The 72,089-nt window shown below is 38.0% G+C and overlaps 1 pseudogene; it reads left to right on the forward strand.

Moving 5' to 3' along the window:
- The first annotated feature begins 32,313 nt into the window (after nt 1-32,313).
- LOC116645228 lies at nt 32,314-34,362 on the forward strand (annotated as a pseudogene).
- The last annotated feature ends 37,727 nt before the right edge of the window (nt 34,363-72,089 follow it).

Raw genomic sequence — 72,089 nt, forward strand, 5'->3', positions numbered from 1 at the left:
CAAGTTTCTTTTTTTCCCTATCTAGTTAAACTTACTTCTTTTTTTTTAAAGATTTTATTTATTTGCCAGAGAGAGACACAGCGAGAGAGGGAACACAAGCAGGGGGAGTGGGAGAGGGAGAAGCAGGCTTCCTGCAGAGCAGGGAGCCTGATGCGGGGCTCGATCCCAGGACCCTGGGATCACGACCTGAGCCAAAGGCAGACGCTTAACAAATGAGCCACCCGGGCGCCCCTAAACTTACTTCTTTATCTATGATAATTAAATTTTAAAAATCACTCCCAGCTCGAATACTTAATATGTAAATGTTCCTCTTATCCTGAATTACATCATTTTGGGGTTCTTCAATAGAAGCTGTGTTTGGTTTATTGCTATATTCTTGTTATTTATTATTTCTAAGTGTGTAATGTAATACCTTGCACCTAGTGAGTGCTCAGAATTTTTATTGAATGAATGGTGGGAGGGCCAAGACGGAAACAACCTTTTTGAAAATAAAGCTTTTCAGATGGCACAGCTTTCAATGAGGCAAAATATTACAGGCAAAAAACATGACAAATGGAACATTTCACAGCCATAGTTTCTCAGGGGAACGAAGGTCCAGGAAGACAACATTGCCACATGTGTTCTCAAGTCTGATGACCAGTTTCTTTTCTGGAGCACAAAGGATCCATTGGGTTTTGCTCAGAATATACAGATCTCATCAAGAGTCTATGGGCAATACTTAACCTCTGAAAGAATTCAGCTTATCCAGAGCAAGTAAATGCTCAAGTTGTTCACCACCTTTCTGAGGTGGATTGAAACACAGATGGACTGACCCGAGGAAGCTCTTTTTTTTCTCCCACTAAAGTAACACTTCCTTAGTAACAATGTTTTCATATTCACATTTCCTTTCAATGCACAGCAGAATTTTTCTTATTGCCTTTTCTATCTGGGTCCAGTAGGTGTGCGCCTTTCCAAAGAATAAAATGAAATCTACTGAGTAGACAGAGACATAAAGGAGACAGATTTTTGTATCTTTTTGTCTTTAATACTTTTTATGCTGTTGGGAGGAGGTCTTAATTCACTATTCCACTCCAGAGGGTACTGCTGGTAATTGAAAGCTAAGTTGGTTGTGGTAATTTCGAATGCCACAGACCACTTCATCAAAAATGTTAGTTATTATAAAAATTGGTGGCCCTCACTGGTTTTAGATTATATTTGTACCAGTGTGTGAGAAAGGAAGAAAGTTACAGGAACAGCAAAAACAAACAACAACAACAAAAAAACAACCCCCCCCCCCCCCCCCCCCCCCCGCAAAAAACACCCTAGTACTCTCGAACTAGTCCCTTTCAGTTTGGATCTGGTTTCTGTATTTTCTACATATGGTCTTGTGCTAATTACTGCACTTCTGTTCCGTCATCAGCAAAATAGGGAAAATAATAAGAATTATCTTGTTGGATTTTTGTGAGGATTAAATACAGGTTGAAGCACCTGGAAGAATGGTAAGCCTATAGTTGACATAATATTAGCGGTATTATTCCTGTATGTTGGTGATAGTTTTTGGGCTTTTAAATTTTCTAACCTTGTAACTTTTTTCTTCTTCATGATACTATCAGGACTTGGGTCCAAAAGTTGGGGAATATATGAGTGAATGTGTTTGTGCATGCATGTATGATTTTTTCTTCTTCTGGGTGAGTAAGCAGGTTTTATTTCAGATAGTTAGAGTTATTAACTTTGAAACATCCTTCAGTAATCCAATTTGAAGAAGAGCCAAACAATAAAGTACTATATTTTTCATCGAATGGGAAAATGTGCAATGGGTATGTGTAATAAATGAATATATTATGCAGTGAGGATATAAAATTAAATGTGTGTAGGTGGATAAGGAAGTCCACCCAAAAGGCTAATGACTTGGGATTAGAACTTTATTGAAGAGGTTTTGTATGTCATTAAGTACACTGGTGTAGCCTTTTTCTTGCTGACATCTTCTTAGATCTCCATATTCCTATTCAAAATCTGAATATCCCACGTATTGTTTTCAGATCCACAGTGGAAGAGGGGACAGAATAAAAGACTAAAGTCAAATTCTCAAATTCCATTTCCAGGGACACAATGGCAAGGAAAGTGACAGGTAGGCTCCTCATCAACTGTGAAAAAGACGAGCTGTCCCTACGTAGATTGGCAGAATTTAGATGCAACTGAGGCATATAAATATTCTTAGAGAGCCACGTTTTTTTTTGAAGTTGGTCTCACTGAGATAAATCAAGCTTATTTTTCTCTCTACAAGTGGACAATGTGTTCGAATGCTTCAGTTCAATATTCTGTAATTTACTTTTTTTTTCTCTCACTTAGAAAATAACCTGAGCTTCTTTCGGGAAGACCTGGCTTTGGTTCGTGACTGTCACTTACTAATAGTCGGGCTGTGGGCAAGCAGCTTGCCCTTGCTGAACCCCAATTTTGGTATCTGTGAAATGGCAAGAATCAAATGCCAACTGCAAGGGGAGGGCAGTATTAAAAGGGTGGACTCCCTAGGAAGCAGGAGGCTGGCGCCAAACTTTAGCCCTTGTCATTGTCCCCTTGTCATTGTCCCTACATCTAACCACACCTCCCAGCAGCCGTTCAGTCCTCCGCTTACTCCTACCTAGTTTACATTTCAAAGCCTCCGAAAAGAAATGAAGCTCCTCGAAAGATAGGAAGTTAAGGATTTCAGCAAATCATCTTAATTTCTCATTATCCTCAGTGCTGTAAAGAGCTGAAAATGTGGAAAAGAGAGAGAATAAATTTCTTTTGGAGGTTGTCATACCCCCTCCCTCTGAATATCCTGGAATGCTTTTGACAATGGTAATCACCTGAAAGGTAAACAGATAGCAAGGAGGAGTGGGCACACTTTGGTACTTAGAGGCTGGGGGTTAGCAACAGATGTTTATTCAGCCTTACATATATTCATATTTTACATCAATTTCTTGATAACTCTATGCATTTTTTAAAAGGAGCATTTAAATTTGCTACAGATGTCTCATGAAAACCATTATTAGAGTAAAGAGAAAATGCATTTGGAAGCAATTGTGCAAAGGTTTAATTTTTATTTCTAAGGGAAAATGTGTGCATGCAGTAAAAGTAATAAAGGAAAGCTGAATTTCCCTTGAGGTACACTCGGCTGAATAAAATCTGCTACATTATCCTTCAATCAGCCACTTAAAAATTTTAATTGTGTAGACTCTTAATCACAAGGAAAGTAACCTTTGCGTGAGCTTTCCTTTGTGGAGAGGAGTGGGGGAGGTCTACCCCCTTTTTCCAGCTCCTTTGGAGGAATCCTGTCTTATTTCAACATTTCTGTGCATCTCCTATGCTCCTCCAGGCTCTAAGCACCTACTTTCAGGCTCATTATGCTGTATTGCCTAGGAAAAAAGCAGAGCAGTAATGAACAGGGTTTAAACAAGCAGGTACTTGGTTACTGTAAAATGCCTCCAAGCTAACCCCACTCCAGATCCCTGTAGTGTGTTCAGATGGGTCCCAGAACACTTGCTGTTCAACAGCCCCTGACTCAGCAAACCGAATGCTGTGCAGGTCCCTCTCTGTGGCTCATTCCTCCCTTTTCTCTTTGGTGTCAGAGTGACACAGCATATGCCATTTTGGAAATGCACTGCAAATTGGTACGAGACGTAGATCTCCTGATTTTCTTTTTACACATTCAGTGGCAATCAAGGGAGCTATATAGTGTGATAACGTTAGAAGATGATGATTTTATGACTCTTAAAATTTGACTTTCCACATATCTCATGAAGGAACTTGCACTTAATTGAGATGCATGTGGTTTTCTGGGTATGGGATGAATCGGGAACCGTGCATTCAGTGAGAATCAATGAAGACACACGTCTACCATCCAAGGGAAGCAAGGAGCAAAGCAAATTACCCAGATCATCCCAGCAAAGCATCTCTTAGAACAGTTCGGCTTAGCATCGGTACTCTGTGCCATTAGTCTCTTCCTATGGCTCTCCCGGGTGAAATCTGATGCTGAGAAGCCGTGCCTTTCAGTGTCTCTGCCAGAATTTCTTGGAGAGTCACTAGGCGCCAGCCATATTAGAACAGGGTCATGTCTTTTATCTTGAGTCATCCAAAGCCAAAGGGAAATGTGAAGCACAAAGCACGGGAACATCTCATGGCAGTTTTTGCTTATTTTTAAGAAACAGTTTTACCGGGGTGCCTGGGTGGCTCAGTCGTTGAGCATTTGCCTTTGGCTCAGGTCATGATCCCAGGGTCCTGGGATCGAGCCCCGCATGGGTCTCCCTGTTCGGCGGGAAGCCTGCTTCTCCCTCTCCCACTCCCCCTGCTTGTGTTCCCTCTCTCGCTGTGTCTCTTTCTGTCGAATAAATAAATAAAATCTTAAAAAAAAAAAAAAAAGAAACAGTTTTACTGATGTATAATAGACCTACAGTAAACTACTCACATTCTAGTGCACAATTTGATGTTTTAATATGTGAATATACCTGCAAAACCACCACTACAATCAAGACAATGAACACACTCACCACTTTCAAAATTTTTTTTGTGTCCTTGGCAATCCTTCTCCCATTCACGAGCAGCACCTGATCTGTTTTTTTGTCAGGAGACCTTAGTCGGAATTTCCTAAAATTTTATAGAAACAGAATTATGTTTTATGTACTCTTTTTTTTGTTTGTCTCCTTTCATCCAGCGTGTTTAGTGTGATTCACTCATGTTGTCTGTAACATCAGTCATTCCGAACCTTTTACCGCTGACTAGTGTTCCATTGTATGTAGATAGCACAGCAGGATACATGTTCTCCTATTGATGGGCATGTGGATGATCTCTAGTTTTTCGCAATTTCAAATAAGGATGCTGTGAACATGGGAACACTTGGCTTTGCTGCATTCTACAAAACAACAACAGGTACACGCTTCAGAGAGCCATGTCTCCTCCTTGCCTCTTTCCTGTTTTTGTACAATAGGGAAAATAATTGTTACCTATCGCAAGACTGTTGTGAGGGCTGCCTGCGATAAGACATAATAAAGAGCTTACTAAAGTTCCTGGCTTAATCACTGTTAGTTTTTTAAACATCGTTATCATTATTGTTATTGTTTACTTGTAACATTTGCTATGCTTTTCCTCCATTTGCTTTGGCTTCCACTCCCTCCGTGCCAAGTAGTACCTCTTAGAGCATGTAACACACTGAGGCCGAAATGTGTGCCTCCCAGTCATCATTAGAATCTGGGAACAGTCACATTGGAAATGGATATTATCTTCAATCTGGGCAAGAAATTATTGGCAAAATAATCCCCAACATCTGAATTCAGCAATTAATTTCATCATCTGTGAAAAATGTGAGAATTATCTCGTCCTTAGAATCCACGAAAATGAAGCAATTGTTAATAAATTGAGAGAGAACATCAGCCACTGTGCCAAGAGAGGCCCAGCTGTGTGTTGACAGGAGCCTTGGCAGGGAGCGGGCGTGATGGTCTGGGATGGTATGCCATGCGTTTACAGCGTGTCCACAGCTGTCATGAGCGTTGCTGACAGGCAGTAATCTAATCTGCTATCCCATTTATTCTCTTTCTCTCTTCACCTTCCCTTTGGTTTAGCATTTTGGCACTTGTATTCAGGACATCACATTCCATCTTGTTGACTTTATGGCCTTGGAATAATTAAGATTGCAAATCTTCACAGTGAGTTTGGCTAGTGTCTATTTGCATGTCTGATCACTATCTCCGTCAATAAGTGATTAGCACTCCCCTCCCCACCCCACCCCACCCCCCGCCCCCGCCACGTAGTCCATGGATGCCATTAGCCTCTTGTATATATGTCACGGTAACTGACACAAAAGTCAGTTTCCCAGGATGTCTGTAACAGCGTTTGCACGTTCTAAGGGCTTATTTGGAAAGGCTGGTGTATACCAAACTTCCTAGTGTCTTCTTGGCATCTAGTTCTTGTCTAAGTCCTAAGAAAGAGAAAATATTCTGAACAAATGCCCAATGGGCTTTTCATGAAAAATATTCTCCTTCTGACATACTATTTGTTTAGTCTCTGGCTTCCCCCCCAGAGGGTGAGTGCCATGAAGGTGGTAACTCTGGTCCTTTCATTTACTGCCGTATCCCTAGGACCTGGAACAATTCCTTCTAAGACCTCAATAAATATTTGTTGAGTGAATTAATGAAATCACTCAGTAAATATTTTGAGCATTAAGAACTAGTGTTGTGCTTGCACCTGGAAGTATCAACTCGCTCTAAAGACTAATTCCTTGTCGTGATAGAGCATATATTTTAGTTGGGGCGTGAGACACAGTAAATGAAAAATAATTACACATTGGGATTATAGATTATGATTGACCATTATGAAGGGCTATTTGATTAAATGATGAAAAATTACCTGGATGGCAAAGCCAAATCGGGGAGATCTAAGTGATGAGAATAAACTAGCCATACGGAAAGAGAAAGGTCGATCATTCAGATAGTACAAAATTGCAGAGGGGAAAGGGCTTGGTATATCTGAAGAACAGAGAGAAGACTGATAGGACTCCAAGTAAGCAAGGAGGGAAAGCGATGAAGTTGCAGAGGTGTAGGGTGAACCACTTTATGAGACCCCCTGGACCATGGTACGATAAATTGCAATGATAAGTGGTTGGAGGGTTTTGAGCTGGAGAGTGACATCTGATTTATGGTTTTAAAGATCATTCTGAAAGCTACATACAAATTGTATTGGAAAGGACCGAGTGGAAACAGGGGAGCCAGTTATAAATTTCCAGAGTCCAGTGACTTTGCTAAAGTGGTGGTGTTGGAGAAGGAGCGAAGCAGACTGATTTGAAATACACCAGAAGGAAGTACCGACTCAATCTGGTGATAAATTCAGTGCATGGAGGGGATACGTAAAAATTGAATGAAGAATGATTTCTAGGTTTCTACAGGTACACTTAGGTAAATGGTAGGGCCATTCAGCGACTAAGGGGTGGTACCATTCATTGAGATGGCAATGACTTGAGGAGGGTTCTCCAGAGAACCATATATACGGAGAGGGAGGGCAGTGGGAGGGGAAGGAGAGATTGATTTTAAGGAATGGGCTCATTTAACTATGGAAGCTGAGAAGTACCAAGTCCCAGAGTCAGCAAGCCAGAGACCGAGGAGAGCTGATGGTGTAAAAGTTCTAGTCTAAGGGCAGAAGACTGAGGTCCCAGCCAAGCAGCCAGCAAGAGGAATTCCTTCTTACTCCGACTTTCTGTTCTATTCAGATCTCAAATTGATTTGGACAAGTCCCACCCTCATTAGGGGGGACAGCCTGCTTTATTTAGTCTGTCAATTCACATGTTAATCTCATCCAGAAATACTCTCACAGAAGCACTCAGAACAATGTTTGACCAAATGTCTGAGCACCTTATTGCCCAGTCAAGCTGACACATAAAATTAACCATCATAAGAGGTAATGCAGGCTGACAGGGGCTGATACCCCTCAAAGCGGAGGGCTGGGGGAGGCTTGAGATGCATGCATTTATCAGACCAGAACCAACCTGGCCAGCCTCCCCAACGAAAAAACAGAAAAAAATAAAAGAAACAAACAAAAATATAACCTTCGTAGAGGGACAGATTGTGTGTGGACAGTCCTAGCTTTGTTTATATATATATTCAGCTTGAGGTGTCTAGAATCCACAAGTATGGAGATTTTAAATTACATGTTTGATATATGAGTTGAGATTGGAGGTGAGGTCTGAACTGGAGACATGAATTTGGCAATGTGGTGGTGATGGTTAATTTGCCTACCTAATAGCATTCTGCCCTTCTACCTTATGAATACAATTCTTACTTGTTTGGTGGTGGAAATAGGTCCAGCTGTAAAAACTGTGTTACCCACTTTCCCTTGCACAGAGGATGGTCACATGGCAGTTCTGGCCAATAAAATGTATGTGGCAATTGTTGTGAGGTAGTTAGATGAAAACTATTTGAAAGAGCAGCGGATTCATTGGCCTTTTATTATTTGCCTTTCCCTTTCTTCCTGATTGAAATACTAACACAGCTAACTTCGGATAATAAGGTGGCAAGTACTTGTTAAAGAAGGCTGAACAAAATGATTGAGCAAGACTGGAATATAGTTACTGTATCAACCCAGGACTCTGTATCCCCAGGAGAGAAGCCAAACCTCTCACGTGTTTAAGCTAGCATTAGTCAGGTTTGTGTCCCTTGCAGCTGGCTGCAATTATTAACTGATACAGGGTGTCATTAGCACAGAGACAGCATATTAGTCAGGGTGTTTGGGGCTGTAAGGAAGAGAAATATGACTTAAACAATAACATTTTTAATCTTGTATAACCGGAAATCCCAGATTTCCAGTTCTAAGAGATTCCAAGATTAGTTGTTCTAGGACTCAATGAGGGTATCAGAAACAGGTGTACTTTTCCTATTCTTACTCTATCATCTTTTGTTTTGGTTTCATCCCATTGACTTCATATTCATGTTCAGTGGGAGAGTAAACAACTTTCCATGAAAAAGTCAACATAAATCCGTACCTTCGCTCCATGGAGACAATTTAGGTTTCACTCTCATCCCAAATCATTGGCGTAAGAGGAATTTGCTGATTGGCTTGACCCTGGGTTTTGAACTAATCACCAGCAAGGGAGAAGAGATTACCCTCATTGACTTGGACAATTCAGGAATTATTTCTGAAACAGGGTCAATAATCAAACTCTATTGCTATCATATAATGGGGAAGGATTGGGATGGATGTGGAGGATTTCAGCAAATGTTAAATATAGTTCCCCTTTAACTGCTCAACATTCAAACTTAGCTCCTTCTCAAATAAATATGCACCATGAAAATGCTCACACCAGCATGGACTACATTCAGCCCTCCCCAAAATGGGACAGCTCGAAGTCTCCAGTGTTTTGATTCCAGGGCTGTGGTTGAGTTGCTGTTTCTCCCATCACGTCTACACTTGGTCTTAGCCAATGTAGCTTCTCATTGGATTAGTGCTAAAACACAGTTATTACCGATCTTCAGCACATTTAGTATAAAGCAGTGGAGAAAGAACAGGATAAGCACAATGAAAATTCTATTTGGAAAAGGGCAGTAACACACACAGCTCACTGGTGCCCAGCATAAACCATAGCCTGCTGATTGGGAACAGTGAGAGCTTTCTGACATGGGAATGTAGTGACTTCTATTGTTACATACAGCAGCCTCTTATTCTTCTCTCCTCAATAAACTCACTTGTCAGTCCTCTTCTATCACTCCTTGTTGTGCCCCAGGAAGATCACTCTTCATTGTCTTTCATATGAGGTAAACATTGGGTATGATGCTCTTTGTGGGGCTGCACAACTTTAGGTGACTCCCTGTATAAGATTTAAGTCATAGCTCTTGATGGGCAAGCTCAGTAATTTTCACTGTGTGGCGCCATATCAGGAGATTTTAGTGTGAGCGTGTTTGTTTTTTTTAAAGATTTTATTTATTCATTTGAGAGAGAGAGAGAGAGAGCACACAAGCAGGTGGAGAGGCAGAGGGAGAGAGAGAAGCAGACTCCCTGCTGAGCCAGCCAGGAGCCTGATGCAGGACTTGATCCCAGGACCTGGGGATCATGACCTGAGCCAAAGGCAGACACTTAACCATCTGAGCCCCCGAGGCACCCCATGGTCGTGGTTTTTGAGTGTGGGACTTTGGACTCCTAGCAACAAGTCTCTGTTTCCTAGAATCTTATTTTAATGCCTCCAGTCTATGTTTGGCTTGTCCTTGGAAGAGATTTGAGGCCATAGCCTTGGGTCAATGGACACCAATATGTTGCATTCTTTTTCAGGCACAGTTACTCAATAGGAGTTGTTGGAATCTCATATTTTTCTTGTGCTTCAATCTTATATTCTTCCAAATCACCTACCTCCCAGTCTTTACCAGCATTTATATTTAAGGTAGTTAAGTCAGTTTTTCCAACCTACAAAATTCCATGATTTTGGAATACAGAACATGCCCTTCTTAATGAACTATTTCTTTTTCTTCCTTCTGTGTTTATAGTGGGCCACATTCAGCCTGTTGGTCCCTTTCCTGTAAGACTTCATTGATTTCCTCAAGAAATGTTAAAAATACTCTAAACACATTTCTTACCGAGTCCCTCATTGTTATAGACTTGGTAGGTGCATTGTCTGAGTTTCAACACAATAGAGACCATAGTTTAACTGACACGTTCAAAATGGTATGATAAAATTGCCAGAAAGTAATCGTAGAGTAAATAGTAGGGTATTCTCTGTTCTTTACCCTTCATCGTCTATTAAACTAGTATGTTTTCTGTAGTGCCTCATTTCCTAGTATCAAGATCTATGTTAGTTAAAGTGCTCTCAGCTGAAAATACAGAAATTTTGCAGTGGGCGTGCAAGCCACAATTCATCAGGACTGAGCATCAGCCTCAGGCTTCAGTGATTCAGGGTTATATGTGGCAGCCAAAATAGCCCAGTTGGAGATAATCCTAGGAGATTATGATCCTGGAGCTATCAGGGATCATTATGTAAAGCCAGAGAAAGAAGCCAACTCAGTGGAAGATAATGTCAAGAGCTGGAGAGAAACAAAGTTCTAATGAAATCACCGGACCTCTGAATCCAATCATGTATGGAGCCAGCATTATTTCTGGCCTTCTCAATTAAGTGCATCAATAATTTTTTTTTCTTCTTAAGCTTGTTCGAACTAGAGTTTCTGTCCAATTCAACAGTTTAGGCTTCTGGATTGATCTTAATAATTGGACTATGGGAAATCACTCAATTCATCTGATTAAATAATTTTAAAGATGAAAGGGACACTTAAAATTAATTAATCCAACTGCTCCATTTTTATGATGTGAACTCACATAGTCTGGCCACATGTAGTAGCCACAAATGGGGTTCAATCCACATTTCTGTCCAGTCATATTTTGGGGGCCTCCAAACCGACAATTGCCAAGCCAAGTTCTCAGGACACAAAATGAGACAAAAAAGAAGGCAGTTGCTATCCCTGGGAGAAAAAGAATGGGAAAAAAACCTATGGGCCTGGGTTTGGAAAGGAAAGGACCATGTGACATTTTATCTTCCTCTCTCAGTTGGGCACTACAGACAGTGATCTGGGAGAGCTGACTCTGTTAAGAATCCTCACCCTTTGCTGGCTTCTGCCCATTTTTCCAGGATCCCATCTGCAGGGCCCTGAGCAAGTAAGCTTTCAAGTAGAGTGTAGCTCCCAGAATTTGCCTAGGGTTTCCATTAATTTTAATTTCTCCTTGGCTGTTTAAGGGAATAATGGTAGCAGTTTACTGGAGAGTCCTTCAGAGTCTCGACAATCCTGGAAGGGGCTCATATAAGGGTGTATAAGTCCACTAACTTGGTGGCCTTTTGTTTATGGTCTTGTGATCTCTTCAGAGTGGAAAGTTCGAACAGAAGATCAGTAGACTAACTACTCTTAGTAGGAGTAGAGGGGGACAGACGGGAGTAATAGGAGTCACATCAGTCTTACAGTCTTTTATTTTAGGTACCTCTAGGTCTTTAATTTTTCATTAGCCTATTGTGGTGAATCTTTCAATGAAAATATTTTCACATTTTGTGGCCTTTTGGAGGGTCCTGCATGCCAATGAAAATAGATACCCTATTCTGTGTGTTTGATTTGGAAGCACTTGCTTTCAGGTACACTTCCTAAGTGACCAAGCTTATCAAATTGAAACATTCCCCATAATGGTCACTGTAATTCTAGGTTTTCTTAGTAAGATTTTGCCATTTTTGTAAATATCTACATCCTCCAGGATCACAGTTCTTAGACATAAAAAAGATGCTGGGAAGGTGGCACACTTAATTCTTTGAGACTTGAGGATTCCATTTCTTTAGCTAAGCCATGGGTCTCTTGGAATCAAATTAATACCTAAGAGGGATGTGCCAGTAAGTTGAGGATTTTGTGTTTTACAGTGTACCTCATCACACAAATATTTTCTTGAGATTGGTGGGTGACCTATTATTAATCTAACCTATTCCATGACCAACTTAGCCTAGCATGGGTGTCTTGGAGTTGGGTGGTCAGTACTTTAACTGCTTTTAAGTGCTCAGTTGGTCCCACTAATTTTGTGGCTTTGGTTTCTGAGAGTCTCATAAGCAATAGATCTATTATTCCTTTTATGAGAAGGTTTCTTTATTGTGGTGGATGCCCTAATGGCTTTTGTTTTTTTTTAAATTTTATTTTATTATGTTATGTTAATCACCATACATTACATCATTAGTTTTTGATGTAGTGTTCCATGATTCATTGTTTGCGTATAACACCCAGTGCTCCATTCAGTACGTGCCCTCTTTAATACCTATCACCAGGCTAACCCATCCCCCCACCCCCCTCCCCTCTAGAACCCTCCGTTTTGTTTCTCAGAGTCCATAGTCTCTCATGGTTCGTCTCCCCCTCCGATTTCCCCTCCTTCATTTTTCCCTTCCTACTATCTTCTTCTTCTTCTTCTTTTTTTTTTTTAACATATAATGTATTATTTGTTTCAGAGGTACAGGTCTGTGATTCATCAATCTTACACAATTCATAGCGCTCTAATGGCTTTTACTAGTCTGAATTGTGCCTACTTAGATTTTGATGTGCCATTGATCAAAATAGTCCAAATTTCTTGTCTTAATTTATTTCCCCAAGTCCCCTAGCAGTTTATGCCATGGACTTACCTTGAGGCTTTGTAAGTCCCAAATGCTGCCATCTTGTTTTCTTAGACTGAAGCGTACCCATTATTTTCCCTTGTTGAAATAGTCCTCCCTAATTCAACCAGACTTACTGTTCTAGATGCCTGTGCACAGCTCTTGAGGCCTGTCAGGACTGCCCAAAGGTGTTTACTTTATAGATGAGGTTGGCCACAGACCCACATGTTGCAGCCTACTAAGTCTCACCCAGAAAAATCTTGACCCTCTTATACCCCAGCTTTCCACCTGGAAGGATCAGAACAAGCAAACTTGAAGAAAGCAAAATAAGCTGAGCTCCATGTGAGAGAAGCTTACCAAATATCTGGGAGAGTGCCAGAAGAGTCAGCCAACCAACAAGGCTCTGGGGGCGCCTTCAACCTGCATTTAGGAGCCCATCCCTGGGATCTTCAGCAGTTGTCTTTGGTCCCATTTGGGCTGCCAAAACTGCCAATGACAAAACTAAAACTATTTAGTAACGAGTTTGATGCCCTTTATTTGAGGGAAAATCGTCCATGGATTGGGGGACTATAGTCCCTTGGAAGTAGAGGAACACTGTTCCCAAGAGATCTGGGGCAAGAGTGAGTTTTCTAGGATGTCGGAAGAAGCAATGTAGAAACACGGCTTGATTGGCTAGGAGATCGAGGATTTCCTGATAAGCCTAGCAGGTCTTATTTTCCAGGGTAAGGTAAGCTAGCAAGACCTGGGCGCCTGGGTGGCTCAGTAGGTTAAGTGTCTGCCTTTGGCTCAGGTTGTGATCTTTGGATCTTGGGATTGAGTCCCGCATCGGGCTCCCTGCTCAGCGGGGAGTCTGCTTCTCCCTCTCTCTCTCCCTCTGCCCCTCCCCACTGCTCGTTCTCTCTCTCTCAAATAAATAAATAAAATCTTAAAAGAAAAAAAGCTAGCAAGACCTGAGTCAGAGGACTGTGCTTGGTGTATGTTAGGTTTTCTTGACAGAGTTTTCCGGTAAGTGCAGCCTGATTTAAGTATAGATTTTGTGATGTGGGCTGGGCTGCCTCCACATTGTAGTCTTGACATAGAATGAACCTTATCACTTCCTACCTTGTCTGTTTTCTCTTAGTTCTTTTTGTTGTTTTGCTTACTTTCATGAGGGAGTTTCCTTCACATGTGTAGTGATCTTTTCCATGAGTTCTTAATCTTGAGAGACTAAAAGTCCCATGGGTGTGGTTGGGTCTGTTTCACTGTAGGATGATGGGGTGGCTAGCTGTCTTGTTGAGGACACTAAAATATATTTTTCTGGAGGTCTTTTGTCTAACAGGATTAACTTTCTCTAGATAAGAATCCTACAATATCCAGTCTTCTCATTAGGCTCTTTATTTCCTTCTGAAGAACAACATTTAAAAAAAAGAGCTGTTAAAGTTTTGGTCAGATGTTACACAACTCAGGGTCAGAGAGACCTCATGACTGAAGGTATATATATAAATTCTTTTAATATAAAATAATCTGAAAGTGTCTTACAAAGTAAAAAATTCTTTAATAAAGATTCTGAATTGTGGCCTTTAGACATTTGAAAAGACAAATACCCCTTCTCATGGGATAAAACTCTCACACAATGAGGATGATAGTAAATTCATTAAGCAATCAACAGTGAAATCAGGAAAATGCTTCTCATGTCATATTTTAGTAGCAAACTTGAAAGAAACTTAGTATTTTTTTTTCCTAGCTTTTATCTAAATATAAAAGAAGAAAAGTAGTATGAAGCCAAGGTAAAAACATTGACTAAACCTTGAAGGGGTTATGTCAGTGTGTAATTATCTTTGAATGATTCCTATAAGGTAGGAGGTTAGCATTTCCTGGTGGGGGCGAGCTTCCTTTGCATTACCCAATATAGCCCAGAGCTGATTTATTGTATTAGATCAGTGGTTTATTTGTTTGTTTTTTGTATGGCTGCCTGGGTCTGGCTCAGTACAGCATTAAATAATACTATAATTTTTACCTCTCTTTCTTTATGTATACTCTCTTATTGGGTGGAAAATCAAATATTGGAGTCATCACCTATGTTATTCAAGTAAGTAAGGTCCAGCCAGTTAATAGAGAATTATACCTATTATATATTCCTATTGCTATTTTAATGACCCTTAGTACTGAACTCACCTCTTATTTCCTTGGTCATAACATGTCATGGAAGGAGGCAGTAAATGCTCCATCTGTTTTATCATAAGGTTAGCTATTCGTTTCTTTGCAAACTGCTGTTTTAAATTGGGAAAAACAAGAGTTTGGGCAAGAAGACTGTTGCCTTTACTTAGCATACAAATGTTTGTGGTACTTTTGATTAGTTGTGGATTTCTTTGCATTTCAAAAAGCTTGGAATTCTAATCCAACTTCATGCAGATTCAACAGAACAGTAAATACACATTTTTCCAGATATGTAAAAGGTTCTTCCTAGGACTGATACATTGCATTATTACATATATTATCCAGAATTCCAAATTAACCATTACGTGTTCCAGAAATTAAAACTTGAGTATTTAGATTGGCAACTTTTGAGAAAGTTGGGGACTAGAATATATAAGTGAATTTGAACTCATCATTAGGTGGTCGCAGACTTGAAAAGCACTATGCAAGATTTTCATAAAGTAAAACAGAAGGGAAGACAATCCAACAGCCTACTTGTTTCAACTACTACGAGCCCACACATAAAATAATTGCTCAACTTGAGAAGTCTTCCTACTTTTTCAAGCCTTCGCCCTCTGATGATCTTAATGTACGTCCTCAGTCTGTGGCTGTCTAAAGGTCATTCTTAAAAAAAAAAATCTAAATACTAATTTAAAATTTTACATTGGCTCTTAAGTTTAATTAAGCCTGCAATAAATGCCTGTTGAAAGAATGAGTATTATGAAATCAAACAAGAAGCAGAACCATTTAACCCTTGGGGTGACAAAATAGAACAGTTGCCCCAGGAACTAAGCTATGGGTCTTGCTTCTCCTCATCTTCTGGCCAGGGACAATGATAACAAGGAGGCAGCTGACTGGGCAGGAGCTCTGCCAACTGGTAAAAAAATAAGGAGAAGGAGAAAAATACCCTTGTACTCTTTCTCTGTAGTGGTTGCTCTCTTTCTCTTTCATATACAGATAGCAGTAAATTCTCCATCCCTACCTCCCTACCCCCCCACATCACAGCACCTAAGGGGAAGGGGCTGGGTCCACCTTTCCCTCAATGTCTTTCAGGCTGCTCTGATGTTTATTTTAATCTATTTTATAATATTCATAATAAGTGAGAAAGTAGAGATTACCACTTACCCTAGCCTTCCCACATTCCCTATTCAGTAGTTTTCAATATGTTGTGGATGGAGCCCCTACATCAAGAGCAGTGGGAGTTTGGGTAAAAATGCACATTTTTATATCACATCTGTAAATTACTGAATCAAAACTTCTGGGAGTAGCTCCTCGATATCTGCGTTTTAAACAAGTTTCTAAGGCTTATGCCCTTGACTCTGAGAATCACTGCTTTATGTGTCACACTGCTTTCAGATACTTATTAACTTCTGCCATGTGCACGTGATTCATGGCTCTTATCTCCAATACATTTATTACCTAGTAGAGATGCACTAATGAATAAGGAAAAAAATAGTAATATATTAGAGATAGAAGGAGAGATATAATGTACTAGAGAAACTGAGCCTTGCATTCATTCATTCATTCATTCATTCTATAAATTATGTGCCAGAAACTGTTGGGTGCCTCATGAATATTTAGGTAGCTACTTGGTCCTTCTACTCTTTCTATGTAGGCTCTACCTATTTTGTCTATGTCTAATACGTTTTACAAGGTACTTGCTTTTATATTTAGTTTCATTTATCTTCCTTGTTTGTCTTATTCTCTATGGCAGAACTGAATATTCCTACATAATGCAGCAAACACATATGACAATATAAGAGACATTTCTAAATAACACTAATGCAGAACTACTCTCAGTATGTATGCAAAGAGAATAGTACACTAGCTGTTTGAAATCGGTTCTGAAAGTGGAGTCTGGAGAATCTTAGGAACATGAGGGTTGATGACCTTTGAAAGTAAATGCGAAATTACTTCTATGGGTTCCTTTCTGGGGATAAATAGCTTTTAATAGAGTCTCTAGAAAACTTTAGAGCTAATAATCTGGATTTCATAAACCTAAAGCCTGCAACAGCCAGGCAAGTAGGATAGATGGTGGAAATAGTACCCAGGGCCGGAGGCTATCAATGGCCGTTCTGGTAAATAGAGAATATAGGGAATGCATGTGTCATCTAAAGACAGCAGCTCTCTCTGCCTCAAGACCATTGTTTTGCACTGTGAGAATTCAGGCCCTGATGGCCAGGTATTGAGATTTTTCAAGCAAAGCCAAATATATGACCCTCCCTCCCTCCTTCCTTCCTTCCTTCCTTCCTTCCTCCCTCCCTCCCTTCCTTCCTTCCTTCCTTCCTTCCTTCCTTCCTTCCTTCCTTCCTTCCTTCTTCTCTGCACACCCCCCCGTGCCCCTCCCTCCCTCTCCTCCTCCCTCTCCTCCTCTCCTTCTTTGTGAAACTCCCTGTATATTTTCACTGGATGTAGGATTCTAGGTTGATAGTTCTTCCATTTCAGCACTTAAAAAATGTTGGGCGCCTCCTTTTTAGCTTCTGTTTCTTCTGGTTAAAAATATTTGGGGATTTGAATTGTTGCTTTCTTATAGGTAACATACTGTTTCTCTCGCTGTTTTCACATTTTTTTCTCCTTTTTTTTTGTTTTCAGAATTTTGATTATGACATATCAGAGAATGTATTTCTTTGCATTTATCCTGTTTATGGTTGTTCTTTTTTTTTATAGATTTATGTCATTTTTCAAATTTGGGAATATTTCAGCTACTATTTCTTCAAGTACTTTTTTTAACCCCAACCTCTTCCTTGTTTCCTTCCGGGACCTCAGTGACACAAGTGATAGATCTTTTATTATTGCCCCACTATTCCTGAGGCTCTGTACTTTATATTTTTATTCCATTTTCTCTTTGGAATAATTTCTATTGATCTATCTTTATATTTACTGCCTTTCCCCCCCACTCTGCTAGCTCCATTCTGCTGCTGAGCCAATCTAGGGAATTTTTTAATTTCAGTTACTTGATTTTTAGTTCCAAAATTTTTATTTGGTTCTTTGTTCTATCTTCTGTTTCTTTGCTGGAGCTTTCTATTTTTCCATTTGTTTCAAGAGTATTTGTAATTTCTTGTTGGAGCATTTTTATGAACTGCTTTAAAATTCTTGTCGGGTAATTCCAGCATTTGGATTATCTCAATGTTGGCATCTGTTGATAATCTTTTCTCGTTTGAATTGAGAATTTATTGGTTCTTGGTATGACACGTAATTTTGGATTGCGTTCCAGGCTTTTAAAGTATTAGGCTGTGATACTCTGGATGCTAATAAATCTATTTTACCAGGCAACAGACCTGTTTAGGTTCAGAAAGCATGACTTGGCCTATGTTTGTAGATGGATTGTAGTTGCAGTGTCAATTTGGTTTTGAAACTTTTGCAGTGTTACTTAGATTACCCTGTTTGTGTGCTGCTGAGGCCAGGTTGACCCCTGAGTGCCATCCTCCCCCACAGTTCACTTCTCAAAGCTTTTGCTGGATTGATGCTAATCAGTTTCACACATGGGCTGCTTAGGGGTATGACTGAGTTTGTGCTGAGCTAGAAGAATCTCTTTTCCCAGCCCACTGCTCTCCTTAATCGGATCTCCCCATCTCCCCATTCTGATCGGGTAGAAGTGGAATGCCTCGTCTTGGCTGATGTTTCCTTGGTGCAGGGCAGGGACTGTAGATGGGGTTCCTTCCACAGTCTTCATAGTGCCTGATGAAAAAGGAGGGATGCTGCCCCTGTTTATATTCATGTAGAGTAAGATGGGCTATGGGATAGGGTGAGAGACAAGGCTCCACCTCTCGTGTAGTTACTGCATAGTGGGGCTTGTTGACAGGATTCTACCCCGCAGCATCCCCAGCACCCAGGGAGGGGCAGGGAGGAGGAGGCACACTGCAGCCTCTGCTTGATTAGTGCAATGTGGGGTGTTTGACTTGGTGCTGCTCCCCAGTCTCTGCAATGCCTGATGGGAAGAGGGACTGGCAGTTTCTTTTGAGGTGTTTGCCTGCAGTAGGAGAGGTGGAGTTCAATGGGTCTGTCCTGAGGGGGGTGCCTTCTTTCCCACGCTTTGGCTAGCAAGGCAGTCTCTTATTTGATTTTTGCATCTTTTGTTGCTTTGTGTTTCAGGTAGTAGACTGCTTGCTCTAGTGTCAAGGCCAAGAAATAGAGGAGACAAAACCAAACCAAACCAGGGCATTTCACCACCATATTGTTCCTTGAAGGTGCAGGTCCTTAGCCAGTCTGCCTCATCTTCCCCTCACAGTCTTCTAATAGTTGCTCTATATATTCGGTTTAGAATGTTTAGTTGTAATTAGTGAGATTAGTTTGGTGGAATGTGCTTACTCCATCTTGTGTAGAAAGCTTGGTTCCTTTCTGGTGGCAACTTTGTAAGAGTGAGCAGGATATGAGGTCTAACCAAACATCTTCAGATTCTTGATGAATGTTTAATCAATAACCATAAGTGTACGTGACCTGTGATTTCAAACACTTAGTGAAGTAAATTCATTGTAAATATGATATTATATGTGCTGTTAATTTAGGAAAATAATTTAAATAATTTCACTCTCCTGATTTTGCTTCTCATGTTTTTAATGCAATGTTTTGGACACACAGAAAGATACAGGAAGGGTAATTTTTTCTCTTCTTTCTTTGTTTCGCTTCCTTCCTCTCTCTCTTTCTCTTTCGACAAATTACCTCCTGCTTTCCTGAGGGACTATCTGTTGTGCCTTAGCCTTCATAGGTATGGGGTGGACATGGGACCCAAGCTTGGGCAAGTGTGCTCTCTCTCAGAATTTGAATCATGAGCAGAGAAGCAAAAATGACTGAAGAGATTTAGAAATTTATCTCCTGTGGTAGCCACAGGGCCCTGCATTTGACTTTTGTTTTAGCTGAGATTTCCCTGAAAGAGTAGAGTCTAGCACAGGGCTTGTGGACAGGAAGTACGTCTTGGGAGGTGATTCCAAGCAAAAGTTGCAGAGGACAGAGGGTAAAACAGGGAAGGAAGGAGAATTCAGTCAGAGCTGCATCTTCTAGCTAATCACTGCCCTAGGCGATTGAGATTTAATCTTGCCAGGGCCCATATGTGGAGCCATGTGGAAAGTGGCTCAAAATTACCCAGTTGGGGGATGGAGGAGGGTAATATTTTTCCAGCAGCTCATGTCCCACTAATTGCCACATGAGTTGCTACTCCTTCACATCTCCTTATTTTTGTGTATGTGCCTGAGTGAGTTCTCACGCACATACTATGGAGCAGAGAAACCCCCGTACAGAAGGGGCTGTTACCTTATATGTGTGCAGCTGTATTCTGTAGCAATGGCTGGAATTAAAAGTTGACCCAAGAGGATATGAGGTGGGACCAAGCGGTGTCTAATGTACATTTCCCTCAGTGCCCTTTCTCAAGGCCTCACAGATTCCTTGTTGTCTCCTCACCTTAATCCGATGAGCAATTCCCAAATCTACTTATGATGAATTCTCTCTTTTTTTTTGTATGTGTTAGCCAGAACAAGTTTCTGTAGATTGCAACCAAAGAACCCTGACACTTCCATTAATCTGTTCTCTTTCACTGCAAGATAGTTTCATCTGTGGCAAAAGTCTGTCTCCTTCGCTGAATCTTGGCATGTCTATCAAAATGCTTGAGCTATGCTTCAAGGACCATATGCGTGTTGTTAAAATAGAATCTTCTGGCCCCAGATGCTGAAGTTTCCCTGTTAGCTTCACAGTTAGGCCTAACTTATTTACATAGCATTTAATGACAGGCAGCACTTCAAGTTTTGAATAGATGTAAACAGGCAGCAAATTGAAAATACAAGTTAAAGAGATACAGGTGGATGTTATCACGTAAATAGTATTTGGTTTTCTGAAATTACAATTATGACACTCCTGAATGCTCTCCGATCCCACTGTATTATAATGTGACAGATGTATATTGCTGTGATTTCTCTAGTGATGCTCGCTGTTTCTTCCTTGTCATCTTTAATAACAAAGCGACTGGACAGATTAAATTGAAAAGATTTATTCTCTGTGAATGCCATAGTTAAAGCATGCTGTCATAGTAACAGGTTAAAGCGTTTCCACTAGGAGGTTATTATGCACAATAGGGTGGTAGAGCTAGCAACCTCTTTACATTGCCATTGTACCACTGACACAGTATATGCATGTCTAACTAGGAATTGATGGGGAGGCCTTTTGTGATGTCTAGCGTCAAAAATTTGAAATGCTAATTATATTGAATCTACTAAAAAATGCCAGTATCATCAGTGTACTCGAAATTCTACAAAGTAAACAGATCGGCACGAACAGTACCCAGATTGAGACTCAGAACATTATTAATCCTGGAGAGGCTGCTTCGTTTCTCTCTCACATCCCAATTCCATACATTGTGTAACCACTATCTGGACTTTCATCGCAACAGATTCATTTTGCCTGATTTATTGACCTTTTGTGCATTTTCTTTATATTTTTTTGTGGAGGTGTAACTTACATTCAGTGAAATAAATCTTAAATGGTACAGTTTAATGAGTTCTGGGATATGCACACAACCACATAACCAATAACTCTATCAAAATAGAAAACATTCCCATCACCCCAGATTTCCTTATTGTTTCTCCAGCCAAAAAGAGAAAGCAACCCTTTTCCTGAAAGCAACCACTTCTCTGAAATCTTTTGCTATACATTGCTCCTTCTTAAAATTCACATAAATGCAATCGTATAGTACATACTCTTGTATCTGGCTTCTCTTTGCTCATCATAATGTTTTTTGAGATTTATTTATGTTGTTTGTATAATCAGTTTGGTTTTTCTGTTGATGGATAGTAAGTATTCCCCAGTATAAATATATTACTCCAACATCCCACAACAAAAATTTGGATAAAGTATAGTTTTACTTCTTCTTTTTCAATCTTTATAACTTTCATTTATGTTTCTTGCCTTAATTGCTGTCTAAGACCTCTAGTACAATGCCACATAGACTTGTTAAAAGTTAATATCCTGGCGTTATTCACAATATTAAGGAAGAAAGAATTCACTGTTTCACCATTAAGTATAATGGTAGCTGTAGATGTTTTTAAGAAAAAGGTGCCCTCTATGAGATTATGGCAGTTCCTTTATTTTCTGGTTTGATAAAGGATTTTTGTTTTATCATAACGGGGTGCCAAATTTTGCTAAAAAATGGTCTGTATATATTGAGGTACTCATGTATTCCCTTTCATTCAGTTAATGTGGTGAATGACATCAATTTATACAAATGGTAAATTGATTTTGCATCCCTGGGATAAATCTCACTTGGTCATGTTATGTTATTCTTTTTATATATTTCCAGATATGATTTGCTGATATTTTGTTGAGGATTTTTTCATTCATGAGAGATGTTGATCTGTAATTATTTTTCTTATAACCATTAGGTTTGGTGTCAGGGTTATGTCAACCTCACAAAAATGTTAGGAAATGTTGTGTCCACCTATATTTTTTTCAAGTATGTATAAAAATTATTTTTTTTTCAAATATTTGACAGAATTCATTAGAGAAACCACTTAAATTAACTTTTTTCTCCTTAAATATCTGATAGTATTCACAAATGAAAACATTTCAACCTGGAAAGTTTGTACGTGAACACTCAATTTTTAACGGGTATATGGCTATTTAAAAATTTTCTTTGTTCTTGTGTCACTTTGGTAATTTGTGTATTTTGCAGAGTTGTCCATTTTACCTTAGTTGTCCATTTTATTGATGTAAAGGTACTTTTTAACATATGTAGTCTACGTAGTGATAATCCTAATACTGGTGATTTGAATTTTTGTCCTTTTTCCTTCTTCAGTCTTACTAGATACTTTTTAATTTTTAAAAAATTTTCAAAGTATTAATATTTGGCTTTATTAGGGTTTTCTATATGGTCTTTTCTTTGTCAATGATTTCCATTTGTTGCCTTTGCTGTTTACTTCATTCTACTTATTTCAAGTTTAATTTAGTCTTGTGTTTCTAACAAAATAAAAAGTTGGTTTTAAAAAAAGATTAAAAAAATTTTAAATCCCTAGCAAGATTCGTCAAGGGGGAAAAAAAAGGAGGCACACAAATTATCAACATCAGGAATCAGAAAGAGGGCATCAATAGGTATATAGACTATAGATGTCAAAATGAAAACAATAAGATATTATGGATAGCTCTCTGCCAATAAATTCTACAATTTGGATGAATGGGCAAGTTTCTTGAAAGACAGATATTGCCAAAATTAACATAAAAAGAAATAAAAAATATTAATAGTGCCGTATTTACTCACTCAAGGAGCTGAATTCTTGAAGACTAAATCCCTCTCTTCCCTATAGGTCACCCTCCATCCTTGATGTCTTTCCCCAAGCATTCTAACAAATATTTTTAATTTATATATAATTACAATATATGTAAGCTCTTTCAGAAAAATAGCAGCAGAGGCAGACTTCATAATTCTCTCTCTTTTTTTTTTTTTTGGCCAGCATAACCTAAATACTAAAACTTCTAATAGACAAAAACAAAACAAAACAAAACCAACAATAAAATTTCAGACAAATATCTGTTATGAATATAGACACAAAATTCTCTTTAAAAATTAGCAAATCAGGGGCACCTGGGTGGCTCAGTTGGTTAAGCAGCTGCCTTCAGCTCAGATCACGATCCCAGGGTCCTGGGATCGAGCCCCGCATCGGGCTCCCTGCTCAGCGGAGAGCCTGCTTCTCCCTCTCCCTCTGCCTGCCACTCTGCCTACTTGTGCTATCTCTCTGTCAAATAGATAAATAAAAAATATCTTAAAAAAAAAAATTAGCAAATCAGGGGAGCCTGGGTGGCTCAGTTGGTTAAGCGACTGCCTTCGGCTCAGGCCATGATCCTGGAGTCCCTGGAGTCCCTGGATCGAGTCCCGCATCGGGCTCCCTGCTTGGCAGGGAGTCTGCTTCTCCCTCTGACCCTCCCCCCTCTCATGTGCTCTCTCTCATTCTCTCTCTCTCAAATAAATAAATAAAATCTTTTAAAAAAAAAATTAGCAAATCAAATCTACTGACACATAAAAAGGATAATACAACATGACCAATGAGTTCATCCCAGGAATCAATGATGTTGATTTGTCATTTGAATATCAAACATTCATCTATGAGAAATCTATGGCTACTATCATACATAATGTTTTCCCTTTCCCCTTAAATTTTGGAAAAAGCAAAAATATCTATTCTCACTGTATCTATTCAACTTTTGCTAGAAATCCACACCAATTCAAATAGTACAGAAAAACAAGATAAGCAAAATATGGATTGAAAAACAAGAAGTAAAACTGTCATTATTTGTGGATGACATGATTGTGGTCTTAGAAAACTGTGATATTTATAAGAAAAATGATTAAATTCAAAAGTGTATTTTGAAAGATCGAGAATATAACATTAACATATAAATCAATTACATTTCTATATACATTCAACAAACCATTTGAAAATTAAGTTAAAAACCAATACCATCATAATAGTATTTAAAAACATCAAATGCCAAGGAGTAGATCTAATGAAAGATATGTTAGATCTCCAGATGGAAAACTATGATATGCAGCTGAGAGAAATTACAGAAGTCCTAAATAAATATATAATATCATGTTCATGAATTGGAGGAGTTATATTGTTAAGTTCTCTGTTGTACTTAAACTGATTTATAGATCCAATTTCTATCAAAATCCCAACAGGCTATTTTGAAGAAATAATAAGGTGATTCCAAGATATGTATGGAAATGCAAACAACTTAGAATAGCCCAAACAATCTCAAAAAAGAACAAAGTTGGAGGACTTAACTGTACTTGGCCTCAAGATTTACTATAAATCTACAGGAGATAAGACAATGCGTGATTAGTGTGTTCAGATGAATAAATTAACAGAAGAGAATAGAGAGTCCAGAAAATATATGTATGTGATGTATACACATATTCCCATATATGTTTAATAAAATATAGAAATACACATTTCTATATAAATGAGGATAGAATACATTAAGGCAATGAAACAGAAGAGTAGATCTAGAAATAGAACAATATGAGTGTGTGTGCAAGTACATGCATTGCCAATTGATACTTGATCAAAGTGTTTAGTTAAATCAGTGAAAAAGCAAAGTCTTTGTCAAAAACATCACTGGAACGCCTGGATATCAATGAGAAAAAGAAGCCTTTACCTCTATCTCAAATTTTTACACAAAAATAATCTGGGGGAGAGCTACATGCAAAAGAATAAAATTGGACCGCTTTCTGACACCATACATAAAAATAAACTCAAAATAGATTAAAGACCTATATGTGAGACCTGAAACCATAAAACTCCTAGAAGACATAGGCAGTAATTTCTTTGACATCAGCTTTAGCAACATTTTTCTAGATATGTCTTCTCAGGCAGGCAAGGGAAATAAAAGCAAAAACAAGCTATTAGGACTACACAAAAAGAAAAATCTTTTGCACAACAAAGGAAACCATTAACAAAATGACAAGACAATCTACTGAATGGGAGAAGATATTTGAAAATGATTTATCTGATAAGGGGTTAGTATTCAAAATATATAAAGAACTTATACAACTTGGGCTCTTGGGTGGCTCAGTTTGTTGGGTGCTGACTCATGATTTTGGCTCAGGTTGTGATCTCATGGGTTGTGGGATTGAGACTCACATGGGGATCCCCACTCGGTGGGGAGTCCGCTTGAGATTCTCTCTTCCTCTCCCACTGCCCCTCCCCCCACCATGTGCATGTGCTCTCTCTCTCTCAAATAAATAAATAAAATTTTTAAAAAATGTTTAAAAAATGGGCGAAGGATCTGAATAGACATTTTTCCAAAAAGACATACAGATGACCAACACACACACGAAAAGATATTCAGCATCTCTAATCATCAGAGAAAGGCAAATCAAAACTGCAGTGAGATATCACATTACATTTGTCAGAATGGCTTGAATCAAAGAACAAGAAATAACAAGTGTTGGCAAGGATGTGGAGAAAACCCTGTGCACAGTTGGGAATGTAAATGGGTGCAGTTAATGTGGAAAACAGTATGGAGGTTCCTCAAAAAACTAAAAGTAGAATAACCATATGATCTAGTAATTCCACTATTGGGTATTTACCCAAAGACAACAAAAACAGCAATTCAAAATAATATGTGCACCCCTATGTTTATAGTAGCATATTTATAAAAGCCAAGCTGTGGAAGTAACCTAGGTGTCCATTCATAGGTGAATGGATAAAGAAGATGTGTATATATACACAGTGGAATATTACTCAACCATAGAAAAGAATGAAATCTTGCCATTTGCAACAACATGGACAGAGCTAGAGAGTGTAAAGGTAAGCAAAATAAGTCAGTCAGAGAAAGACAAATGCCATATGATTTCACTCACATGGAATTTAAGAAACTTTCAAATGAACAAACAAAGAAAAAAAGAGACAAACAAAGAAACAGATTCTGAAATAAAGAGAACAAACTGGTGGTTGCCAGAGAGGAGGTGGGTGGGGGAAGACTGAAATAGATAAAGGAGATTAAGCATACACTTACTTATCTGGATGAACACTGGGCAATGTATAGAATTGTTGAATCATTATATTGTATACCTGAAACTAATGTAATATGTTAACTATATTTCAATAAAATAATAAAATAATTTGTGATGGAAATTTATTGAAATTAAATTTATTGAATCATAAAGCTTATGCTAGAAAAAGAAAATAAGAGAGAATATCTTTGTGAGTTTGGTGGAGTCAAAGATTTCTTGCTTGATGCATAAAAAGCACAAACCTTCAATGAAATTATTGATAAAGTGGGTTTCATCAAAAGATGTCATGAAATAAATAAATATAAAATGTAAAACTAGTATCAAGAAAAATCTAATATAAAAGCCAGAAACTGGGAAAAACAGAACACATACATTTGACTTGCATAAAAAAGTACAAGGAACACTTCACATTCAATAATAGGAACATGAATGTCCCAGATTTTAAAAATGAGCAAATTGCTTGAATAGACATTTCACAAAAGATGATATATGAACATTCATTAAACACATAATGTTTATCATCATTTCTCACCAAGGAAATAAAAAACTCAAACCACAGTGAGATACTGTTTCACATTTATTAGAATAGCAAAAAAAGATACCTATATATCTAACAACAATGTATATTTAAACCTGTATCTATGTCTATAACTGTATCTTTATCTAAAAATGCCCAATATTGGTGAACATGTGGAGCTCCTGAAATTCTCCTACATTTTTTTAATGGAAGATTAAAGCAATACGACAACTTTGGAACAGTATTTGTCAGTTTCTTATAAAGTTAAACATAAATCTATGACCCAGCAATTTCATTCTTAGTTATTTTTTAAGAGAAATAAAAGAAAGACTTGTAGAAGAATGTTTATAGTGACCTTGTTCATAATAGGCAAAAACTGGATACAACCCAAATGTCTTTCAAAAGGAATATGGATAAACTGTGATATGTTCACCCATGGAAAAGTATATACAGCAATAAAGTGATGATATATGCAACAAGGTGTTTGAATCTTAACGTTTAATCATTACATTAAGCAAACAAAACTGAACATGAAAAGAGTACATGCTACATGATTCTATTTACACAAACTCCAGAGACAAAACTAAACAATGGTAAAGACATCAGAGTAGTTGGTTGGGACTGAGGTAGCTGTTTGACTGGAAAAGGGTATTAGGAAATTTTTAGGGTGATGAAAATGTGCTGTATCTTGTTTTTTGTGTGTATATGTGTAGCAGTAATGGGGGTAGGTATACATAATTTTCAAAATTCAAATGAACGCCTAAACTCTGTATTTTATTATACGTTAATTATTTGAAACATGTCCACCAATGTTTTGGATTTGATTCTGTCCATTTTTTCTTTTTGTATTTTTGAGCTTTGTTGCTGGTTTATACACATTCCGAATTCCTTACCCCTCCTGCCAGTAGATTATGTTGTCTTCCTTGGAGCGTTGGTGTTTTTTTCTTTCTTTTTCTTCTCTTGGCAGGCAGTTATTAGTGAATCCTCTTGTACTTGTTGAGCTTGGTTTTAGACTTATTTCCATTTTGTCCTTAGACCTTGGTCATGGCCTTCCATCTAGGGCATAGTCCTGAGTTGTAAGGCATGACCTTTTGGGATCTCTGCAGAATGGCCAATGTGCATGGTGACATTCCTGCCTCTGGTTTGGAGACTGCCTCTTCCAGCGTCTCCCTGCACCTTCCACCTGTGGCATGTCACTGTTTACACACACAGCCCTGCTCTTGGCCAAGGGCCTGAGGTGAACTGTCATACTGACATCTGGGTCCTTGGATGTGTGCTTCCTTCTCTTTTTTTGCTCCTCTGTCGTATAAAGTCAGCTGTTTCTGCAGACCCAGACTCTCACCTTTTCTCCTCCACTCAGATTGTCTTGCTCACCACTCTGTGCTTGGGGGCTACTTTTCTGTGCATCATCCAAAAAGTGTCTGTAGGCAGAAAGCTACAACAAACATGGAACCAGTTTCACCTGTCCTCCTTTTCTCAACATGTTCAATTCTCGAAAATAGTTGTTTCAGATATGCTGTCCAGTTTTGGAGTTGTTTTCCCAGAAGGGTTAATTGATACCAGTTACTTCATCATGGTTGGAAGCAAAAGTCTCACTGTTATTGATATTTAATTTTTAAAGTTCATTTACTCTAGAGGAATGTTTTATCAGTCTTGGTGTTGTGAAGATAGAAGATGTTTACATATAACTTGTTTTATTGAGCAGGAGAATAAATAAACTGTCTTTAGAAACAAAGTGACTACAGTGACTACTGTTAGCAGGTAAATTTACTTTGTCTCTGATACCGAGTGATTGAATTGTGGTTTAAAGCAAATGACTATGCAGTACTATCCATCTTTATACCTACAGTGAAACTTGGAATGAAGAGTGCCAAAAAAAGCAAAAACAAAACACAGCAGTGTAATTCTGTGTGTGAGGAACAAAGTTAATTTTTTTTTATTAAAGATGGAGGAATTATTATTGAAAATTCCAAGATGTCATTTTAATTGATTTCTTCAATTAGAAAAATCATTTGGAATTTTGATCCTCTGATTTTAGGTAAAGGTGATAGAAGATATTGTTAAAGGATTTTTTTCCTTCCACGCCCATGGTTCTTGGTCATGCCACTTCGAAGAATGAAGAGATAGAATTGGTAGGCAGCAAAGCAAGGTTTATTGAGTGATAGTACAAAGATCCCGAAGAGGGCAGAGACCCGAGAGAGTTGCTACCGGAGTTTCTAAGTGTAGGCGGTTTTATGGGCTTGTTGGCGGTGCTCTTTTAATCTGATTAACCCTCCCTGCACCTGTCATCCAATCAGGCTTTTGTTATCTATCTATCACGTGGGAAAGGGTGGTGGGCTCCTTCCAGGGTAGTGTGAAGTCTTTTTAAGGGTGGTTTCCTCTTTTTTTTTTTTTTAGATTTTATTAATTTATTTGACAGAGAGAGAGTGAGAGAGCACAAGCAGGGGAAGCAGCAGAGGGAGAGGGAGAAGCAGGCTCCTGGCTGAGCAGGGAGCCTGATGTGGGACTTGATCCCAGGACCTGGAGATCATGACCTGAACTGAGGGCAGACGCTTAACTGACAGAGCCATCCAGGCGCCCCAAGGGTGGTTTCCTCTTAAGGCGGGGGCCCCTTGTCCCTGCCTGACTGCCTTCTAATTATCTTTCATCAGTATGTGACTTAAAGAAACAATATTTCTGACTCTTATTTCAGGTAAACCCCACTTCAGAAACGATCACTGGAAAATAAACAACAAATGGAATCCTATTTTAATTCATAGATTTAATTCTAGGAAACTACTTGAATTCCTTAAAGATATGCAGCTTGCAAATGAAAAGTTCACTCTACTCTGGTTTTTGTCCATTTTTTTTTCCTTTGGTTTTCTAAAATTGAAGCATTTCCAAACAATGCCCAGGAAAATAAGTTTCACAATAACTTAATACCTTCCTTTGTGAAGTTTGGTTTACCTAGAATATCTTGTTAAGGTAGAAGTCTGCTTGATTAAATTGACATATGAGTGTTTAACTGGTTTTTACAATTTTAATAATACTAAAATAGGTTAAATTTGAATGCTGGACTCTTAGTCTTCTCCTTCACGGAGGAAGTGAATGATAGTAAAGAAGCTGGGCATTGTGTTCCAGTGTTTCTCGATGGGGGTGGGGATGATGGGTTGAGACATGTGGGGCATTAAAGGATAAGGAGTGGGGGAGATTTTACCCTCCTATGGGACATCTGACAATATCTGGAGTCATTTCTGGTTGTCACAACTGGGAGGGGGTTTCACTAGCATTCATTGGGTAGGGGCATAGGACAGCCCACTCACACGAAAGAATTATTTGGCCTAAAATGTCAACAATGTCAAGGTTGAGAATCTCTGCTGTATTCTTATGGATGTGGGTTCAAATATCAGCTGTGTCCCCTGTTACCTATGTGATCTTGAGAAAAATATTAAAATGAGCCTTATGTTTAGTTTAGTGTAGTGCTAGGAATGTAATAGACCCTTAATAATTGGTAGCTATTATTATTGCTACTGTTGCTTTGTATTGTATTAATTTACATATTTATAAGAGACTCCTTAATGTTCAGTTTGAAATCATCTCGCCTTTGAGAAGAGAGAGGGGAAAAGGTGAAAAAGCCTATTAACTCGTGTATGGGGAGTTTTCCACAGCATTTTCCCTTGGAGCAGAAAAAGAGACCCAAAGGTTACATTGATAGTATGTAGGGCTATATATTGAATATATTTTAGCTTAATATGGACCACAAATGCAGACAACTTTGTGGTGCTCACTGAGACCTGACCAGATACATGTTTGTTTGTTTGTTTTTATAACGTTACTAGTCCCACCTTCAAAAGTAAGATAAAACAGTTGGACCAATAACTGGAACTCATTGGGCTGGAGAGAAATAGAGCATTTAAAATATAATTTAAAATATGTTGTATATTTTAGAATATATATTACATATTTTAAAAGTGCTTTTGGATGCAAATGCTGGTCTGCACGTCATGGTTATTTGGAGAAAATGAGATGAAACTCCATCTCTAAAGATTTCCCATATATAAAGGCCAACTGAAAATCTTGGGCATATGCCATCATGTAATAAATATTATCAAATAAACTGCTTTTTTATTGCAGAGTTTTCTCATATAAAGTGGGACATAGAATCTTAAAATAGAGCTTTGGTGTCTACTAATTCACAGAGCTACCAAAACAGGAAGCATTTATTCCTTGATCAGTGTTTACTGAATGCTACTATGTACTTGGTCCTATCCTAGAAGTTGGGAGTATTACTGTAAGTAGAATAATCTAGTGGGGGATGCAGTCATCAATTAATTAAACAAATTAATTAAATACATATGTACATGTATTTTCAAACTATAAGAAGTAGTATGAAGAAAAATTAAAGGAGCCCACATGTGAGATCAGAAAGCACTGCTCTGAACAATTCTAGTAATTTCTGAAGACATTTTTGCACTATTTCCTTTATTCATTTATTCACTCACTCATTCATTCACTTGAGAAAACTTTATTAAATCTACCCTAGTTATATTCTGGGCACTGTGCTAGCATAGCAGCTGGGGAAAAAATTGTAAATGAAATACTCATGATGCCTTCTTGAAATTTATGATTTAGCTATGGAAGTGACCAAATGTTTTAAAGAAGTGGAATTAAACATTGCCATTTCCCTTGCAAAACCACAAGGGAAAAAAAAGAAAACCAGAGAAATTATCTACAGATCAAATTAAATCACACAGGTATTATTAGCAATGCCAATTACACACTGACCTTTGTGACAACACATGAACAAGCCTGCCATTTATTGTGTTTGCAAGAAGCAAGGGGAGGCTCTGTTGACATCATTAAGTAATGACCTTGATTATTGAAAAAGGAGGAGATGCAGAGAAGCAAGTCAGAAGAATCTCCTGATTGCATTATGGTTTTCTAGCAGGCAACAGATTGTTTCTGACTGGAAGAGTTACCCTTTGTCATCTGTTCATAAATTAATTCTATTTGTTTAAATATTCACAAAACATATAATTTCTTACTTTGCCTCTAGTAAATAGATATTATATATATCTATATATATTATATATAATAGATTTTAAAATAAGAGGTCTCAAATTCAATAATATCTTTTTATAAATGATTATTTCAAATTCCATTTATTGAGGCTTAATTACTATCTCTCTATATAATGAGTCCACTGCATACCTTATAAATGCTTCCAATAATCACATGAAATTTTAATGAATACACAATAATGGTCTTATTAATTTTAAATTAAATGTACTTGTTCATTTTTGAAAATAAATTTAAAGTGCCACTATAAATAACTTTACACGAGAGAGACTATTAGTTTGGAAGTTTATAACTGTAAATACTCTTGTTCTTCTCAAAGAATAAGAGTAGCTGATGGAATTTGAGTGATTTTTTTGGTCTGTGTGTTATCCCACATATAATCATTACTGGATATTTGTTACATGGATTATTTAGTTTAATTTTTATGCAACAGTAAGGCAGGCTTGGTATTATATTCAATTTAGAGATGTGGAAAAAAGGTTTACAGAGGTTACTTGGCAAGCTCAAAATCATGTCTTCTAAGAGTTGATCAGATTTCAGTCTGAGTGTCTAAAATGCCAAGGACTTACCCGTTGTTTTAGTAGAGTAACATCATTGACTTACTTTCTAATTTCTAATTAAATTACACTTGGTAAGGGGATTCATCAAAGCTGGAAATTTTCTTGGTGAAAATGTTGTTGGAAAAACTTTGGCTTTGTCAGTAACAATAGGCAAAATGATAACAATGAAAGCTGAACATCTTTGTCTTAAAGTGGGGGAAAGTGTGTGGGAACAGCTCATATTGGCCCACAGAAGGGGTTGTTAAATACTAAACTGCGCACCACTGAGTATAACCATAATCAACAAAATTGGGGTCTCTGCTCCTCCCCATTTGACAGACAGATGCATCTTCTGGTGCAGTCTCAGCTGGTGTCCCCAAGACATGATGGTGAAGGTCAGAGTAAACGGATTTGGCCATACTGGGCACCTGGTCACCAGGGCTGCTTTTAACTCTGGCAAAGTGGATATTGTCACCATCAATGGCCCCTTCATTGACCTCAGCTACATGGTCTACATGTTCCAGTGTGATTCCACCTATGACAAATTCAACAGCATAGAAGGCTGAGAATGGGAAACTTGTTATCAATTGATAGCCATCTCCATCTTCTAGGAGTGACATCCCACCAACATCAAATGGGGTAATGCTGGTGCTGAGTATGTTGTAGAGTCCACTAGGGTCTTCGCCACCATGGAGAAGGCTGGGGCTCACTTGAAGGGTGGGGCCAAGAGGGTCATCATCTCTCCCCCTTCTGCTAATGCCCCCATGTTTGTGATGGGTGTGGATCATGAGAAGTATGACAACTCCCTCAAGATTGTCAGCAATGCCTCCTGCACCACCAATTGCTTGGCCCCTCTGGCCAAGGTCATCCATGACAACTGGCATCATGAAGGGACTCATCACAACAGTCCACACCATCATTGTCGCCCAGAAGACCATGGATAGCCCTTCTGGGAAGCTATGGTGTGATGGCCAAGAGGCTGCCCAGAACATCATTCCTGCTTCTTCTGGTGTCACCAAGGCTGTAGGCAAGGTAATCCCTGAGCTGAGTGGGAAGCTCACTGGTATGGCCTTCTGTGTCCCCACCCTCAGCATGTCAGTCATGGATCTGACCTGCTGCCTAGAGAAAGCTGCCAAATATATGACATCAAGAGTGTTGTGAAACAGGCATCAGAGGTCCCTCTCAAGGGCATCCTGGGGCACACTGAGGACTAGGTCATCTCCTGCGACTTTAGCAGTGACACCCATTCTTCCACCTTTGATGATGGGCCTGGCAGTGCCCTCAATGGCTGCTTTGTCAAGCTCATTTCCTGGTATGACAATGAATTTGGCCTTATGGTCCAGATGGCCTCCAAGGAGTAAGAGCCCTCTGGACCACCAGGTCCAGTGAGAGCAAGATGAAGAGAGAGGCCCTCAGCTGCTGGGGAGACCTCACCCCGATCCATCCCCCAACACACTGAGAATCTCCCAACCTCAACACAGTTTCCATCCCAGACCCCATGAAAAAGGGAAGATTTTGGGGAGCCCTACCTTGTCATGTACCATCAGTAAAGTATACTGTACCCAGCCAAACAATAACAACAACAACAACAAAACAAAATAAAAAATCCAAGATGCATGTTGGGGAAGTAGGTCCCTGATGTCTTTTTCTGTCTCTTTCAAGTAATCATAATGCTTTCTGATTATTCACATATTAATGGAAATTTAACTCTTGAGAGACATTTAAAACTTCTTTCCACTTCTATATTCAGTCTAATGGAAAGCCATAGGTAAACATCCTATTAAAAAAAACCCATCCCTTTATTTCTATAGCATGATTTTACTTTCACATATGCATGTATTTCTTTTTCATTTGTACTTTATGCCATATGTCTAGAAGAGTATTGTCTCAGATCATCCATACTGGCAAAAATCAACATCTTCAATGTTTCATTTTACCTTCACTTATTCCTCCTTTGATGCTCTTGCTCATTTTATGTAGATCTGAGTTTCAGACCTATATCACTTCCCTTCACTCTAAATAACTTCTTTTAACATTTCTTACAAGGCAGGTCTATTGGCAACAAATTCCTTCAGTTTTTGTTTGTCTAAAAAAGTCTCTATTTCTTTTATTTTTGAAGGATTTATTGTAGGGTATAGAATTCTAGGTTGGTGGTTTTTTCTGTCAACACTTTGGCTATTTCACTGTACTCTCCTTGCTTGCATGGTTTTTGAGGACATGTCGGATGAAATTCTTATCTTTGTTCTTCTATAGGTGTGGTATTTTTTTTTCCCTTTGGCTTCTTTGAGGTTTTTTTCCTTTATTTTTGATTTTCTGTAGTTTTATGTAAGTTTTAACAAAGCTGCGGGAAAAGATATGTGTGTGTGTGTGTCTGTGTGTGTGTGTGTATTGCTTTAATCAATTCTAAAACAAATTATCAGTGATGCTCAACAGCAAGACAGATAACTTCTTTTTTATGGATAACTTCTTTGAAATACTATTATTTCTTCTCCTTTTTTTTAAGTATCTTTTTTTACTTTTTGTTTTGTTGGTTTTTGTTTTTATTTTTATTTATTTTTTTTAAAGATTTTATTTATTTATTTGACAGAGAGAGACACAGTGAGAGAGGGAAGACAAGCAGCGGGAGAGGGAGAAGCAGGCCTCCCGCTGAGCAGGGAGCCCGACGCGGGGCTCGATCCCAGGACCCCAGGGTCATGACCCGAGCTGAAGGCAGACGCTTAACAACTGAGCCACCCAGGTGCCCCTGTTTTTTATTTTACTCTACCTCCTATGTGGGGCTTGAACTCATTACCTCGAGATCAAGAGTCTCATGTTCCTCTGACTGAGCTAACCAGGTGTCCTCTTCCTTCTCTTCCTTACTTCTTTTCCTCCTAATTTTTCCTCTTCCTCTTCCTTCTCTCCTATTCCTCATCTGCCTCTTTTTTTAATCATAAAACAATCTAACACTTAACTCTTTAAATGAGGCCAGAGCAAAACTTGGCTATTTTGTGTGGTTGACTATCTTGAGTTGTATGTACTCACAGTGCCCGTAAGGGCAATAACTAGTTTTCGAATGAATGAATGGTATTGTTTATGCAACTGTACTAGAAAGAGGGGTAATTGAATAGGAAAATCATATGCATAGTTTCTGTAGAAAAATAATTCTTTTTTTCCCCATGTGCTCGAGTTGCTTTGATTCAAAAATATAACTCTGAAGGGCAGGTTTTATTACACAAAACTACGTTTTCTTGGGTGGTCTGTTTGATTGCTTAATTAAAGACATATCAAGAAGTTGTCATTTGAAAGATTCTTTTCTCAAATTTATGTGGTTAAAAAACTCAGAAATATGGGTTGTGTTCATGTTGCTACTGTGTGAAACATGAGATCAAACTGATCATTCAAAGAGCAACATCAGAATGAGGACCATTTCCTAAACAGACTGCTTTTCAATTGAGTACAACTCTGAACCGCAGTCCAGGAAAGCTGAATGTCATGACACTCATCTCTTAAATGAAATGTAAAGTCTTGGTGGGGGTAGATGTTTAGAATCACAGTCTGTGAGAGCTTGTTGTTTAATTTTTAGACCAAATTGCTTTTGCCTTTGTAAACTCACCATTTTTGTCTGTATAGCATCTTAAACTTCATTCTTATTCTTCTGTTGCTTTGGAAGTCAAAAAAAAGGGAATCTTCCATAATTAAATTCCTTTATCAGCAGTGCTGTTACTTAAATTCTGTAGTAATGATTGATGGTCAATGCCACTGAAAATAATTTCCATTGAGGGGGTTTGTCTACCCTCTTGAAAGCCTGTTTTACTGTTTGTAATCATTCTTGCAGTGAAATGTTCCTATGTGTACCAAAAAAACCAAAACCAGAACCAAAACCAAGCAAACGAAAAACCCCAAAAGAAACAAACAAGAAAAACTAGAGTTGAAAAATTCAGCCAGTTTCAACATACATTTGTTAAGCCTTGAGTAGCAGTAGATATTGACCAGATGCTGAGTTACAAATATAAATAAGCCTTCAAGATGTTTATGGTGATAAGAGAGCAGCCCCGGAACTACAGAGTATAATGCTGACTAATGGGTGCCTGGGGAGAGGTATTGATTGTGAGGGTGCTTTAGCTCTGACACTGACCATCTTATTGATTAGTAAGTTTGGTTTAGTTGACTTGGCTAGCTAGGTGCATATCTCTTTCTTCTTTACCTCTCTGTCCATGTGTCTGTAGGAGCTTGTCAAAGAGGAAAACTTTCCAGGTGAGAAAGGGCTATTTATTAGCCAAAGCATAGTGTAATTATAAATAAAATACTCAGGGGAAAGCTACAGGGAAAAGGTGTTATTTGTACGAGTCCTTGAAAGATGAGTGCCATTTTGACAGTGAAGGATGAACATGGGTGTGTGAAAGACATTTCATAGATGAGAAACAGCATGGACTTGATGGTAAGACACAAAGGGTATTGCAGAAGGCAAAATTATTAGGGAATGACAGGGCATGACTATAGCAGTAGATTCAAAAGAGTGGGATCATCCATCTCTCAAAAAGTGACCTCAGTATATCAGTTTTGAGTGGATTTCAGAATAATGTGTTGCCAAGAATTCAACTTGAGGAATTACTTAATCACAAAAAGCTTATAGGGAGCATGAGGAAGTGTAGAGATTTTAAGAAAAAAAAGAAATGGAAAGAAAACTTAAAAGAGTAAGATATGAGAAAGATGTTGAAGATAAGAATGTGCTCAGAAAAATAAGTTGGGAACATCTTCTAGATAATTGACCTTTATGCAATTGACTGTGGGTGTGCCACTTGGGGAATTGGGTAAATCTCATGACAAAGCATGACTTTATTCACTCCTTTAAGACCTGAGACTATGCTACAGATCTTAAGATGTCCCCTGATGTGCAGTGAATTTCAGGGCCTGAACAGCACTTTTATTTTTCAGAGATTAGAGAGCACCCAGTCCACAGTAGAATGAGAATATTCTTCCTCTATTTAGCACTTGCAGCTGTCAGGCCTGGAGAAAAACACTGCTTCCTTCCTCACAGCAGTGTCTCAGTGTGGCTCATTTGATTAGGGGATGCTCTATTAAAATTACCTAGAAAGCTGTCCCCCTTTGAGATGAATACTTGTGAAAATGAGTGGGCATTAGGCTGTATTTGGTATCGGAACCAGCACATGCTCTTGAAACGATGTTATTTAAGAAACGATTTCAATTAGGAGGAAAAAAAATCTGTTTAAATCTGGATATACTACTAATCACGGTATTAAAAACACAGCTACACAATCTTGTTTTTTTTTATTTCTCTGGGGTTCAGGCTTCACATGTGGTTAGTCATGTGCAAAACAGAAGGAAAACGTCCACTGTCAATTTATGTTGCTTCCCATCTGCCATGAATGGTAACCCATGATCTTTCCTACACCAGGTATTTTTGTTGTCTTCTTGTTGCTATTTTACAGAGAATCTGCAATCACTTATTCTGTGCGTCTCACCCAGTTCTTGAAAAGAGACAACACTTGAAAACATAATGGCCAGATGATCTCAGGATGCAAGAATCCTTCAGATGTTTGCTGGGAACCATTGAAAGATGCTTCAGTTTGACAAAAGCAGGGAATGTTAATTTTCAGCTCTTTTATAAATAGAGGGATGATCTGTAAAGGGAAAACTGTTGTCACAGCAAATGTACACTTGAGTGATTCAAACCTAATTAGTGGTTATATGATTCACTTTGAATATATTTACTGTAACAACTGGTAAACTCCGTTTCAAATTCAGCTGTTGAATAGACTATTTTTTTTTTTTAGAACAAAACACTTCTGAAAATTTCTTCTTGGTTTTCTTATCCAAGCCAACATTTTTCATACCTTCGTCCTTGATGTATGTGCTATATATAACCAATGATTAGCTCTCTCTCTCTTCTTTTGGTTCCCACTCTACTCAACCCTGCAAAATTCCTAACATATTTACTTGAAGAAAACATATTAGCATTACCTACTTGTTCTCAGCAGCAGAAGGATGTATTATCCAGTGAAAGTGTGTAGTAAGTAGAGAGTTATTTAATTATGAAAAATAGAGTCACGATCCCTAAAAACTATTGAACAAGATCTCCAAAGCAATTGCTATATGGTAATTCTTTGTTAAGCATTCCCGTTTTGTTAAATACTCGACTAGGTATGACCAAGAGGAATTCAAACAGAGTGGTGATTTAGTGACTGTAAAAGCAAACAATTTGCAATATGGTTTATTAAAAGAAATCTTTATATAAAGCAGACATAATTTGTCTCTTGGATGTAGCACAAATATATTTGGGAGGAATCTTTCTCATAACCAAATGCTCTAAAATTCAGATAATATATGCTTCAGACCAGCAGTAATGGAAAGAAAATTCTTCTCCTCTACTTCATATGCTTTAAAAAAATGTGGTTATAAAAATAGAAGTTTATGGCAGATATTTTGGAAAACAGGGGCGTATAGGAAAAAAAGAAAAAAATGTGATTCTACTACTCGTAACATTTAGAAGTATTTTGTTTCCTGCTTCCCAGTCTCAGTATGTGGAATTAAAAAAAACAAAAACCAGAATCATATTATATATACACTTCTGTAGCTTTTTAGAACACAGTGCTTTTCCAAGCGCCTGCTTGGATTCCTGCATGCCTCACTGGGCTCTTTGAAAGCTTGATTCCTCGCTCCAGAGATAGACATGGATCCACAAAGAATACTGCTGTTTCATAGCTTTGCCAACATGCATTTTCCTCGAAATGTGAGACACTTGTTGAAAATAGTAATTTTTGTCTACTGGTTTGTGAAGGCTTAGGTATTAGAAATGAACAAGTATTAAAAATAAACATAAACTTTAATGCACATTTTAGCAGGGATAGTTGAGGGAAGGAAAGTTTCTAGAAGTTTCGTTAGGACAGTCAGGGCAGAGTCCTTGAGCTATGTCTCAAAGCCATAGTCATCCGGGTGGTAAGGACAAAGTTAGCTGAGCTGGAAGGATTTCACCTCTCCACTAGGTGATCACCTCCATTGGGTTTAAGGACAGTGTGCATAAGCTCTTGATTTTGGCATCCATGTAGGCTAGTTAGCTTTCTATGGAAAAACAAATGAAACAAACCCAAACAAAAAACCCCATTCCTTGGCTGCAAACATGTGTGCCCTCATGAGTTCAGTCACATCACTTTGTTTTCTTTTTGAATTGTAGCTAGAGAAATGAAAAAAGGATCACACTGACAGCAAAGAGAAAATTACTTTACCATAGTGGGTGGATAATGTGCTGTGAGGTCAAATTCTTAAACACTGTGGTTGGAAATTTTTAAAAAAATTTTTATAAGGCTGAATGGTTTTATTACCACTAATAACCCGTGTGACTCTGAAAGCTAAAATAATCTGGGTAATCAAAATTTATGCTTTAGGACAGAAGATGATTATCTGCAGATGAGAGGGAGGAAATTCTTCTTTCCCCAATTTTCTCTGTTAACGACACTGTGGGTGAGTAACTGTGTGACGCATTTGGCTAACGTTCGGTGGTGGATGGGTGGGGAGGCTCTTCTTCGATATTATCACATGTTGGTGGCCGTGGGCAGTGAACTAGGCAAGTGATGGAGTGATTGGAAACTTTACTCAGAGCCAAAGGACCCCTTGGAGATACTGCAGAGGAGGCTGACCTCACGATGTTTGTCCTCCTCTTTGAGAAGTCCATTCCTTTGACTGTTGAGTTTTAATTTCTTCATAAGTTTATTTTAAATGAAAACATCTCTTTAAGATACAGATTGTATTTATTCCATCTTAGAGGAGTTGAACCGTTTTTGAGAGTCCTTCTTCCCCATGTTCAGCAAGATGGCCAGTTCGGGTGTTTTAAATGAGGAGTTGGGGAGAATAGTATTAAAAATATGCTGGGTTTAATCTGGGTTTGTGGAAGACAGGACTTTCTGTTATTAAAATATGAATGGATTTGATTTGTGGATTTCGGTTCCAAAGTTAAAGGAAAACTATTCGGAGCAGAGGTAACAGATTAAAGTATGTGAATTTCCTCCAGAACTCTCTAAATCCGATTAAATCTGACCCAGAGCCCCCTCACACGAGGGTGGCAAGAATCCTAAACTCAGTCAATTACTTCCATTCTTCCAGAAACGGACTTGTGTTCAAATGGTCTTACATAGATTAAAAAAGTAATCTCTAAAAAAAAAATCTGTGCATGTGGTGTTCTATTAATATATTTATTAGAGAATATACAAAAATAGAAATACAGAGACTTCTGCAACAATTATTTTTTAAGTATTTAAGTTTTAATATTAATGGAATACATCTTCGTCATATTGTTATTTATAATTACTATCGAGCAAAACTTGAGTGAGTGTGCTTTATAGTTTTGAAAATATTCCTTTTATCGTGATGCAAATGTTGGCTCGTAAGTCCAGTTTAATTTCACACTTGGTTTTAATGAAAACAAAGCTGAAAAAGATATCTAATAAAGATAAGTAGATTCATATGGATGAAGTGCAAACTTGACTCCACTTGTGAAATTATAATTTTTTTTCATATCTAATAATAGAAAGGTTTTGTTGAAATTTATCTGGTACATTTCCATGTTCCATGATGTCATTGAGTTAGTGGTTCTTATCCATTAACACAAAGGTTTTCCTTTGTTACATTTTTACTGGTTTAAATTCAGTGAAACTCTGCGTAGATGATTTTAAAACAGCCTAGAAAACTGTGTTTCTAGGTTTTTAAAAGTGTAAGAAATGAGGCTTAAAAAAATAGATAATATGCTTACTTAATTTTGGCAGCAAAGTCACATGTTTCCATTTCCAAAGATCTGTTTTCAGAATGCTATGTCTCTACCTTAAAATTCTTTCATCATGTAGTCATTGCTTTCCACTCACATTTAAAATGTCACTTTTACCTTGAGGGAGCAAATAAGGGTGGGTTTTTTTTTTGTTCTTTGGGGGGTTTTTTTGGGAGAGAGAATCTCAAGCGGACTCCATGCTCAATGCGGAGCCTGAGGTGGGGCTCGATCTCACAACCCCGAGATCATGACTTGAGCCGGAATCAAGAGTCAGATGCTTAACCGACTACGCCACCCAGTAGCCCTGCTTTGTTGTTTTTTGTTTGTTTGTTTGTTTTTTAATCTTCTGGGTGCCTTAGCATTGACATTCACTTATTATCACAGGAAGGTAGACAAATTTGAAATGCATTTTTTTTTGTAAAAATTATATATATGTGACTTATCTTTAAATTTGACAGACTCTTAAATACTCCTCTTAAATACTTTGCCATTACATAACATTAAATAAAGGATGGTCACACACCATCTCATTCCACTACATGGAAAGAGTCCCTATATGAGATCCCATAAATCTATAAACTGATGTACGGAAGCTGCAAAACATACATGGAAAGTCAGTGAGAGCCTAGGCAAGCCTTGTTACCCTCTGCTTTGTAGATCTACCACTCTCCCATCAGGGTAGCTGAATACTGTGGCTGGTGGTTGAGAGTCTGACAAATGGGTTATGTTTAAGTTCTTTCTTTCTTTCTTTCTTTCTTTTTCTTAAATCTAACCCTTAGATGCAACTATAGGAGTATATTTATACCTGGGAAATGACTGATGTACTTTCTTCTGAATGTCTCCTCTGACCTTTGACTCACACTGACACCAGGGGACAGTGTTCAAACCCTCGAGGCTCTGTTGCTTCTGTGCTGGTCTGGAACTTGGGAACATTAGGTGAGGCTGGGGCTTGGCTGCCCAGTGTTCAGCCTTCCTACAGACAGTTGCTCACATGGGAGGGCCAGCTACCTCAGGGCCGTCCTTCAAGCAAGTGGAATCACAGTTCTCCTGACCCATGGAATGTTCCACTTGGGAGTTGTGGGTGTTTGCCCCACAACGGAAGTTCTTTAGGCTCTTTCAGGTAACTCACCATGAGGTCCTAGACCATCAACTTCCTACTGACCAGGAGTTTTAACTGTCTTGAGAATATTCATTCTGTTTAAGTTCAGCGTGGGGGGGTCGATAAGGGTAGAGGTCAAGCCTGTGGAGTGGATTTGAGGAGTTTGAGGAAGGCTCACCTAACTCACAGTCATCTCTACCAGAAAACTCAGGAGTTAATCAGTCAGATTCATATTTGAATGCGAGACCCACTGCTTACTAGATGAGGGGCCTTAACAAAAGGTTTAATGTGCTGGAAACTCAGTTTCCTCTTCCATAAAATAAAAGTCTTATCTTTCAGAGCTGGCAAGAGGATTAAGGATAATGTCTGTGAAGTGCTTAGTACACTATCTAGGTATTCAATAAACAGTGGCTTTTAACCCATTTTTTCTTACCCCCCCTTTTCTGTGTGGATCAGATCCCTTCTTCGTCTTTGGAATGAACAAGGAGAGTATTATAGACTCAATATGTCTCCCCAAAATTCATTTGTTGAAGCCCAATCCCCAGTGTGTTGGTATTTGGAGGTGAGGCCTTTGAGAGGTGATTAGAGTTAGATTCGTTCATGTTCATGAGGGTGGGGCCTTCGTGATGGCATTAATGCCTTATAAAAAGAGGAAGAAACACAAATCTCTCTTTGTTTCTCTCTCTCTCTCATTCTCTCTCCTCATCTCCCACAACGTGAGGATGCAGCAAGAAGGTGGCAAACAGTCTGCAAACCAAGAAGAGAGCTCTCGTATTTGATGAATGAAATATACTTAGTTCAAACAATGGGGGCTTGGGACTCACAACATCTGAATGAGAATCCCAGCCCTGACACTATGTGTTATCTTGGAGAAATTAGTTAACCTCTTGAAGTGTATTTCCTCATCTCTAAAGTGGGTTTAAGTAATAACCTTACGGAGTTCTTGTGAAATTGAATGAGATAATTCACATAAAGTTATTGACAACAATAATGATATTATCAGAGGTTGATGTTATTCCTCGGGGGATTTTATGTGACGTGAAAAAGACGTTGTTCCCACTGTAAAGGATTTTATGACCAGAATGAGCTACTTCTTAGCTTGATGAGTGATTCTAGATGCAGTAAGTCTGTCATACTGAGGGCTTCATTGTCTGTAGCTAATAGTCAAATGCGCGTGTATTTCTAAGTGCTTTATCATGGTTTGCTGTGCCAGATGTCCTTCTATGTCCCATTTATATTCAGCATGCTTTTTCTGATATGAAATCTTTCTTGTATATTGCTCTTTTTTTTTTGGCAATCTTAAGTTTTCTACATCGTAACGTCAAATAATTGGAAATTCCGTTCTTGGGATTACCATACCCTACTCATTTGATTAAATACAAATGAGAAATTCAAATATCAAGATAAATAATTATTTTAGGGTTTATGTCAATAAAGTTCTTTTTAATCCTTATTATTTTCAAAGATAACGTATGAATAGAAAAAAAGGAAAATATGTGTTTGGTTTTTTTTTTTACTCAAAATTCTAGATCTTGGTTACAAAATACATCAGTTACATTGTTGACAGGATGATGTAGTCTTTTCAGCTAATGAATTCAAAATAAATCATGCTACTGAGTTTTTAATTCAAACGTTTTGCTTTAGTTCTTCATGTGTACATTTTCTTAAGGTGGGAATGTTTCTTCAGCTTGTTCTATCTGAGGGTATTTTAGTTCCTTACAAATGTATACAGACCTCCCCAGGAACGGACTCTGGATCCAGCAGCATCAAGTCAAATGTTAGATCCATGAAAGAGTTCTGTCAACAGTTACAGGATGTCCTCCTTCTGGGTTCATCGGCCCTTTTCACTCAAGCACAAAAGACATAAGTGGAAATAATCTCTTCCTTTTCCCCCCTTCCTTTTCTGTTTTTCTTTTTTTTGGGGTGGGGTGGGGAGGGAAGGAATAAAAAGTCTAGGATTCTACCTGAGAATCACAAAGAAGAGGCTGGATGATTCTACATAGTATTATACCTATTGTTTCTGCATTGTTTATCTTTCATTTTCTCTTAAAATCCCTGTGAAAGAAGCCTTAAAATTACATTTGTTTCTCAACATTCAAGAGAAGGAATGATTATAGTTGTAGTAAAAGAAAATGTTTTTAGGATTCTGAGAAAAATCCCTAAACTAGAAGAAATGTATCCACTGAGAGGACGACATTGTGTTATTACCCGAGGGATTTTACGGGAATGGAAAAGATCTTTTTCCTGTTCTCAAGGAATTTATGACCTAACGGGAAATTAAGAAAAGATGTGACTCTCACTGAAAATCTAGGCTGTACTTCCCTATAGCGTTTTCCCTTTGCACCTTTCTGGACAGAGGAGCACTAAATGAATTACAATTATTTAAAAAATTCTCCTCTGGGGAGAATTAGCATTAAGGAAAATATCAAAATATTGCTTCAGAGATGAGCAGTGCTAAGAACGGGCTAATGAAGAGTTCAGACTGTCTCTATTTACTATATTCACTACATGAATCGTAGAGAGTTAATATTTGTTTCAGTGTCAAGTCCCTGTGTCCACTTTCCCTGAGTCAGAACATTACACTCATCCCCGGATACCCAGCATCAGCGTTCCTCCCAAAGTGACCATATCCTCTATCTCCATGGGTGTTGTTTAATTGTTCATCAGCTCCTTTCAGGGAGAGAAAACTGTACATGTTTATGTATTTATTTATTTATGATTTTAATTCTAAATAATCTCTATGTCCAATGTGGGGCTCGAACTCACAACCCTGAGATCAAGGGTTGCACGCTCCACTGACTGAGGCAGCCAGGTGCCCCAAAGTGTGCACATTTAAAAGCTAATAAATTTTATGTGTGGTTATTAGTAAGGTTGTCTAGATACTGCTTCCTTCACAGATAAGCTAAAATTACAACAAATAGCTGTGGTGTAAAATATAATCTGTCATATTAATCTTTTTCTTATTTTGAAATGGTACATGAATTGATTTTGAGAAATTGAATTGACTGGATGAAAGTAAAAGTTTTGAAAGCTTATTTAGAAGTCAAAAAATTGAAAACATAATAGAGGTAAAGAATGGAAAATTGGAAATAACCTTTTCTATCTTGCAACCACCATCCTCCCAGCACTCCAGCTTTGTATAAAATTATTTGGGAAGTATTTTAGGATCTCCCTTTTCTTATGTGACCATATTTTGTTATCATTATAGATATAAATGAGATCCTTTAATTGTTTCTTACCCAATGTATATAATTTCCTGTTTTAACTAAAATGTCTGTAACATTGATGTGAAAATGAATTTAAATAAGGTTGGATTGGTATAAAGAGGTAGTGTGTTGGAAACCCTAAAATCACTGAATACTGGGATTTATTGATCTTGTACCTTCCACTTAACTTTGTTTCCATAAAGGAAAAGTGGCAATGGGATGTCCCCTCCCCCCCAACTTGCTTTGTTAAAATGTAATTGACATATAACATTGTGTAAGTTTAAGGTTTGCATACACTGATGTATTACAATATGATTATCACTGTAGCATTAGCTGATACCTCCATCACATCACAGGTCACCATTTCTTTTTTGTAGCAAGAACATTTAAGATTTACTTTCTTAGCATTTTCAAATATACAATAGGTACTGTTAACTAAAATCACAATACTGTGTGTTAGATCCTGAGACCTTATTCATCTCTTACTGCAACTTTATACCCTTTGACCAACATTTACCTTATCCCCCTACCCCTAACCCCTGGTAACCACCATTCTACTTTGTATTTCTACCAGCTCAGCATTTTTAGATTCTACATATAAGTGATAGCATACAGTATTTGTCTTTCTGTCTGACTTATTTCACTTATTTCATATATTATGGCTATATATCTCTCTCTCTATGTATATGCCACGTCTTCTTTATCCATTCATCCGTTGATGGGCACTTGGGTTGTTTACATATCTTGATTGTTGTGAATAATGCTGCAATGAACATGGGAATGCACATATGTCTTTGAGATCTTGATTTCATTTTCTTTGCATATATACCCAGAAGTAGGATTGCTCGTTCATATGGTAGGTATATTTTTCATTTTGAGGAGCCCCTATACTGTTTTCCATAGTTGCTATAGCAATCTATGTTCCTATCAATAGTACATAAGGGTTGGCAAAGGGATGTTCTTGTCAGGTGAACTCTTCCCCAGTCTTGGATAGACTGTTTTCTAGAAGTTTATCTCATTTTCTGCCTTTGGCAGGGCAACTGCAATGAAAATCTTAGGTACCCTTTGTCTATACCTTATGGGAATTTCAAACCTAGAACATCTCCTAAGCAGCTGATTCTCTCCTTTTGCTCCCTCTAGACTAATCTTCAAGCTCTCCACTGTTAAAGGTACCCTTCAGGTATACCTGTGTCTGTGAAATAGTGGTGTTGGAGACAGAGTGGATGGCATGCCAGCAAAGAGACAATAGGAGTGTCTATAAAAGAATGTAGAACAAGAAATGTGGATTTTCAGAGTCCACAGGCTAACTGGTCTGTGCCCCAACCATAGCTCCACTGTACTTCATCATGCGGTTTTTTGATGGTCTGAAAAACTGTCCAGGTTTTTAGTGGAATGTCCCAATCTTGAGTGATTACTGTTACTGAGCTGTTGTCTTGATGTTACAAGAAGAGTTATCATCTTCTATTTACCTGTAATTTTTTTTCATTCTGTATAATGATTCCAGGGTAATAATAATTACTATAAACCTCCCAGGGGATATTTTAATAATTAAAGTGATAATATCCTAAGAAATAATATATATACAAATCAAAGTGAGCAAAGTAATTTGTATTTAATGAATAATTTAATGCAACAGATCCCACTGTCCTTGCAAAACAAATGAACGAGATGCAGTGAACTTCAATTTATTATTTTTAAGTGTTTTCTCTTGAAAGTCCCTGGACTATTATCTTCCATAAAACATAGAAAAATTAAGTAGCATTCTCTGTCCCCAGAGCTACGATGCTCCCTTTTGCTTTGGAACTCACTAAAGTTGTATTTCAATATAGGATTCAAATGATGGCTTAGTTTTTAAAAATAATGTCACTACATAGGGAAGTTGTAATGTAATTTGTGGCCAGAATTTTTTCCTGAGACTATTCCCTATTGAGAAAAAGCTCCAGCTGTGAAGCAGGTATTGTTCTCTGTTATGAATGGATGTACCTTTATGTGTGCACGAACAGCTGAGCACATGTGTGTGTGTGCATATGTGTGTCTGTAGCATGCAGGTGTGCTCTGCCCTCATATTGCCCACGCATCTAGTATGCTGAACCACTTAAAGAATTTTGATTCAAACTCCCCTCTAAAAGGTAGTAGAACATCCAGCACTTATAGGCCTTAGGAACAAAGAAGTTTACAGTCCTCTCAACTCTGCCTGTCAGTGTTGCTTTTACTGATGCAAGAGCTAAAGTATCTGATATGCTTCAGAGGGTCCTGCTTGGTATGTCTTCAATCCTATCCTTCCATAATGGTCACCAAGTCAAGCCTATGGTGCAACCAGACTTTATTGAAGACTTTCAGAATATATTAGTTAAGGTATAGGTTTCAGTGTGTATAAGAGAGACCCACATTAACGATGTCCTAAATATTATAAAAGCTTATTTTGCTTGCTTTGTAATAACCTGGAGGCTGATGACCTGAGTCTGGTATGTTGGCTTTGCTTCAAAAGGTCAACCAGGGGCCAGGTTTCCTTCTATCTTGTGACTCCACCATCCATGATATGTTGGCCTTATTGTCATGGTTGATGATAACTCACTATAACCTCCACATCCTGGTCATCAGGATTGAGGAAGAGTGGGGAAATGAGATAGCTTCCTTCCCTTTAAAGGTACAGCCCCAATGGGGTGCCTGGGTGGCTCAGTCGTTAAGTGTCTGCCTTCGGCTCAAGTCATGATCCCAGGGTCCTGGGATCGAGCCCCGCATCGGGCTCCTTGCTCAGCAGGAAGCCTGCTTCTCCCTCTCCCACTCCCCCTGCTTGTGTTTCCTCTCTCGCTGTGTCTCGCTCTGTCAAATAAATAAAATCTTAAAAAAAAATAAAATAAAGGTGCATCCCCAAAGTTACACATATTACTTTTCTCAAATTCCGTTGGCTAAAAATTAGGCCTATGCCCGTACCTGGCTGCAAGTATAACTGGGAAATATCTCTTCCGGGTGGCCCTGCACTAAGTTAAAAACTGGAGTTCTGTTTTATCCAACAACAGCAAAATACACATTCTTCTCAAGTGTGTACAGAACATTCTCCAAGTTAGATCATATGTTAGGCCACAAAACAAGTCCTAACAAATTCAAGAAGGTTGAAATCATACCAATTGTAGTTTTTAACCACAATGGTATGAAACTAGAAATCAATAACAGGAGGAAAAATGGAAAATATGTGGGAATTAAAAAACACACTCCTGAACAACCAGTGGGTCAGAGAAGAAATCAAAAGGGAAATAAAAATATATCTTGAAACAAATAAAAATGGAAACAAAACATACCAAAACTAATGGGATATAACAAAAACAGTTCAAAGAGGGAAGTTTATAGTGATAAACGCCTACATTAAGAAAAAGAGAAAGATCTCAATTAGACAATCTAACTTTATACCTCAAGGAACTAGAAAAAAGAATAATTAAACAAAGCCTAAAGTTAGCAGAGAGAAGGTGATAATAAAGATCAGGACCAAAACAGATGAAATAGAGAATAAAATATAATAGAAAAGATTAACAAAACGACACTGGTTTTTGAAGAGATAAATAAAACTGACAAAATTCTAGGTAGACTTACAGAGAAAAAAAGAAAGAAGACTCAAATAAATAAAATTATAAATGAAAGAGGAGATGATTCAACTGATATCACAGAAATACTAAGAATCTTGAGACTACTCTGAACAATTACACTCCAACAAATTAGACAACTTAGAAGAAATGGATAGATCTCTAGTAACATACACCCTAATGACAGAATCATAAAGAAATAGAATATCTGAACAGATTAATAATGAATGAGAGTTGAATCAATAATCAGAAAACTCCCAAAAAAGAAAAGCCAAGGGCCAGATGGCTTCACAGGTAAATTCTACTAAACATTTAAAGAAGAATTAACACCAAACATTCTCAGACTCTTATAAAAAAATTGAAGAGGAGAGCACACTCCCAAAGTCATTTTATGAGGGCAGCATTTTATGATAACAAAGCTACATAAGGATACTACAAGAAAGAAAAATTACAGGCCAATATCTCTTGACAAAATACTAGCAAACTGAATTCAACAGCATATTAAAAGGATCATACACTGTGATCAAGTGGGAATTATCGTTGGGATGCAAGTATGGTTCAACATTCACAAATCAATAAATGATATACTACAGTAACAAAATGAAGGATAAAAATCATATGATCATCTCAATAGGCACATAAAAAGCATTTGACAAAATTCAACATACTTTCATGATACAAACTCTTAACAAAATGGGTTTAGAAGGAATGTACCTCAACATAATAAAGGCCATGTATGACAAGCCCACGACTAACATTATGCTCAATGGCAAAAGGTTGAAAGCTTTTCCTCTTAGATCAGGAACAAGACAAGGGTATATACTCATACCATTCTTATTCAACATAGTACTGGAAGTCCTAGTCAGGGTAGTATTCCAAGAAAAAATAAATAAAAGACATCCAAATCAGAAAAGAAGTAAAATCGTCTTTATTTGCAATTGACATGATATTATATATAGAAAAATCCTAAAGACCCCACCAAAAAACTGTTAGAACTAATAAATAAATTCAGTACAGTTCCAGAATACAAAATCAATGTACAAAAATCAGTTGCATCTGTATACACTAATAATAAAGTATCAACAAGAAAAATGAAGAAAACTATCCTATTCACAATAGCATCAAAAACAATAAAATACTTAGGAATAAATTTAACCATGGAAGTGAAGGATCTATACACAAAAATTATAAAACATTGGTAAAAGAAATTGGAAAAGACACAAGTAAATGGAAAGATACCTTGTGGTAATGTATTGGAATAATTAATTATTGAAATGTTCATACTACCCAAAAGCCATCTATAGATTCAATGCAATGCCTATCAAAATTCGAATGGTATTTTTCACAGAAGTAGAATGAACAATCTATATTCATGTGGAACCGCAAAAGACCTCAAATATCCAAAGCAATCTTGATAATGAACAAAGATGGAGGTATCACAATTCCTGATTTTAAGCTGTATTACAAAGCTGTATAGTAAATAAAACAGTATGGTACTAGTATTAAGACAGACATAGCGATCAGTGGAACAAAATCAGGAGGCTATAAATAAACTTTCAAAAATGTAGTCAACTAATATTTGACAAGGGAACCAAGAATACTCAGTGGGGAAAGATAACCTCTTCAATAAATGGTTACAAAAATGGAATATTCATATGAAAAAAAGAAATTTTTGGACCCCTATGTTACACCACTCACAAAAATTAACTAGAGATAAATTAAGATTGGAAGCCACAAAACTCTTAGAAGAAGACGTAGGAGAGAAAGCTCCTTGACATTTGTCTTGACAATAATTTTTTGGATATGACAAGAGCATATCTTGCACAAGCAACAAGAGCAAATATCAGTGTGGGACTTTGTTCAACTAAAAATCTGCACAGCAAAAGAAACAGTCAACAAAATGATAAAGCAACCTACGGAAAGGGAGAAAACATTTGCAAACCATATATGTGGTAATGGGTTAATATCCAAAATATACAGAGAGTTCATGCAACTCAATAGAAAAAAAAAAAAAAAACCCAATATGATTACAAAATGGGCAAAGGACCTAAATAGACATTTTCCAAAGAAGACATATAGATGGTCAACAGACCCCGGAAAAGGCATTCACCATCACTAATCATCAGAGAAATGCAAATCAAAACAAGAATGAGATACCATCTCACATCTGTTAGAATAGCTGTGATCAAAACAGATAAGAGATAACAAGTGTTGGGGAAGATATGGAGAAAAGGGAACCTTTGTGCACTGTTGGTGGGCACAATGGAAAACAATGTGGAGGTTCCTGAAAAAATTAAAAATAGAGCTACTCTATGATCTAGCAATCCTACTTCTGGGTATATCTCCAAAGGAGGTTGAAATCAGGATCTTAAAGAGATATCTGCACTCTTGTGTTCTTTGTAATATTGTTTGCACGTTAGTGAAGAAATGAAAACACAAGTGACCATCAACAGAAGAGTGGATAAAGAGGTGGTATACATATGTATGTGTATATACACACACACAAACACACCACTACAAAGGGATATTATTCAGCCATGAAAAAAGAAGGAAATCCTGCCATTGTGACAACATGGATGGACCTTGAGGGTATTATGCTAAGAGAAATGAGACAGGAAAAAAAATACTGTATAATTTCCCTTACATGTGGAATCCAAAAAACCCAAAGGCATAGAAACAGAGAGTAGAGTGGTGGGTGCCAGGGACTGGGGAGTGATGGAAACGGGGAGATGTTGGTAAAGGGTACAAATTTCCAGCTATGAGAAGAATAAGTTCTCGAGATACAACATAGAGCCTGGTGACTATAGTTAACGATACTATATTGTATACTTAAAAGTTGCTATAAGAGTAGATCTTAAATATTTTTACCATAGCAACAATAACCAAAAGGTGATTGTGTGAGGTGAAAGATGTGTTAACTAACCTTGTTGTGGTAAACATTTCACAAGGTATACACACGTAAGTCATCACATTGTACACCTTAAAAGTACACAATGTTATTGGTCAATCAAATCTCAATAAAGCTGGAAAAGAGAAAAAAGAAAAAAAAACCCAACTCTAATAAGAGTTCTTTTTAATGTTAGAGGAGGAGATGATAGGAGGAATAGTTAGCAGTGTCCTCTTTAGACACCATTGTTGGCACAGGGCTGCGCCACGTCATAGCATAGCATGGCGCAGCAGAGAAAACAATGTGAAAATTAATATTAGTAATGCTGAGTCTTGACATTCCTTATAGTATTCCATGTAGCAGGGCATTCTCTCTGGTCTTCTATTCTATTCCATCTTTGGCATCCAACCATGTTGCAGAAAGTGTTACATTCCTCTTCTCCTCTGTTCCTTAGCTTTGCATCCTTTTCTTTCAACCTGCAAGGTTTTCTTTTTCATGTAATTAGGATGCATTTATCTATCTGTGTGCCCAGTGCTAGAACAATGGCTTCAAACTCAACTGTTACAGTGACCAAACTGATAAATGAAAGAAGTGAAGTGGGCCAGGTGTAAGGTAGAATGGAGTAGTGGGGACTGTGGCAGATTAGAGGGTGCATGCCCCATTTTTGGGGAAAAGAGCCTGCTCACCTCAGGAAGAGTGACATTTCAGAACATAGCCAAGGTGGGGCCACATCTCCTGGCTTTTACAGGGGAGCTGAAAGTCTGGATTTTTAGGTTAACTTTCTATTTAAGTGTTAGCAAGCGATTCATATATTTTCCAAAACAATATGGCAGCCAACAGTGAAATTTTGCTGGCTGCCCTAGGGCAGCTGTTTTACAGATGTGGCTTTAGAACATCCAGGCATTACCCAAGGGGACTGAGCTTCAAAATTGTCCAATTTGGGCATTCTCCTAATGGAGGGCTTTCTCTCTCTTAGTGACTGTTGCCATACACGTCCCATGTATATGATAGTGCCCTGATTTTACTGTGTGCTTGATAGTTCCCTAAGAGCTTTTGCACATAATTTCTTATTAACCCTTAACAATAACCCTGAGATTTGGCAGAGCTAACATTATCTTTACTTTCAAGATGAGGAAACTGAAACTAATAAGGTTTAAATGACTTGCCTAAATATTGTAACAAAAATGAGGCAGAAGTGTATCATGGATTCATAGCTTCTGACACCCTGCTCAGGACACTTCTTACTCACTTCAGTCTTTGGAGAACTGTGAATAGTTTAAATATATAATATATTGTGAAATCTTAGCACTCAAGCCCTCCTTGAAAATCATTAAAAACTTACTTCCGTTTCCTGGGAAGTAAACATTATTGTGCCATTTTATAAAAGGAAGAAAGGGACTCAGGTTCAATCATCGGGGAATGTTGTCAGTTTCAAATTGTATTTCTTGTCTTTGTATTTCCCAGTTTGATACTCCACTGGCTAGAATTTTATATGTTTATTGTTACTCTCTGCTGTGATTCTAAATGTAGCATCTTCCTTGACAAGAGAAATCATTTTAAGCATATAGTGAATGCCTAGTGCATAGTAACAATTGTCAATGAACCAGAGAAGATAAATTAAGGCTCGTCTTCGCATGTGATAATTATGAGAGGAATGCACAATCTATCACAAATAAGGTGAATATTCATAAGAATTTTAAAATAAAATTAATGCATGCGTATGGCAAAAAAATGAACAACAAAAAAAACAAGGGATGCAGAAGAGATGTCTTGGTCTGAGTTCTTCTTGTCAGTTGATTCTAATGTAACGGCTTCTGGGAAGGTAGTTTATTTGGGAGGTGATTGTACAGAGAAGGGAGAGATAGAAAACATTAAAAGGGAAAGAAGAGAAATTAATGTAATAAGGGTATTATTGAGTTGGTCCCCACCTTGGGCAGCTGCAGCCCAATCACACAAAGATTTTGTGAAGAGTCTATATAATGTCTCTTAGAATGATCTGACCAAGGATTGTCTGGAGAAGCATTTGCCCAATGACCTCCACACTCTATAGGTTGCACATCCATGCATCAGACAAGCCCAGAGTATGAAGGGCAAGTCATTGAAGATGATGTGCCTTTAAGGTAAGGAACCATGTGTGAAGTGACTTGAAGCCTGCACAAAATGTTCACCCTGGGTGGGCTAGTTGGTTGAACATCTGACTCTTGGTTTTGGCTCAGGTCATTGGTTGATTGATTGAACCCGTACTCCACGGAGTCTGCTTGAGATTCTCTCTCTCCCTTCTCCCTCTGTCCCTCCCACTCTCACTCTCTAAAATAAATAAATTAATTAAAATAAAAAAAAAAAGATCAGCCTGGGCATGGCTGGAAACAAATGTGTTAGGCTCTGTTAGGCTCTGCACAAGAGGTGTCTGATGCAAGATCTTGAAAATAAGAACAACAGTGCTCCATTTGGCTATTTTGGTCTTCAGTCTTATGGTAGACGGTATATCATATAATTCTAAATCATATAAATATTTCACTATTTCTCAATGGATCAACTTTACCCATTACTTCCATACCTTCCTCTAAGTTGTTGTTATCTTCAGTTATTTTACTGGTGACTTTGTAGTTTTAAATAATTTACTGAAATGCACGATTTCTTTCTTTTTTAGTGATTTCTTATTTTATTAAATTTCAACAGTTCATTTTGACTTTGTAATAAGTTGAGATTTTTTTTACTGCTACCATTGCCTTCATCTGTCTCACTGCATATTTGCCTCCTGCAGTTAATAAGTATGCTTTTTATCGTTTACAGCATCAAGGATGATAACCTTTAGATTCCATTCTATGCCCTTAAGTTATCTGTGCTTTTTCTGCAGTTTGATTCTAAGAGTTGCTAATAAACAGCCTTTAACTATTTTGCCTATATAAATGTCACTCTGTGCAAAGCTGAGTGATATTCTAGGATCATATTTTTCTCAATCGATCCAAAATCATGACCCTTGTGTGACCTGAGAAAGAATGTTTCTAGCATTAAGGTTCAAATGAGTATCTTTCTTACATGCTATCAGAATCTGAAAATCATGCCATGTGGACTTCACTCCATGCATGTGCATGTGTGTGTATGTATATTTCTCTGGAGTTTCTAATTGCCTTTCATTTCTTTCTGTGGAAAGAAAAAAATGTCTTATTCACCATATCACTTCCAGTCTCTTAATCATTCTATCTATGGAATGGTGTTTATTCCTTACGTTTTCTTTTTGAAGACCTTTTCAGTGCTGTTTTCTTTTCTTTTTTTTTTTTTTAATTTTTATTTATTTGACAGGGAGAGAGACAGCGAGAGAGGGAACACAAGTAGGGGGAGTGGGAGAGGGAGAAGCAGGCTTCCCGCGGAACAGGGAGCCCGATGTGGGGCTCGATCCCAGGACCCCAGGATCATGAACTGAGCTGAAGGCAGACGCTTAATGACTGAGCCACCCAGGCGCCCCATCAGTGCTGTTTTCTTGATGTAATTTTGACCAATTATGTTTTATCCTTAGTCCACTTTGAAGATCTTGAGATTGTATTTACTGTACTTCTATGTTACATCAAGAATTTCATGGATCTCCTATTTTCCCTTTCTTGATTTTGACTGAGTTTGCTTGTTTCAATATGTTCTCAAGGAACTCAGAAATAGTCTTGGCAAGAATTCTTATATGTCTTAGACATCTAAAAATGCATTTTTTTGCACTCATATTTGATTGATGATATAGCTTGTCTGAAAATCTAGTTCAAAATAATTTTCCTCAGTTCTTTGAAAGTACTGCCCCATTGTCTTCATGCATCACGTTTTCTAAGTGAGAGGTCTAATGCTACTCTAATTCTTGGTGGTTTTTTGTTTGTTCGTTTGTTTCTGCATGAAATCTCTTCCCCCAGCCTCCACCGTGGAAACTTTTAGGATCTTCTATTTCTTTACCCCTGTATTTCTGAACATTTAAAACAAAACATCTTCTAATTCATTGCCCAAGAGCTGCTCTTTATAATAGGACACTTGTTCATGAATCTGTTTTTGATCTTTGCTTGAAAACTTCCTTTTATATCAGCCAGAATCCACTGTGGCTTGGATCCTATGGGCTCCTAATTTAAATACCACGTTATAAATGATGTAGTACTGAGGGAATTTCTATGCTTGGCACTGTGAACTCTTGGCAGTCCTATTTTTGATAGTTACTGTTGGAATAGTAACTTCGACTGAAGCCTGGATAACGTTTGTCCATGAACTCGTTCTTGCTTGGGTACTTTTACTCAACATGGATCTTATAGCGCCACGCTGGAGAAGACCAGTCAAGGAAGGGCGAGCACAGCCTTACAAGGTCAACAGCAGAATGAACCTCCACCTTGACCCAAGCTGCGAGAGCCAGAGCCAACCGCTGATCCAGCCTTTTGTGTGTAGCCAGGCCTCAAATGTGTCATAATTTTATTTATTCTTCTCAAGCCTGGAATACATTTTAATTTTTAATCTAAAAACAAAAGATGTACGTGTGTCTTCCGAATCTGCTTGGCACTCAGAAGTCCCCGTGAGTCCAAAGACGCATGACTTATCATGGTTCATTTTTCTTCCTTTTTTCCTCCCCATAAAAACATGATGCAGAGTCAACACTCACACCAACAAGTTTAACTTTCCCCCGTCAGTTTATTTCGATCTCTTTAGAGAACATCTCTCTGACACATTTGCTTGGACTGCAAATTACCACCATGGGTTGCTATTGCTCTGCATATGGGGAGGGAAGGAAAATTGCATAGGTTTTACTTTTTTAGTCTACCTGTTTTAACTCCTGCTTCTGCCCCTGCTTTGGAGCCTGTCTAGAGAGTAGCAAGAAGACTGAATTTGGCTCCCCCCCGCCCCCCAGCCTGCACCGAGGCATATTCCTCACTTCCTTCACTCTCAACATGCTTCTCCCCAATTCTATCTTCCAGAAATTTGTGGAACTCCCTAACAGGCTTTGGTCCTCCGCCCAAACTAATCCTCTCCCCTTGCTGGGTTTAATTCCCTCTTATATTCCCTTGAGGTTGTTTCTTCTGGCATCTTTTTAGGAAGCTGAAGTCATGTCTATTTATATGTTTGTTTTAATTTCCTAATACAAACTGAAACCCTTTCTTCCCCGCACTTAATTTTACCTTGGAAGACACTGACTTCATGTGCATTTTCACTACTGTCTTGATAATAGAGATATTGGTATTCACTCTTGAGAGGGAAATAGATGTGATGGTTAGGAAGACAACCAGCACCTTTTCTAATTGTTTCTTTTTTCATGCAAATTCTAACAAAATACTTTTCACCCCTCCTGCAAAAGATTTGATATCCTTGTAGTGCATGGGAATATTTTTGATTTATGAGCTCAGTGTAAAAGGAGAGAAAAATGTAAAATTAAATGGTAATGTTTTACAAAAGTTATTGTTATGTGGTGAGCCTGTTTTTCTGTCAGCTGGGAGTCTTGTGTAGATAATAAATCCCCATCAGTGATTTAGCATGTATAAAACACATCAATCCTTTTTATTATATTTTGTGAGCCTTGACATTTATGATAATTTCCCCATATCTACTTAAAACTCTTTCTCTTATGATTGCATTATTAAAGTGGATTTTTTGCCCTTGTTGGCTTATCTCATTAGCATGTGTTTATCATATATTTTCAGGGTAATTACCATTTTGGAATAATGCACGCAACATTAAATGGATTCCCTAGTTTTAAAAGGTGTCAAGATAAAGGCGGCAGCGTTCACCCCTCCCCTCTCTAATCCCCATCCCCTTGAAAGACTACAAAAGACATTTTGATTTCTTGTCACTTGGGTCAATTGGATAATGGCAAGGATAATATGCCCCCCTACTGTGTGTCCACAGTTGGTCCTGGTAGGAAAAAGAAACGATGGGAACATATTTCTACAGTGTTCTCGTTTTCAATGCCTCTGTGGTCCATCAATGAGGGTCCTGATTTCTGGACTTCAGTATGGACAGTATCCTAATTGCGATTTGTACGTGAGGGGGAAATCTCATGTTTTTTTTGTTTTTTTATCCTCTCTGAGTCAGAATGACAGTTTGATATGAAAGTACAATTTAGGGGAGGGATGATTTTTGAGTTTCTAATTCACTAAAGTGATAAGCGATACTCCTATTTGGTCAGTGTCCAAATAATTAAAATGGCTCCCCCTTTCTCCATTCATAAACTTACATGTATGAAGCTGGAGCTTCTGCTCTCTGCCATCATGAAAGAGATCACTGGAAGTTGTTGATGTACCTTCTGAGTTGTCAAAAAACTACCAAAGAACACTCTAGGTATATTTTACCATTGTATTTGTACAGCTTAGCACTAGATTATTTGAGATCTGTTATCAATTTGTGGCATTGTTGGCATTTGTCAGTTTATCAGAGGGTAATGAATCGGAACTAAGTTTTAATGCCTTCTCTCTGTTCCTTCTTTATAGTGTTTTTCTTGTCGTTGTTTGTTGTGGTTCCATTAGAAATCTTGGATTCGTTTTTTTAAGTAACATAAATTATAGAGAATAATTTCAGCCTGTAACATAGATTTGAGTTATAATCTTGTTGGAGACACAGCATTTGAAGAACCGAATTTAAAAATAATGATCTATCCATACACAAGGATGAGAATATCTTCAATTTAAAATATGAGACTTGTTGGTTTGATAATAGTCAATAAATGTATTTATCATGACATTTTTAATTCTTGCAAAAGTCCAAAGCATATGTGTAACTTTCTAATTTAGGGGGTCTGCAAAGCAAGAGAACAGAGTGAGAGTGGCAGACTAATATATTCATTTGACAAATTTCTGTTGAAGGCCTCCCTTGGTCTAGGCACTCTGGTAGGTACTGAAAATATAAAGGCAAACACTGGATCCTGCTTCCAAAAAGTTACAGTTCAGTGGAGCAGACAGATGAAATAGAACTAGGAAAATGAGTAAGAATAGCCACAACATGTAAGTGAAATGAAGAAAACAAATAACGGTTAATACTTGGTAAAGTAGTGACGGTGTAAGCTGATTTTTAAATATAGAGTGATCTGCAAAGGACTATAAAGAAATCAGATTGAAGCTGAGATACGAAGGTTGAGAAGCAGTCAGCTAGGTGAGAGGCAAATGCAAAGGTGGGGAGACAGGGCTGAGTTTGAAATTTTAGTGGACTTCTTAGAAGCTGTTTTGGTTCATACATATGAGCAAAGAGGGAAAAAAGGAGGGGATAAGATCACTGCAGAGGGGAGGGAATACATGGCACAGGGTTTGGAGAGGCTGAATATACAAATGGACAATGGCCAGATCATATATAAAAATAGAACTTTGACCCTACACCTGACCCCTTATCTATAATAAGCACCCCAGGAAGTCAGCCTGCTACCAATCAGACTTGCAGGAAGCCAGATTGCTATCTCCAGAGACAATCCCAGAAGCTCAATGATAACTTCCGTAATGATTGGCCCCAAATGGCCAGGACTTTAACTGGCAGCTCTCCTAACTTTTGTTCTCACTTCCAACTTAGGACCAACCAGAGAAAGCCAAACAGGTACCCCCAACCAATTAAATAGGATGCCTCCCTTCTAGTTAGACTCCCTGTAGCGTCCCCATGCCCACAGTCTACAAGAAGGCACAGAAACCCTCCCTTTTTCCATCATAAAGCCTTCCCACTCCTCTGCCAGTTGGAGTCTCCACCAAAATGCAAGTGATGGCGGCTGACTCCCTTGCTGGAGCAAGGTCAGAATAAATAGCCCTACTTTGCTCATAGGGTTGGTTGGTCATCTTTGTTGATGCCCACACTTTAGAGGTGAGAGTAAAGAATCTGAAGTTTGTTCTCAGTGCAGTGGGAAACCCTGGAAGGATTTTAAGCAGGGGAGTGACATGATTGGAATGACACCTTGAGCTCATTTGTGTGGGTATGTTCAGAACAGATTGTACTGTGGTAACAGAAGACAAGAGAGAGACATAATGGGAGGTTACTGTGGTGGTTTGGGTAAGAGGAGATCTGGCGAAGGCTGATGGCCATAGTAGAAATGGACAAAATCGGCTGGATGTGAAATATATATATTTGAGTTGCAATCATCCATTTATAGGAATAGAAAGTAAACGATTTGATGAGTCACTTCTCGGGAGTTGGACTATGTTCATGAGATCTATTTAAGCTGGTTACAGTTAGAAAGGACTGGGGAACTAGTTAGTATTCATGAGTCGTGTGGCATCTGAAATAATCGGAATTTCAGGAACTTTCGACTTAAGGTCTAATCAGGTTTCTACTCCCTGTTTGTGTTCACCGTTCTGGTTCCATGCTTGACTCCACCTCTATTTCTGACCTTTTCTCTAGTCCTACTGTGCTTCTAAGCCCCAGGTGGTCCAGATAACCTAAAGCAATCCATGGACAGCATCGTAATTTAGTATTTCAGCAGAGAAATATGCCCCCTGGCCCTGCTTCTGGGAAGCCAGTTATACACGCCTGTGTGTTTGTGAAGTGTCCTTGATAAACACCAATAAGAAAACACTAATGAAGAGACAAACTCTCAAACCTGTTTTCTTTTGCTGAGGGTTAAAAAAATGTATCTACCTTGAATCCTGAAATCCAGGAGGATTCTCATCAGCATTTCTGCTCTGTCTTTCATCTCTGAGGAACTAAATCCTGCAGCTTATTTGCCCAAATTGATGTGGGAAGGAAGATTCAGAATGGGAATAAGTGTGTGAAGAGGCAGCCGGAAATGCCAGGGGAAATATCAGATAGTATTTTATTGCTTAAAGAATTCGTTCAACAAATACTGTGCTAAGCTTATGTGTTAAGTACTGATCTTGGCACTGGGGATATAGTGGTAAATAAGATAGGCTAAATTCCTAATCTTGTGGCATTTACATACTAACAGATATATAAACAACATGAAAACATGTAAGTAAATACAGAGATACGTTATCATTTAAGATAAGACAGAGTTACTGTTCCAGAGAAAGGGTAATTGGGAAGGTCCTAGCTGAGAGGGTGAATACAGTTTATCTACAGCATAGAATAAACTCAGCTATCGAAAGAATGTTTATAGAACGTTAAAAGAGGTGTAACATCATTGCTCTTCAGTGAAATACAAATCCAAACTATAATGAGATACCATTTCATATCCAAAAGAATGGATAAAATAAGAAATATTGAGAATACCTGATGTCAGTGAGGATCTGAAATTACTGGAATGGGTCATGTTTTGTTGTGGGGGAGGTTGTACAGTAATATATCCACTTTAAAAAACTGGCAGGTTGCTATAAAGCTAAATGTATACCTACCCAATGAGTCAGAAATAAGAAAATATGTCCACAATAAGACTGGTACAAAAATGTCCATAGCGTCCAGGGCCCCTGGGTGGCTCAGTCAATTGAGCTTCGGACTCTTGGTTTTGACTCAGGTCATGATCTCCGGGCCCTGGGATCGAGCCCCATATGGGGCTCCAAGCTCAGCAGGAAGTCTGTTTGGGATTCTCTCTCTCCCTTTCCCCTTGCCCTTCCCCCCCAACTCACACACGTACACACATACTTTCTCTCTAATGTAAATAAATACATCTTTAAAAACAATTTTCATAACATCCTTAAAAATTAGAAACAACCATGTGTCCACCAACAGAAGAAAGTGCAAATTAACTTTAGTATATCCATACAAGGGAATACTCCTTACTTATAAAACGGAACTATGATTTCAACAACATGAATGAATCTTAAAAACAGGTTGAACTGGGTGCCTGGGTAGCTCAGTTGGTTAAGCGTCTGTCTTTGGCTCAGGTCATGATCCCAGGGTCCTAGGATGGAGTCCCACATCAGGCTCCCTGCTCAACCGGGAGCCTACTTCTCCCTCTACCCCTCCCCCCTCCCCCTGCTCATGCTCCTCTCTCTCTCTCTCTCAAATAAATAAAATCTTAAAAAAAACCCAAACAGGTTGAACTAAGGAAGCCAGACACGAAAGAATGCATGCTCTATGATTCTGTTTATGTGAAATCCAAGTTCAGGCGAATGTATTCTATAGTCATAAAAATCAGAAGGCTGATACCTCTGAGGCGGTAGTGGTGGTAATTGAGTGGAAACAGGCATAAGGGAACTTTCTGTATTTTGATTTACATTTTCGGTATATGAGTATATAAAAATAGCAAAAGTCACTGAGCTGTGCATTTTTATTGTATATGAAATAGTCCATTATAGTAATAGAGTGCAATAAACTAAAATAAAGTAGATTTGGAAAAGAAAAATGATTTATAGAAGGGGAAATGTTTGCTATATACTTACTGTCAATAAATAAGAGAGCTACAAATTTGTGTGTAGGGTATGATCTAATCCTAATCTATGTAAAATGCATGGAAGAAATGAGTCTAGAGGAAATTCACTGCACTGTTAACAACCATGATTAACAATGTTCCTGGTAGGGTTATGGATGATTGTTACTAAGCATCGTTATGACAAGTAGTTGATCAGTTAATTTAAACTCTGTTGAAGCAGAGAATCAAAAGAAAAATACATACATATCATAAATATTTTATTTAGATTTTCAAGCAATAAATATTTATTTATTTCCTGGACTTTTCCTGAAGGATACAGGCCTTTTTTATTTATTGATTGATTTTTTTTTAGTAAAGTTTTGCTAATTGGACGCCACATTTTTTTTTTCTTATAAAAACGGTCCCACTTTGACTTCTTTAGTAAGGCTTAAAGAGGTTTTGGAAACAATCTGAGTGCAGATTATTATGATTAAAAAAAGTTATTATACCCACACTTAATTCAACAGCAAATTCTAATTACTTATCTTTATCGAGTCTTTCCTAAGAATTCAAATTATTTTTATAGACTCAATAGCTCTCTTTTCGTACTCATATTTTCTTGGTTTATGTGACGTTATTTATACTTTATAAACACATTAATAGGTACAACTGACATAAATGAGTTTGTGAATAAATAACTTATTCTGGCAAGCATACAAATCTACCTATGAGGGGAGATGTTGCGAATATGTCAGAGATAGACCTACTGACCACAAGCAAATTAGGTATGTCCTGGGCAGCATTTTTAACAGAGAAAATGGAGAATGTTGAATAATGTAGCAAGTCTGTTAAGTGGATATCAGTTAAGAGAATTCTACTAAACTTTTCTGATTTTCACATTGATCAAATAATTCGCCAATCAGAAAAAGCAAACATTTACATTATGTAAAGTTTATATTCTTAGCAACAAGAACATTAATAATACAAGTAAAAACCATTTTAAAAATGATTATTTGAGAGAATTCTCTAAATTTTGAAAGTGTGAGATTACCTCATGTTCCTAGGACTCATTTGACATATTTTTACCTCTGAATTTTGGGAAAGGGAAACACAGGAAAAGGAGAATATTGGCAAATCCTCTAGAACCTGAGTGCAGACTTTTCAAGGAGGGGGACCTGGGGTTCTGCCCTAAAGACAGCTTTGGGAGGATGGCCTTTAGGAAATATGAAAACATATAGCCCAGGGCCAGTGTGTGAATTTGTCGGCGCTTTGGGCCATAGCAGAAGGACACAGTACAAAATGAGAAGCAATTCATGGTGGACCAGGCCTTCACTTTGCTTCCTTGTGGACTTCTAGAACTTAACATTTATGAGCCTAAATCCTGACTTACAAATTTCAAGTACAGTTATCCAACTTAGAGGTGCTATTGTGTGGATTAAATGAAATAATTTATGTAAACCAGTTTAGAAAAGTGTCCAGTGTGCTGGAAATGTTTAAAAAAGCCATTCTTATCCCTAAATCCTACTCCATCCTAAATATCCCTTAAAAGTGTTGTCCAAGGCAGATGGGGAGTGACTCTACATGTTTTATTTGTGACTGTTCTATAAGGATACCCTTCGCATGTCCCTGAGAAATACAGGTGAATTTTCTCATTGCTAAAACCTATGGAAACAGGAATTTTTGAGCAGGTGAGAGAAACCAGGGCACGTGCACATCGGGTTCTTTCTCTGCTCCTGTTTACTGATCAATTCAGCGCTCCACGGAGGCTTCCTGCCTCTACGACACTAGCGCTCTCCTTTCCCCAAGTCACATTCAACGGCTTCCTATCACTAAGTCTGTGGACAATTTTAGTGCTTATTTTATTTCACTCTTAATGGCATCTGAGAGTTTTGATTACCCTTATCTTTTTAACTCTTTCTATCTTTTGGCTTCTGTAACAATTCTTATTTCTGCTTAACTTCCTGTCCGCCTGTGGCTACATTTTAATCTTGTATTGACAATGCTTTCTTGGACCATCCCCATAATACTGTTATTTGTCAAGCATCTTTACTACCCCTCGCATGTCCTTATTTTTCAAAATGTTTTTGAATGAGTTTACCTGTTGCCATAGCTTCAGCAATGCCATGATTTCTGATAACACCCGAAGCCTGCTGTTAACCAGAGATTAATTTTAGAATTTAAGATCCCTATATCTCCCTGCCTTCTGGGCTCACAACATAGATGTCTCATTGGTTGATTGAAACATAGTCTCATTTCTCAGCTCCATCTCCATCCACCTACTTTATGAAAGTAGCACCTCTTCCTGTATTCCCTATTTTGTTGAATGACAAATCAACAAATGACTATCCAAGACAGAAATCAGAGAGTTCTTAATCTCCAACTAAACAACCAAGAAGCCAAACTGATTTACTTCTTCTGTACTTATTAGCTCTACCTACCCGAGTTCACAATTTCAGGCATCCACCTCACCTCAGTGTAACTCAGGAATCTACTCTGATGAGCCTAAACCAATTGTTTTCTCATCCCCAACCCTACCTCTTTTTGTTTTAACTTCCTGTTTGAGTAAGAGCCTTCAAGGACCTCAAGCCTTCCTGTTGCTTATGTTTCTCAGGTTAAACACATTGGCATTCTTTTTTCTGCAGTAGAGTTGGCAGGATTCAATAACTTGGCACTTAGTGTTGCTATTTGTGCTATTTACACTGTGATTTTCTTGATGAGAGTGTACTGGGATATTTAATACTAAACTTGGCCTCTGAACTCCATCCTGCCTACATTTCAAATTGATAGCTATTTGTGGTATATAGATAAATCTTATCATCATGTAACTAAACCCAGCTGTGCTCTTTTAGATCCTCTATCAATAAAAAGTTTCTAATTGTGATAGAATGTTTCAGAATTCCCGTAGAGTTACAGTTTAATGAGTTTGTCGGACGACTATGATGAATTCCTGTACATGAGTTTGTACACATGTTACTTTGGTAGTTTAGAGCCTACTTGCCCCAAATCATACAGTATTTGGTTAAAATAAAAACTGGGTTGCAAAGCAAACACAGCCAAGTCAAAGACTAAGAATATATGTGAGGATTTCTGCTTTAGAATAAAGAGCTTGGCAATTAGCTCTGTGATATCCGAATACAATTCATGCTAAGTATTGATTCTGTAGGCTTGAATGTGACCAAAGGCTGAATCAGAGTCAGGAAAGTAGTTAAACTATTGAAAAGATGGCCCATATTACAGAGAGAAATGGAAAGAATATTTGTTCTTCCATTTTAATTGCTTTTGACATGGGAAACAAATCTTAGCTCTATCTCAGATTGTTAACCATTGAGGATTTTAAGAAAGCCTTAGAAAAATAAGAGAAAAATTTTAACTTTTTTTTTTGAAAAACTAAATTGTAACCTTCTCCCCAAGCTACTCATTTGCTTTTCATATGAAAAAAAAATGGTATTGTTTTGAAGATGATGCTTAACTAATATTGAAAATATCCCAAGAAAGAATAATACCACATGTGAGTTTCCATTTCAAAGCGGATGTCAGACTTAGTTGTTAAAAACAAAAACAAAACTTATTTATATTCAAGTATCAGGCTGGAACTTTAGTGTTGTTGATGGTGTGTGTGTGTGTGTGTGTTCGGTTGCCATGCCAATAACCTGCCCTGAGTCCACACATATCCATACATTAATTATGTATTAATTAATTATTGGCTAATTTCACTCATATTACAATCTCAATTATCTAAGAGGGATGATAGTCATCATTATTACGCATTTCTATGTTGACTTTGTCATTGAAACTAGACTTGGCCCAGTTCAATTAAAGTCTAGTGCCTGAAATCACCAAGGGGAGAATGCTCAAATTTCACATGCAAAACATTTTACTTACATAATCACAAAAATAATTTAAATTGAAATATCAATATAGCTTTCCTCATACCAAATGATTAAGGTGAAAAATATAAAATCCAACGTATGTTAGGGTTTAAATAAATAGACACTGTTATATATTCAAGGTTGAAGTACACATTAGTACAGTAATTTCAAAGACAGGCCAGAAATACCAAAAGCCTAAAGAAATATCCCAACTTCTAGGATTTAGCCCAAGGAAACAACCAGAAGTATGAAAAATAATTATGCATGAAACATAAAATAATATTATGTATAATTTTTTTAAAAAACTAGAAGTTTGAATAATAGAGAATTGATCAAGTTAGTTATGTAACATCCACAAAAGCAATACTATTATATATGGTATAATATGGCATAGTAAATAAAAGCATGAGTGTTTTTTGTTACTTTCTAATTTGTTTGTTTGTTTGTTTTGTTTTAAGAGAGAGAGGAGGAGGAGGGGCAGAGAGAGAAGGAGAGAATCTTAAGCAAGCTCCATGCCCAGTGTGGAGCCCCATGCGGGGCTTGAACTCACAACCCTGAGCTCATGACCTGAGCCAAAATCAAGAGTTGGATGCTTAACTGACTGAGCTACCCAGGCGCCTCTGATGAGTTTTTAAGGTTGGATAAATAGTCATTGAACCTATAATGTGTTATTGTGTTCAATCATTGATTAAATTTGAGTTAAAAATCTATATATCTTTGGGGTGGTTTGGCTGGCTAAGTCAGTAGAGCATGTGACTCTTGATCTCCAGGTCATGAGTTCAAGCCCCATGTTGGGTGTAGTGATTACTTAAAAAGGAAGTCCATGTATCTTTTCAGAGGTTCCTCTACCTGCCCTATTGACAATGGACTCTTCCTAAACAGAAGTCATCACCTCTTAAGTGTGTTCCTATGAATAGTATTGCAGTTGCAAAATATGAATCAGACTACAAGTTATATACACAGAGATAATACATATTTTATTTTATATATTAATGAACAATCTTTCTCATCAACCTCCACCTGCTGGTGAGCAGGAAAATAAATGTAACAATTTTGAATTTATTATTAAGCTTGCATCTAATAATTTAATCAATCTCTTTGGTAATTTCAGGAATTATTTCAGATTTCTCTGTCTTTTGTGCTTCTCCAACACTTCTGCAAGATGACCCCACGGGAGAGGCAGGATGTATGCCATATTATGGAAGGACAGGAGTCTGAGATTGCCAAACTCCTGATTTTTTACACTCCTTGGGTACTCAAGCTCAAAAACCAGCAAAGCCAATAGTCATGGAGAAAGAAACAAAATTTCTGTGAGTCATTAAATGCAATAGAAATATGTGACATATCATATGAGTCATTGTTGTAGTCTACTAGGGCTGCCATAGCAAGGTACCACAGACTTGGTGGCTTAAGCAACAGAAATCTATTTTCTCCCAGTTTTGGAGGCTAGAAGTCCAAAATGAAGGTGTCAGCACGGTTGGTTTCTTCTGAGGCCTCTCTCATTGGCTGGTCGATGGCTATCTTCCTGTGTCTTTGCATGCTTTTCCCCTCTGTGTGTATCTGTGTCCTGATTGCCTTTTCTTATAGGGATCCTAGCCATATTGAATTACAGCCTGTCCATATGACTATATTTTACCTTAATATTTCTTTAAGACCCTACTTCCAAATACAGTTGCAATCTGAGGTACAGGGGGTTAGAACTTCAATATATGAATTTTGGTGGACAAAATTCAGCCCATAGCAATCATGGTCCTATGTTTTATGGGTATGAGATCCAGAACATACATTTGACAATAATTCAGAGCATATTTACCACCATGTAAGAGCATTGCCCAAATTTATAAGATACTATCTGCCTGCCTCTGGGTGATGTTGAGCATGGAAGGATCAATGAGTATCTGCTGATCCCCTCATTTCTTCCAGTAAAATGGGTAAATTGTTCTTTGTCCAAAAGAAAAATGGTTTTTGAAATACCATTTAGTAAGTTCATGGATGCTGCTGCTGTTCACAGTTCAGAACAAGAATCATTCTCAAGAGGGAAAATTGCTACCCCCCCCCCGTAATAGAAAGGGTTCAGCATAATCGACTTGGCTATGTAGGTCCCCTGACAGATGCCTATGGCTCATGTTTTTCTCTGTTACTGGCGTATGAGGCGTACATTAGCCAGGTCTAGTTTTGTGAGGGAAAGTCCCAATGCTAATCCTATACATGAACTCTGACTTGCCAACATGGCTACTTTGTAACACATTTAGCAAGCACTGGGATAGCCATACAAAGGTCATCTCACATCTACGTGTTTACCGGGAGCATCCTGCTTAGTGAGGGGTTTGAAGAGTGATTAACATGTAAGCATCGGTAGTCTCACAGTATAGGCTCTTCCATCTACTTCTCCAAATCTTCTTTAATCCATTTTCTATCTTGTTTTTGAAAGGCCTTTGGCTATTTATAGGCAACCTATTAGCCACTATATTTTCAATTATTGCTATAGATCTCTGCCTCAGGCCACATCTCCTTTCAGGCAAAGTCAACCAAAAACTCTACTGCTCAAAGATTAGCCCCCTCATTTCTCACTATGTTAAACATACGCTTACAACATGGCCCAATAATTCCACTCCTAAGTATCTACCCAAGACATCTGGAAGCACATGCCAATGCGATGATTTGTGCATGAGTGTTCTGAGTAACTTTATTCATAATAGCCAAAAACTGGAAACAACCCAATGTCCATTGATAGGGAAGACATAAACAAATTATGATGTATGCATGCTATGAAATACTACTGAGTAACACAAATGAATGAACTGCTGATTCATACAGCAACATAGACGAACCACACAGATGTTATGTTGGCATAAAACCAGACAGAAAAGAAGGTATACCGTATGATTTCATTTATATGAAGTGCTAGAACAAGCAAAACTAAAGTAATAGAAGTCACAGTAGTGGTTCCTTGTGGTAGGGAGTGGTCTTGGGGAGATGGGCTACGAAGTACAAAGAACTTCTTTGGAATATAGGCTTGTTATGTATCTTGATTGAGATGTTGGTTAACATGGACGTTTGTCAAAACTCATCAACCTGTATACTTAAAATCTGTGGAATTTATTGCATGTGAATTATACCTTAATAAGGTTGATTTAAAAATGAATTCTGTCCACTGGGGTTTCTCCCTTTTTTACTATCATTCAAGACGATCCGTGAGTGGGGCTATAATTACTACAAGAATGTATTTCCAGCTGATGCCAACATTTAATAAAGTGCCATCTGCAAACAAGGCTTGAATGATTTTCTTCCCAGTCATAGAGTTTCCCCCAAGGCTCTGTGTGTGGATTTGAGGAAAGATGGCTGTGTGACAGGCACAGTGGGAAATGGATCCATCTGTTATGCAAAACATTTATGCCTTCATGACCTTCTCAGGCCCCACCTTGTGCCTGTTACTTCTACTTGGTAATGAGAAACTGCTGGGCGTTCAAAGTTTTGTGGATTGAAGCATCAGACAATACCAAGTTCATTAGGAGTAGTGCAGATCATCAGCTACCACTTGTTCATGTCCTGTGGGCATGTGTTCACTCCGTAGTAGAACTATGAGCAGCCAGGTATTTTTAAAAATTATTTGCTCGTAAGTGTGTAACTGGTTCAAAACCCAGGTGTCACTGCTGTGATTCCCCTATCCAGTTGTGCAACAGACTCCATGCAGTATTCCTGTCTGCCTCAGAGACTTTAAGCACAGCGGGGCTCTCTGGTCATAAGGAGCAACTGGCAAACCTACGTGCCCTAGATAGATTTCTCTTCATATAGGATATTCTCCATATTCACAGCTCTCCTGGTTACTCAGAAAACAGTATCAAACAGCGTCCTTGACTCTGGCTTATGTTGTTCCTAAAACCCAAAGAGGGCCTTACATTTCTGTGCCATTTAGAAGTAGACAGTAAAATATGTCACTTCTGGATACATCGGAGCTTCAGTGATGGGAGGCCTTGACTTTTCTTTCAAATTATGTCTTGGATTCCAGAACCTAAGTGTCCATCCAAGATATCTAGAGTGTTTGTTGCTGCATGCTCTCCAAGTCCTATCAATGTGATGCTATCCATATGGTGGAGCGATATAATATTGTATGAGAAATGAGGTGGTTGAAGTTTTTGCAAACTGAATTATGACATAAAGCCAGAGAACTGATCAACCTTGACGTAAGACCATAATCACGTATCATTGTCCCCTTATCTATAGACCTTCTAAATCAATCACTGTCTACCATGTTCCAGGGCATGTGCTCATTTAATCTAATAAACAGGCTGCATCTTGATTTTAGCAAAGTTTGCACAATCACCCACTGTAATTTCCAAACTTTGATTTTTTTCACAGTGGCTATGCATGGGTTTAACATTTGGGTGTTCTTGCCCTTGTGCCCCTATGCTAGCAGGAGACACTAACCCACTAACCCAGAGACTCAGGAGGCAGGCAGGTGATTAAGATGACCAGTCAAGTACATTGCACCAATGACCAATGTGTGTTCTATATCTCCACATCAAAAATATGTAGAAGCATGACCCAAGTGGTGTGAGTGTAAGCCACATGTCTCACTATTACACTTGGTGATTCATAAAATTTTTACCTCTGTCTCTATAACTATTAGCCTGGCTGGTTTAGAATTCTTAGTACCCAAGGAGTATGAAGGAACCCAGAGTTCAGCAATCTTAGTACTCCCAGCTCCTCCCCAACTCACAGCTTCCTCTCCAGGAAAAAATTGTAAGACTGACTTAATATCTACTACCCCAAAGTCAGGGATGAAGTACTGGGTTCATACCGGAAACTTGTTCTTTTTGCTTAGAGCAGAACATTTTAGTTCTCCCACAGATCTTTACATAGTTCCAGGACACTTGAACATCTGATATTCTAGTTCACAGAATATTAGAAACAACAACACACTAATGGCATGAGGGAAATGGAGGAAAATGACTCATACTCTTCTGGTAATAAACAAGAAAAATATTGCTAATACAAATTAAGAATTCAGGCTGTTTTCCATAGGCTTTCTACGTGTTCTAAATACTCTGCAATAAATAGGTATTAGTTTTATACCCATAAAAAAGGTATTATAAAAGTCTTCTCCAAAGGCTTCCCTGGTACTTTATATTTGGGAATATATCCTTTAGTTGTTATTGAGATATATAGAGAATAATACAAAATGAACATTGACAATTATGATCTTGAGACATAAAGCATCAACAGAGTTACATCTATTACCTTCTGTGTAAATATGCCAGCAAAGAGTGAAATATATTTTCAGATGTTTTATGCAAGAGAAGTTTCTTTAAATATTTTTGAGGTTTAAAGTATATTTTTATTTTATTTTGTGAATGTGCTTACACAAAAGAGTTCATTCTCCATTGATCGTGGATAAATAGAGTATGATTGTATTCATTAAATTCTTAGTGTCCTGTGCTTGACCAGGGTGTGAAGAAGTGCTGTATTGGAGTTCGCTGTGTGTAGAAAAGTTCCTTGTCCCTCTTCACACTGGGCGAAGGAGATGGATATAAGCACAGAGATAACTACTAATTTTAGGATGACTATAGGAATATAAGCAGTTGAGTCATACAAATAATAAATGATGTAAGATTAGTTAGGAGACAGATTTGGCTGCTGTAATAGAAGTCTAAAACAATAATGGCGGAAGCAAGATAGAATTTAGATCTCTTATATAAGCTCCAATGGCAACTCTGCTCTGTAAAGTCATCAGCTGTTTGGTCATCTCTTTTCATGCTCTGCCATTCTAATGGTTTTGCTCTAGTCCATGTGGTCCAAAAGGGTATGCCCCTCCTCTAAAGTGTGTGACCCAGAAGTTAAATACATCTTTTCCATTCACATTCCACCTGTCACATCTTAGTCCCACGTCACACCTACCTGCAAGGGAGGTTGGACAGTGTAGTCTTTCACCTGGGTATTCATGTGCTCAGCTAGAAACAGGGAGTTCTGTTGTCACGGGAAGGAAGGGGAGAATGGATATTGGAGGATGACAGGTAGTCTGTTCCACAATTATTATGGCTGTAGATGGTAAGAGAACCCTTACTGGACATGTAATGCTTGGGCTTTGATGATTG

Source organism: Phoca vitulina, unplaced genomic scaffold (genome assembly GCF_004348235.1).
Source record: "Phoca vitulina isolate PV1807 unplaced genomic scaffold, GSC_HSeal_1.0 scaffold32, whole genome shotgun sequence".
Classification (NCBI taxonomy): Eukaryota; Metazoa; Chordata; class Mammalia; order Carnivora; family Phocidae; genus Phoca; species Phoca vitulina.